Source organism: Scylla paramamosain, chromosome 26 (genome assembly GCF_035594125.1).
Source record: "Scylla paramamosain isolate STU-SP2022 chromosome 26, ASM3559412v1, whole genome shotgun sequence".
In the NCBI taxonomy this organism is placed as follows: Eukaryota; Metazoa; Arthropoda; class Malacostraca; order Decapoda; family Portunidae; genus Scylla; species Scylla paramamosain.
Genome location: NC_087176.1, coordinates 14834486 through 14906574, shown reverse-complemented (window position 1 = coordinate 14906574; position 72089 = coordinate 14834486).

Sequence of the window (72089 nt, the reverse complement as noted above, 5' to 3'; positions counted from 1 at the left end):
GCACAGTCCTCACACATACCCTAACCCCTGGGTTTCATGAAAATCATGTTGGCTTTGATAGAAGACCGGGTACTATCGATTTTATGTATTTCCTACGCTTTTTGACGTTTCTAAGCCTCTAGTATCCACATATTACTAAACACTGAACAACACCTTCAATACACTGTCCAAAATCAAATACCCACTGTCATTTTAGAAAGTAGGATATCTGCACTTCTATCCTTCATATTCCCCATCAACGGCTAGAAGACCATATATCTTATTTCCACTGACTCCAGGAACACCTATTGCACATAGTAATTACCTAATAAGTCCTCTTGGCAGCTGCGTCCACTTCCACTTCCTTCTCTACCTACGAAGCACTACAGGCCTTTTAAGATTTCTTCCTTTGTAGCCAAGGTTAGTGGATAACACAACACCCCTCGACTGGGATCACGTACGCAGATAACGTGAACCGGCGACCGATCCACTTTTACTCAAATTCACCATCAATTCTCCCTGCTCATAAATCGGGGATCTGATCACTGAATCGATTCTGGCCCACAAACCTCACTCCCAACCCAAACCTTATTTTACTTGTGAAAGTTTTTTTAAGAGGTTTCCAGTGATATTTTCCCCTTTGGAACCTCAGCAATTTGGCAATGTAAAATTTTCATCGACCACTTATTGCTGTGCTAGCCTAATAAACTATGTTCACAAGCAATTATAAGAAAGGAATACAGGGATGACTAACATATCGATTGATGTTACAAACCACTTTTGATAACTGATGTATCACAGGTGGAATGTGTGCGAAATAGGTCAGCGAAATTTTGTTAAGTTTTGTTCAGTTTTGTTCAGTTCAGTCATTGTTACTCTTATTAGTTACATATTTACTTTAGACTTTACAAATATTAAAGTAATTATGATTATCATAATTTTCAGTATTTCTGTCACGCACAAACACCCTCGGTCTCCCCTGGTCTTCCTACCCTCTCCTCCTTATTCCCTCCTCTCGGTTGAGACCTATTGCTTAAGAAGGGTGGGGAGGGAGAGAAACAAACTCCTGAAAAATATCAAGGGATTGATCGTCTCGGGCAGAGTCTTCCAGATAAATACTTAGGGATAATGTGCAGAAGTTCTACCGGTAAAGCTTCTATGCACTTGAAATAAACCGCCTTTTAGCATATATATATATATATATATATATATATATATATATATATATATATATATATATATATATATATATATATATATATATATATATATATATATATATATATATATATATATATATATATATATATATATATATATATATATATATATATATATATATATAACACCACCTCTCCTCTTCTAAACCTCATCTTCTCTTCCTCACTGAAACTCAGGTGTCTGAGGCAACTGACAGTAGCCCCTTTTCTGTTCGCTCCTACTTTCTCTATCCTCATTTTCGATCCAAAGCTGGATGTTGCGTTTATGTGCGCAGTGACTTAACCTGCTCTCGTGCCCACGCTCTTGAATCTTCCAAATTTTCTACCATCCGGCTACGACTACAAAGTCATTCTCAAACTAAATTTACCTTTCACCTAACTCCTCTGACTATAAGAAATTCTTTGACTACTTAACTTCCAAAGTGGAGCACATTCTGACCCTCTTCCTTTCTGCAGAGATCTCCATTCTTGGAGCCTTCATTGTTCCCCACCAGCTTTGGCTTTTCTCTCCCTTCACTGACCATCCTGGTGAACTAGCCTTCAACTTTGCTATGCTCCACAACCTAGAGCAATTAGTGCAACACCCTACTCGTATTCCTGACCGCTTTGGAGATACGCCCAACATTCTTGACCTTTTCCTGACCTCTAATCCTTCTGCTTATGCTGTCACCCTTTCATCTCCGTTGGGCTCCTCTGATCACAATCTCATATCTGTATCTTGTCCTATCGCTCCAATCCCTCCTCAGGATCCCCCTAAGCGAAGGTGCCTCTGGCGTTATGTCTCTGCTAGTTGGGGGGACCAGAGGAGGTATTTTGCTGATTTTCCTTGGAGTGTGTACTGCTCCCGTGTCAGAGACCTGCCTTTGTGTGCTGAGCGCATAACAGAGGTGATAGTGTCTGGCATGGAGGCGTACATTCCTCACTCTTTTTCTCGACCTAAACCTTCCAAACCTTGGTTTAACACACCATGTTCTCGTGCTATACATGATAAAGAGGTGGCGCAAAAAAAGGTATTTAAGCCTTCCATCACTTGAATCTCATGCACTTTATATTTCTGCCCGGAACCATGCCAAGTTTGTTCTCCAACTAGCCAAAAACTCCTTCATTAATAGAAAGTATCAAAACCTTTCAAGATCTAACTCCCCTCGTGACTTCTGGCATCTAGCCAAAAATATTCCCAATAACTTTGCTTCTTCTACTTTCCCTCCTTTATTTCAACCAGATGGCACCACTGCTATCACATCTATTTCTAATGCTGAACTCTTCGCTCAAACCTTTCCTAAAAACTCTACCTTGAACAATTCTGGGCTTGTTCCTCCCTCTCCTCTACCTTCTGACTACTTCATGCTACCTATTAAAATTCTTCGCAATGATGTTTTCCATGCCCTTGCTGGCCTAAACCCTCGGAAGGTTTATGGACCTGATGGGGTCAGAAACTGTGCCTCCGTACTTGCACCTTGCCTAGTCAAACTCTTTCAGCTCTGTCTGTCAACATCTACCTTTCCTTCTTGTTGGAAGTTTGTCTACATTCAGCCTGTTCCCAAAAAGGGTGACCGTTCTAATCCCTCAAACTACCGTCCTATTGCTTTAATTTCCTGACTAGCTAAAGTTTTTTTAATCTATCCTCAGATTCTCAGATTCTTAAACATCTTTCACTTCACAACCTTGTATATGATCATCAGTATGGGCTGTGTAAAGGCTGCTCTACTGGTGATCTTCTGGCTTTCCTTACTGAGTCTTGGTCATCCTCTTTTAGAGATTTTGGTGAAACCTTTGCTGTTGCTTTAGACATATCAAAAGCTTTTCATAGAGTCTAGCACAGAGCTTTAATGTCTAAACTACACTCCTACGGCTTCTATCCTTCTCTCTGTAACTTCATCTCAAGTTTCTTTTGTGACCGTTCTATTGCTGCTGTGGTAGACGGTCACTGTTCTTCTCGTAAATGTATTAACAGTGGTATTTGTCAGGGTTCTGTCCTGTCACTCACTCTCTTCTTATTATTCATTAATGATCTTCTAGATCAAATTTCTTGTCCTATGCACTCCTATGCTGATGATACCACCCTGCACTTTTCCACGTATTTTCATAGACGTCCAACCCTTCAGGAGGTAAACATTTCACGCAGGGAAGCCACAGAACGCTTGACTTCTGATCTTTCTAAAATTTATATTTGGGGCAGAGCAAACTTGGAATTGTTCAATGTCTCAAAAAACTCAATTCCTCTATCTATCAACTCGAAACAACCCTCCAGACAACTATCCCCTCTTCTTTAATGACACTCACCTGTCCCCCTCTTCTACACTGAACATCCTCGGTCTGTCCTTTACTTATAATCTGAACTGGAAACTTCACATTTCATCTCTAGCTAAAACAGCTTCTATGGAGTTAGGAGTTCTGAGACTTCTCCGCCAGTTTTTCTCACCCCCAGCTGCTAACTCCGTACAAGGGCCTTATCCGTCCATGTATGGAGTATGCTTCACATGTCGGGGGGGGGGGGTTCCACTCACACTGTTCTTCTAGACAGGGTGGAATTAAAAGCTTTTCGTTTCATCAACTCCTCTCCTCTAACTGACTGTCTTCACCCTCTCTCTCACCACCGCAATGTTGCATATCTAGCTGTCTTCTATCGCTATTTTCATGCTAACTGCTCTTCTGTTCTTGCTAACTGCAAGCCTCCCCTCCTCCCGCGGTGTCGCTGCACAAGACTTTCTTCTTTCTCTCACCCCTATTCTGTCCATCTCTCTAACGTGAGAGTTAACCAGTATTCTGAATTATTCATCCCTTTCTCTGGTAAACTCTGAAACTCCCTGCCTGCTTCTGTATTTCCACCTTCCTATGACTTGAATTCCTTCAAGAGGGAGGTTTCAAGACACTTTTTCATCAATTTTTGAGTACTGCTTTGACCCTTTTATGAGAATGGTATTTCAGTGGGCATTTTCTTTTATTGGATTTTTGTTGCCCTTGGCCAGTGTCCTTCCTACATAAAAAAAAAAAAAAAATATATATATATATATATATATATATATATATATATATATATATATATATATATATATATATATATATATATATATATATATATATATATATATATATATATATATATATATATATATATATATATATGAGTGTGTGTGTGTGTGTGTGTGTGTGTGTGTGTGTGCGTGTGTGTGTGTGTGTCACAGAAATTTATGTCCTTTCAGGAAGTAAGATGAACTTTTTGACATTACTTGTGGTCCTCATCTCGATAGGAAAAATACAAGGAATAATCGGTAAGAAACAAAATAAGTATTACTTCAATAATATGGTTCATCCGTAAAATTTGAGAAGAATAGTAGTATGAAGTCGAAATAAAGATATTAGGAAATGAAGTTTCATAATACACCATGTGTGTTCAAAGTGATATATATATATATATATATATATATATATATATATATATATATATATATATATATATATATATATATATATATATATATATATATATATATATATATATATATATATATATATACAATAATTTATGAACTTTCAGGTTCATCATTAAGCAACGGAGAGTCAGTTTTTTCTTCTGTGTGCAGCGTTATTTATTCTACAACGAAAAACTCCTTTATCATCTGGATTTCAGGCAACAATGTTTTGGTAAAGTAGATAACATCGTAATGACTAAGAAAACGTGTTGATATATATATATATATATATATATATATATATATATATATATATATATATATATATATATATATATATATATATATATATATATATATATATATATATATATATATATATATATATATATATATATATATATATATATATATATATATATATATATATCGGTACTCGGTTCAGTTTGTCTTGTACTACAATAACTTATCCCTCTTAATTTATTTATTGTTAATTTTGTTCCAGTCTCCTGAACGAAACAATTAAGCTGTGTTATATTTATAAATGTGTCTTTTCCAGAACGGAGTGGGAACTTTGCTGCCCATAGCCAACAGGGGTCTTGTGATGTTCAAATTGGCAGCACATGAAGCAACAACAAATGGTTCACTAAAGCATCTCATAAACCTGTCAGTGAAATTTAATCAGGTTAGACTTCCATTTTCCATTAGTAAAACACACACACACACACACACACACACACACACACACACACTCTCTCTCTCTCTCTCTCTCTCTCTCTCTCTCTCTCTCTCTCTCTCTCTCTCTCTCTCTCTCTCTCTCTCTCTCTCTCTCTCTGAGTGTGTGTGTGTGTGTGTGTGTGTGTGTGTGTGTGTGTGTGTGTTTGTAATAATAATAATAATAATAATAATAATAATAATAATAATAATAATAATAATAATAAACGGTTTATTATTTAGGCAGTTAACAAACTGAAAATGTACATAGGGGGTGGGGAAAAACTTAACATTAATCCTAAAGGTAAGTCTAATCTAGGAGGGAAATACTATTGATTGATGGCTCGCACCATGGTGGGAATCGCACTGAGTCTGTACCAGTCCGTGCGCGGCGTTATTTTGTTGTGGTGTCTGGTGGCACGGACCGGGCGAGGCGCGTCAGGCGGCAGCATGTTTCTGAGACGTGGATGATGCAGTAGTTCCCTTCCAAACTTCTCCAGAGCCTCTCGGTGCCTGGTGGATATTCTGGACAGACTCAGGGTGCTCAGGGCTTCTTCGTAGGTGGTGTATGCAGGGCCAAGGATGACCCTGCACGCCCTTTTCTGCACACTCTCTAGCTGTAGCTGTTGAGTGTGTGTGAGGGAGGAGGACCACACTGGGGAGGCGTACATGAGTTTGGGGAGGATGAAGGTAAGGTACACCCCCTTTAACTCATCTGTGGGCGTCCCCAGCGACCTGAGTCTGCGCAGCATGTGCAGCCTGTAGGTAGCTGATCTTACGGTGCTGGCGACATGCTGCTTCCAGGTCAGCTGGTCGTCCACCGTGACTCCGAGAAGCTTGGCACATTGGAGGGGGTGAGGGCCCACTGTGAGCCGGGGAGGGGGCACTGGTACAGAGGAGGTACAGAAATGCATCACCACAGTCTTGCTGTGGTTGATGGTCATCCTGCTCTCCTCCGTCCACGTTTGCAGTCGCTCCAGAATTGCTTGCAGTGGCGAGTAGTCCGGGTTCTTGGTGGAAACTGGGACGCCCACGGTGCAGTCGTCCACATACTTCCAGCGATGGGGGGTGTCAGTGAGGGCGTCATTGATGAGGAGGAGGAAGCATAGAGGACCCATCTTGGTCCCCTGGGGGACCCCACATGTCAACTGTTGGAAATTAGAGACAGAGCCGTGATAGCGAACGGCCTGACGTCTCTCTGTGAGGAAGTCGGCTAGCCACGCTATCAGATTAGGAGGGAGACCCAGACTTACTGCCTTGCTGATGACAACAGTGTGATCAACAAGATCAAAGGCTTTTTTGAAGTCCCCAAAAGCAACAGCTAGAGAGGTGTTTCGCTTGTCCAGGTGGCTGAGGATGAATTCAAAGAAGCTGGTCAGGTAATGGGAGGTGGAGGTGGCTTTAATATTTCCGAATTGTCTGATATCCACGGTGTTACAAATATTGGTGTAGGCCCAGTCATATACAAAATCTTCACAAATAAGGCTAGGGATGGGGGTGATAGAGACTGGCCTGAGGTCATTGAGTGACTGTGGACTGGAAGTTTTGGGGATGGGGGTGACGTAAGATGTCTTCCAGTCCGCGGGGCAAGAGTGTTGGGAGAGTGAGGCGTTTATTATGGAGCATAGCGGTGTTGCTAGCTCTACAGCAAATTCCTTGTAAATTTTTATAGGAAGGTCAGTGAGCGTGGTGGATCTTGGTTTAAATTTAAGTATTCTCTTAAAAACATCCATCGCCTGGACAGTGTGTGGAGGGGAGGGAGCGGGAAGATAGGCAAGAAGCGGAGTGGTGTGGAGGAGAGGAAAGATTTGACAGATAGCAGCAAAGTGATCGTTCATCTCCTGAGCCGCGAGATTAGCAGGAAGGTGTGAGGTGCAAGGAAGAGATGAAGTGTGCTTTTGTAAGCCACACAAAGCTTTGATCTTAGCGTACCACTGTCTGTTGTTGGTCAGCTTGAGGTGGTGTATCTTGTCTGGGTAATAGCTTGCCTTTGCATTCTTAATCTCCCTGATTACTCTGTTTCTTAGTTTCCTGTATAGGACCGGGCAGGAGTGGAACGCCCAGGTCCGCTGACGCATGAGTCTTTTAATGCGGGGCGTCACCCAGGGAGCATCAGACGGGTGCGTTGTGACGCTCTTGGCTGGGAAGTAGCGGTGGAAGGCTTCTGTGGTGGTGGCGACGTAATTTTGCCATTTTAAGTGGACGTCCTCCTCATCCAGCACCTCGGTCCACGGGTGTTGTGTCACCCACTGCCCAAACTCCCTCATGGCTGAGTCAGGCATGGGGCGGTGGGTCCTTGTGACAGCTGACCGGGGGGTCGAGGTGGTGGGTGTGGGTCTCCACAGTATGGAGAGGTGGGTGCTCCGTCCCATGGGGGGCAGCGGCTTGGGTGGCGAGTACTGCTGGCCCAGGTCTGTCAGTATAAGGTCGAGGATGGCTTGCTGGTGGGTGGGGAAGTCCACGACTTGGGTGAGGTGTAGCTGGTGTAGGATATCGTTGATATCTAATCTGTTAAAGTCCCCACAGATGACCAGCTTGGCAGCAGGATACCTCACCCTCAGGGCATCAGCAGTGTTGATGATGTGAGCGGTGAGTAACTGTGCTCGTGGGGGGTGGTACACGACGCAAACTATGATGGAGGCCGTGTTGCTGGGATGGGAGGGGGGCGTGACTCTCACCCACAGGGCCTCCACACCGGCAGGAATATCGACAGGGAGGTGTGAGGGGCTAAGGGCAGAGCGGCAGAAAACGGCCACTTCCCCACCCTGCGTCCTGACCTGAGTTGATGGTAGAGCTGGTAGTCCTGCATCGTGCACACCTCAGGAACAATCTGCCACGCCTCAGTAACCGCCTCAATGTCCGCACAAGTAGATCTCACCGTCACAATCAACTCGTCCATCTTGTTGGCCAGAGACGTCGCATTAAATAAGAGGAGTGAGGGAAGACTATACCACGTTCTTGGCACCTCAAAGTGTTTGTATTCCCTCTTCTCCACCCTGCGGTCTTCTCTGGCACTGGAGGTCACTACCTTGATAGGACGCACCACACTTTTGCCTCCTCTCGATCCTCGGTTTCGAAATAGTTTCAAGGACTTAAGGCACTGTATCACGTTGGGCAGCAGGTACCCGGATCCTCGTCTACGACGCAGGAGGTAGTTGCGTTCGTACGTTTGCACTGAAGCACACACTTTTTCTTTATGTATCACACGCACTCGCTACAAGTGTTCACAAAAACAACAATCCCACCAGGTCGAGCCCAAAACTAAAAGCTAAAAGTTGAAAACAGAAAAAGAAAAAAACAAAAAAATTGAGGTCAATATCACTAGGGGGCGGGGAAGGCCAACAAGCTGGCCGAGGCTGCTCGAGAGCGCCTAAGGTCACACGTCCTGCCCGTGTGAGGTCAAGACGGTGTGTGTGTGTGTGTGTGTGTGTATAGAGAGAGTTGCAGCAACGAAATGGCTTGAAAGTTCCTCAGTTTGGCCAGTTTTTTTTTTTTCTCTTCATTTCATAATCCTACAGCAAACCAAAGTGGACGTCAGAAAGTGTTTTTAGAGGAGGTAGAGCCGATAATGAGTTATAGTGGTTCTTATTTTTTTTTTCTTTTTCATCCATGACACCCTAAAAAAAAAAAATGTTAACCTGATATCCCCTCATCAGTATTAACATCCTACTTCAGACTTTTAATTTTTTATTTCCTGTAAAATGAGAAAACAGGACAGCTTTGAAGAAACGACTGAATTCTATAAACTCTATATTTTTTGTTTTATTAAATAAACGAATAAAGTATAATTCTTACACAAATTGTTTTCTCACTGTCAGATTGCTTTCTACATTGCATTATTGTACACAATACTATTTGTGCTTATTCAGAATTATTTTTTTTTTCCTGTGAGCCTGTGAGCTGCATATGGGCCTTGTGCTTCTCTCTTTTTTTTTTTTTCCCAAGCATTCCAAGCCTAGATTCTAGGGCGCATCCGGGTCGCTGCGAGACGCATATCAGACACGACACCAGGTTGTGTCTATGCTTTGTTTTTGTCTACATTAGCACGGCGAAACCGCCCTTGCATCATCGGCAGGGTTTCAAAAGCAGTTTTCATCCCTTTGTTGAGTTATAATTCAACGTTCTCCTGAACCTAGAGGTCATCTTCATCATCGAATTTTGCAAGGTAGGGTGACTCCCTACTCGTAGACTAGGAGGTGGCAGTAGGCTCTTGCCAAAACGATAATTACTCCCAGTGAGATCTAAAGCACTGGATCAGGGACTGCTGTGAACCTATTATTAAACCCAGCTGTGACCTCACTGAATGTTTCCATTTGTGTCTCACAACACAAGGGGATAGTCACAGCCAGCCTTCTAAAGGCAACTCTTTTCCTTCAGACAAATTTACAAGCACCTAATTACACACACACCCTTCACTCAAAATTCAAAATTATCATGGTGACTCCTATATCAACCTCGGACTCTCTGTCTGGGGAAAGGACCACAAATTTCCCAGGTCAGACTGTTCTTCTGGTATTGACCCAAAGTTTTTTGACACCGCCTTCAACTTTTCTTCATTAATTTCTGGAACATTCGAGATCTTATATATAATTTTTCAATCTGTAGAACACCACCTCTCCTCTATTAAACCTCATCTTTTCCTCACTGAAACACAGGTGTCTGAGGTAACTGACAGTAGCACCTTTTGTGTTCTCTCCTACTTTCTGTATTCTCATTTTCAATCCAAAGCTGGATGTTGTGTTTATGTGCGCAACGACTTAACCTGCTCTCGTGCCCTCACTCTTCAATTTTTCGAGTTTCCCACCTTCTGGCTAAACGGACATTCTCAAACTAAATTCAACTACTGTATACCTCTCACCTAATTCCTCTGACTATAAGAAATTCATTGACTACTTAACTTCCAAAGTGAAGCACATTCTTTCCCTTTTGCAGAGATCTCCATTCTTGGAGACCAATGTCAACACCAGCTTTGGCTTTCTTCTCCCTTCACTGACTATCCTGTGAATTAGCTTTCAACTTTGCTATCCTTTACGACCTACAGCAATTGGTGCAACACTCTACTTGTATTCCTGATCATCTTGGAGATACGCTCAACACTCTTGACCTTTTCCTAACATCTAATCCTTCTGCTTATGCTGTTACCCCCTCTTCTCCGTTGGGCTCCTCCGATCACAATCTCATATCTGTATCTTGTCCTCTCGCTGCAATCCCTCCTCAGGATCTCCCTAAGCGAAGGTGCCTCTGGCGTTTTGCCTCTGCTAGTTGGGGGGACCTGAGGAGGTATTTTGCCGGCTTTCCTTGGAATGACTACTGCTTCCGTGTCAGAGACCCGTTTTTGTGTGCTGAGCGCATAACAGAGGTGATAGTGTCTGGCATGGAGGCGTACATTCCTCACTCTTTTTGTCAAACCCTGGTTTAACACAGCTTGTTCTCGTGATATACATGATAGAGAGGTGGTCTAAAAAAGTAACTTGAGCTTTCCATCACCAGAATCTTATAAGTTTTATATTTCCGCCCGTAACCATGCCAAGACTATTCTCCAACTAGCCAAAAACTCTTTTATTAGTTAAAAATGTCAAAATCTTTTAAGATCTAACTTACCTCGTGACTTTTGACACCTAGCCGATGGCATCAATGCTATCACATCTATCTCTAAAGCTGAAATCTTCCCTTAACTCTTTGTTAAAATCTCTACCTTGGATGATTCAGGGCGTTTTTCTCCCTCTCCTTCACCCTCAGACTACATTATGCTACCTATTAAAATTCTTCGTAATGATGTTTTCCATGCCTTCGCTGAACTAAACCATCAGAAGAATTATGGACCAGATGGGGTCCCTCCTATTGCTCTCCGAAACTGCACCTCCGTGCTTGCACCTTGACTAATCAAGCTCTTTCAACTATGTCTGTCAACATCTACCTTTCCTTCTTGCTGTAAGTTTGCCTACATTGAGTCTGTTCCTAAAAAGGGTGACCGTTCTAGTCCCTCAAACTACTGTCCTATTGCTTTAATATCCTGCCTATTCTATCCTCAACACGAAGATTCTTAAACATCTATCACTTCACAACCTTCTATCTGGTATGGATTCCGTCAAAGCCGCTCTACTGGTGATCTTCTGGCTTTCCTTACTGAGTCTTGGTCATCCTCTTTTAATGATTTTGGTGAAACTTTTGCTGTTTCCTTAGACATATCAAAAGCTTTTGATAGAGTCTAGCACAAGGCCTTGATTTCCAAACTACCCTCCTATGTCTTCTATCCTTCTCTCTGTAACTTCATCTCAAGTTTCCTTTCTGACCGTTCTATTGCTGCTGTGATAGACGGTCACTGTTCTTGTCCTAAATCTATTACAGTAGTGTTTCTCGGAGTTTTGTCCTGTCACTCACTCTCTTCTTATTACTCAGCAATGATCTTCAAAACCAAACTTCTTGTCCTATCCACTCCTACGCTGGTGATACCACATGATCAATAGCCAGGACATAACAAGAAATAACGGTTCAAGCTTGAAAAATTTAGGTTTAAAGAAGAGATAGGAAACAATTGGTTCTCAAATAGATAAGGCAGAATCATCTGATTCTAAGTCATATATCACAGCAGACCATAAAGATTCTTAACGCTGGTTATCAAAAAGTTTCTCACGTGAGAGATCAGTAATCTCTGACACAGTAGCAACAGCAACATTTCGTGAGAGAACGTCTGCAGCCACATTTGCTTTGCCAGGCAAATACTTGATCGTTGGATTAAATTGATAAACTGAGAAACCATCTGACGAGATGACCTGTCAGATTTTTGCCCTTGAGGAGGTGAAGCAAGGCAGCATGATCAAAATAAACAGTCAATTGGTAGCCACAGATGTCACGAAAATGAGGAAGAACCCACACAAGCGTCACGAAAATGAAGAACACACACAAGCGCCAAAGTCTCAAGATGAATGACTGAGTATCGAGACTCAGCAGCATTCAGGGTAGAGCAGGCATAAGCGATGACGTGAGGACGAGAAGTCCACACGTCATCGCGTAAGTGACTGTTTGAATCTGTCAAAACTAATTTGCTGGGCATCGTGCCCTACGAAAGAAACATTCTTTTCAAGAAGACGCGTGAGAGACAACGCATTGGATGCAGTCTTTGATGAACAACGCACGGTAATAACCCGCAAGACCAAGGAAAGAGCGCACATGATTTACTGATTCTGGGGTAGAAAAGTCTTGAACAGCCCTAACTTTGGTATCAGTAGTGCGAATGCCATCCTTGTCGACTACATGCCCTAAGAACTCCATGCATGACCGAAGAAATTTATATTTAGGCAAGTTAACTCAAGTTTAAGACCTGCTTCTCAGTTTATTATTAAAGCAAGACGCAAGATCACGAGACACTAAGATCAAATCATGAAGGTATACAAAGAACTCATCGCAAATAAGACATTGGAAAAGACTTAACAAGTCGCTGGCAAGTCACGGGCAAGTTACGTAAACCAATTGGGGTACGCAGCCGCTCATAATGACCTGATGACGTAGAAAAGGCAGCTACTGAAGTCCAAAGGAATCTGCCAAAAAACTGATTCGAGGTCAAGAGTAATGAACACAGTGTTATCTTTCGCGATGGACTACAAAAGTTCACTTAAAACAGGAAGAGGATAATGGTCAGGGACGGTCACAAGAGTTAACTTTGCGAAATTCAACAACAACACGATAAAAACCGTCTTTCTTTCGGACCAAGTACACGATAGGAAGGCACAAAAGAAGGACGTGTATCAGGTTTCAACTGAATGTCATGCGCGATACGGTCAGTGACACCAAATGGTTCATTAGGCAAAAAAACTCCTGGTTTGCCCTTGACGAGCAAGTCAACAAGACGAGACTTTGCAGTCGGGAAGTCCAACACCTTAACATGACACGAAAGCTGAAGAACAAGATCAGGAGTGTCATGAGAAAAATCTGTGTCACGGGAAACAGAAGAAATAAGTTGTGGAGGGTTATGAAATGACCTACTGTCGCAGACTTCAAAAGAACCAAGACGTACGCCGCTCTTCGGAGAAATCACGACACCGGTTAGGTTAGTCAATAAGGCGTCATTTATATGACCATCACAGACGCAAGAATGAGTACTTTCAAGAGCCAACCTATGAACGCACGAGTCAATAGGAGCATTTGTCACGCAAAGGGGAAGGCGAACTGCACTCATAGGACCCACACGCATATACCCAATCACAAGGGCAGAACAAAGGTCCACGTTTCGATTCTGTAAAATGGCAATGATGAACTATGATCTGTGGAGCGTAAAGGTTGGGAAGTGTAAACAGGGGATTTAAAGGCTAAGAGTGGGGCCGGAATGTCCAGTAGAGACAACCTTCCAGACAACTATCCCCTCTTCTTCAATGACACTCAACTGTCCCCCTCTTCTACACTGAACATCCTTAGTCTGTCCTTTACTTATAATCTGAACTGCAAACTTCACATCTCATCTCTAGCTAAAACAGCTTCTATGAAATTAGGTGTTCTGAGACGTCTCCGCCAGTTTTTCTCACCCTCCCAGCTGCTAACTCTGTACAAGGGCCTTATCCGTGTATGTATGGAGTATGCTTCACATGTCTGGGGGGGTTCCACTCATACTGCTCTTCTAGACAGGGTGGAATCAAAAGCTTTTCGTCTCATCAACTCCTCTCCTCTAACTGGCTGTCTTCAGCCTCTCTCTCATCGCTGCAGTGTTGCATCTCTAGCTGTCTTATTCCGCTATTTTCATGCTAACTGCTATTCTGATCTTGCTAAATGCATGCCCCCCTCCTCCCACAGCCTCGTTGCACAAGACTTCCTTCTTTCTCTCACCCCTATTCTGTCCACCTCTCTAACGCAAGAGTTAACCAGTATTCTCAATCATTCATTCCTTTCTCTCGTAAACTCTGGAACTCTCTGCCTGCTTCTGTATTTCCACCTTCCTATGACTTGAATTCCTTCAAGAGGGACGTTTCAAGACACTTATCCTTCAGTTTTTTGAGTACCGCTTTGAACCCTTTTTTTGGACTGGCATTTCAGTGGGCATTTTTTTTCTTTTGAATTTTTTGTTGCCCTTGGCCAGAGTCCCTCCTACATAAAAAAAAAAATGCAGAAAGCAAGAATGCACGCCAAAACAGAGAGCAAGGCGGGAACGTGCAAAAATATAGGCGATGAGCACAGCGGGTAGAGTGGCAGCAAGAGACGAATCTTGACCAAAGCCTGGAAGTCGTGTAGGTCAAGCCGATGCTATGAATGGCAGGTTACGAAGTCCAAAAGGCGTTCAGAATGCACAGGAACAGCAGCACAGCTGCAAGCAGGCAGTACGGCAGCAGGAAGCACGAAGTGGAAGCCAGTGCAGGATAACCAGAGAAGGCAACACACATGGGTAAATGGCGTTGTGGCAGGGGGTAAGCGGCCAAGGATCGCAACAACTTCAGTAGAGTCACAGTAGAAATCGCAAGGCAACAGGTAGCAGGTGACCCACAAGAAGGATGGCCAAGGCATCAACAGAGAGGCTGGATCGGCGAGGTAACTTGGAGCACGAGGGTGCGTGGGCCACCAGAACAAAGCAGAGGATCAGAGCGGCCAGAGGAAGCACAAACAGCTACAGGAGGTACTAGGAGTCACCGCTGGCACCAATTTATGTGCTAGGGAGCACAGTAAGTCACTATGTGGCTCTCCAGGTGCTAAGGGGACTGCATAGAGCGGCTTCAGAATATTAAAAGTATCCACAACACAGAGAGTGTGACTCAGTTGCCCAGGTTGTGGGCTGCGACCATGAACAACGTGCACGGGAGGGCGCTATAAGTAATTCTGCCAAAGCAAATCAGGGATGAGAAACGTTTACATAAATAATGATAAATAATAATACTTGGTTTTTTTTTTCTTATGTAGGAGGGACACTGGCCAAGGGCAACAAAAATCCAGTAAAAAAAAATAAATAAAAAAAAAGCCCACTGAGATGCCAATCCCATAAAAGGGTCCAAAGCGGTAGTCAAAACTTGAAGGATAAGTGTCTTGAAACCTCCCTCTTGAAGGAATTCAAGTCATAGGAAGGTGGAAATACAGAAACAGGCAGGGAGTTCCAGAGTTTACCAGAGAAAGGGATAAATGATTGAGAATACTGGTTAACTCTTGCATTAGAGAGATGGACAGAACAGGTGTGAGAGAAAGAAGAATGGCTTGTGCAGCAAGGCTGCGGGAGGAGGGGAGGCATGCAGTTAGTAAGATCAGAAGAGCAGTTAGCATGAAAATAGCGATAGAAGACAGCTAGAGATGCAACATTGCAGCGATGAGAGAGAGGCTGAAGACAGTCAGTTAGAGGAGAGGAGTTGATAAGACGGAAAGCTTTTCATTTCACCCTGTCTAGAAGAGCGGTATGAGTGGAACACCCCAGACATGTGATGCATACTCCATACATGGATGGATAAGGCCTTTGTACAGAGTTAGCAGCTGGGGGGAGGGGGGAAGATAAATGTAGTATAATTATAATAATAAAAAGATAATTAACTAATATATATATGTATATATATATATATATATATATATATATATATATATATATATATATATATATATATATATATATATATATATATATATATATATATATATATATATATATATATATATATATATATATATAGATAGATAGATAGATAGATAGATAGATAGATATAGATATAGATATAGATAGATAGATAGATAGATAGATAGATAGACAGATAGATAGATATAATGTTATGACCACGAATCCCGCCCCTCTCACAGCTGCCTTTATATAGACGAGTTTCCCTAAGTCACCATCTACGTAACTTAGTGTGAGGCCCAACTCAGGGTCACAAGGTCCTTTTAGTCTCTTGCACTCTTTTCACACACATTCATAACACCAGGTTCAATTCCTCTTCACGGGTGCCTTTATCTCGGCTCAGCCACCCCAGTCTACCTAGGCTGGTCACAGTCACCTCCACAGGGTCCTTCTGATCTCTTGTGTTGAGTTACACAACTGAGGTCGTCAGCCTGTTTCACCTTCTACAGGCAAGGAAGTACAACAACTGCCAAACCACTCTGAGAAAGAATCTCAACTGCGTTTTAGGAAGCGACAGTGATGATAAAAGAACAAACACCAAAGGGGTTTATAAAACCTGTCAGCAACTTCCCACGAGATGGGCCGCTCACGCCTACAGACCATTATATCCTGCTGTAAATCAATATCATTTATAGTCTCCTGAAAGACAGGCTTCTACCACCCATGAGTCCACCCATGAGTACAGACACATGAATACATAGCCCAAAGACGAAAAGGGAGTGCCAATAAGCTCTTTCCACTACACCAGATACCCGGACAAAGCCACTTAGTCTGTGATAATATTTCTATCAAGGTCCAGATGGGCACAAAAAACATAGGCAGGCTTTGGGAGGCTACCATCACTTCCCTATATCAGCAGGAGCTGCTGCTTCACTAAGCAAATAATGTATGATTAAACTAAAACCCTCTAATCTGTATTCCCCCCTCAATCTCCGTGCCTTGCCTTGCCTTTCCTCACATACGGCCGATCTCTGTGGGCCCTAGTCACTGATTAGTATGGGAACGGAAACACAAGCAGTCCCACTTGCCTACAAGAAGGGGATGTACAGAGGAGGTACAGGATGATGACTCACCATGCCTCGCCCCATCCCCCATACCATACGTTGCAAACAGCAATGTCGCTTTACTAATTTTGCTTGCTACACTTCCCTGACGGGTCTAGTGGCAATTTAACTGTGGCAGGAGGTTCATTACTTTTTTTTTTTCAAACATGGTGCTCAAAAGGGGAGTGGGATAAGAAATAAAAATAACTAGGGCAGCCTACTCATCAGGCGAGCACCATTCCCTACCCCCACACCGCTATGGACTATTTTCGTCCCACCTATATATATATATATATATATATATATATATATATATATATATATATATATATATATATATATATATATATATATATATATATATATATATATATATATATATATATATATATATATATATATACTACGACAATCTGTAATGATACACGCGTACACCTTAGCTGCGTCCTCGCAGCTTATAAAACATGAAAGATATGGGTGACCGAGCAACATACTGTATGACAACATACTGTGAAAAGGAGCCACCCGATTTGCCGCCTCTTTAGCCAGCCTGTTGTCCTTCCTATTCCCCAGAACTCCTACATGTGCTGGAATGAAAGGAAGAAGAGTTCCAAAACATTTTCCTTCTTAAAAGTAGGATAATCTTTAAGATCTGTTAAAAAAAAAAAAAAGAAGAAAAAAAAAAAAAATATCGCCACTGCCTCGACAAAATGAAAGAAAGACAACACCATATCCAACCTCAGCACGAGACTGAATCATCTGTAAATCAGGAACAAAATAGGAATGTGTTGAACGGTATTCTAAAAATAATGCATGAGACTCCGCTGACACATTCTTCTTAGGAATAGTAGGGCCGCACACATAAACGTGGAGAATTGCCAGTGAACATACATAAAGGGAAGATACTCGTATATTCAGCGTCACCAAGATAGATGCTACCCTGGGACAGAAAGGGTTAGAGAAACTCGGGTGAGACACACATAGTTGCGAACGTGAATCTCAGAAAAGTGACTCACAAGAAACTGACTCAAAAAGACGATAAACCTTATAATCACGTCAATAATAAGAACTGGCTACGCAAGTCCAATGGAAGGACTCCATCATCCACTAGTAAGCTCGGAATTGGGGCCAATGGAAAACACTAGTTACCAGGCGAACATCGACATGGTCCACAGAGTCCAATACACGAAATTGTGCCTCAGTAGCAAACTATATTCCAACATAGCAAGAATAAAAGTTAAGTGCAGGAGGAAGAGGGTCTGTCTGTCAGCGCCCCAAAAGGTTTGAGGCAAAACTTTAAGAAGTGACAGCGCCTTCATGCAGGCTGCCTTTATACTGTATAGCGAAGGTGAGGTACCCAAGTCAGGCAGCTGACTCCTAGGAAATGAGTTTCTTCCACAAAAGAAATTCTTCCACAAAAAAAATAGAAATCTGTATCAACGTCAACACTACGAAGATAATAGAAGTGTATGGGTGGCCACTGTCTTCGAAGGCGAAAAACGAAATCCAAGAGTTGCAGCCCATTGAAAAATCCTAATGACTGATAATTGTAACTTCTCTGAATCAGCAACATCAGCATCGCAGAAAAAGAGATCGACGAGTCATTGACATATCAGCTACCACGAACTCCATTTGGAAGTATACCATTGACACTGTTCATAGCCACAGCAAAAAGTGTGACATTATGTATACTTTTTAAGTGGACGAACATCAGAACGCACCCAATCCGTACCTGTAATAGACAATGAAAAAAAAAAAAAAAATACTAAATAAAAATAGCGAGTCTGCCACGGAGACCAAGCTCGAACAGAATAAGTAAAATGTGTCACCTACCGGCGTCCTATGCTTTCTCATTAAATTTATATATATATATATATATATATATATATATATATATATATATATATATATATATATATATATATATATATATATATATATATATATATATATATATATTGTCTACTTGTAAATGCTTCGCAAACAGAAGATTCCAGAAACAAAAAAAAACATCAGACATCGACCGCATTATCCGAAAACCAAATTGAAATGGTAACAAGTAACTGTCTCTATCTAAGTACCACATAAGACTGACATTTAACATCTTTCAAGCAACTTACAAATGCAAGAGGATAAGGAAATATGACAATAACTGGTCTCCAATTTATGATATTTTTCCAGGATTTGACTTTTTTTCTCTCTTTCTTTATGTAGAAGGGCAACAAAAATCCAGTTAAAAAAAAGCACACTGATATGCGAGTCCCCGAATAGGGTTCGAAGCAGTAGTAAAAAAACTGAAGGATAAGTCTCTTGAAACCTCCCTCTTGAAGGAGTTCAAGTCATAGGAAGGTGGAAATACAGAAGCAGGCAGGGAATTCCAGAGTTTACCAGAGAAAGGGATGAATGAAAGAAAATACTGGTTAACTCTTGCATTAGAGAGGTGGACAGAATAGGGGTGAGAGAAACAAGGAAGTCTTGTGCAGCAAGGCCGCGTGAGAAGGGGAAGCATGCAGTTAGCAAGATCAAAAAAGGAGTTAGAATGAAAATAACGGAAGAAGATAGCAAGAGATGCTACATTGCGGCGATGAGAAAGAAGCTGAAGACAGTCAGTTAGAAGAGAAAAGTTGATGAGACGAAAAGCTTTTGATTCCACCGTGTCTAGAAGAGTGTTATGAGTGGAACCCCTCAGACATGTGAACCATACTACATACATGGACGGATAAGGCCTCTGTACAGAGTTAGCAGCTGTGGGGGATGAGAAAAATTGGTGGAGACGTTTCAGAATACCTAACGTCATACAAGCTGTTTTAACTAGAGATGAGATGTGGAGTTACCACTTTAAATTTTATATATATATATATATATATATATATATATATATATATATATATATATATATATATATATATATATATATATATATATATATATATATATATATATATATATATATATATATATATATATATATATATATATATATATATATATATATATATATATATATATATATATATATATATATATATATATATATATATATATTGTCTACTTGTAAATGCTTCGCAAACAGAAGATTCCAGAAACAAAAAAAAACATCAGACATCGACCGCATTATCCGAAAACCAAATTGAAATGGTAACAAGTAACTGTCTCTATCTAAGTACCACATAAGACTGACATTTAACATCTTTCAAGCAACTTACAAATGCAAGAGGATAAGGAAATATGACAATAACTGGTCTCCAATTTATGATATTTTTCCAGGATTTGACTTTTTTTCTCTCTTTCTTTATGTAGAAGGGCAACAAAAATCCAGTTAAAAAAAAGCACATTGATATGCGAGTCCCCGAATAGGGTTCGAAGCAGTAGTAAAAAAACTGAAGGATAAGTCTCTTGAAACCTCCCTCTTGAAGGAGTTCAAGTCATAGGAAGGTGGAAATACAGAAGCAGGCAGGGAATTCCAGAGTTTACCAGAGAAAGGGATGAATGAAAGAAAATACTGGTTAACTCTTGCATTAGAGAGGTGGACAGAATAGGGGTGAGAGAAACAAGGAAGTCTTGTGCAGCAAGGCCGCGGGAGAAGGGGAAGCATGCAGTTAGCAAGATCAAAAAAGGAGTTAGAATGAAAATAACGGAAGAAGATAGCAAGAGATGCTACATTGCGGCGATGAGAAAGAAGCTGAAGACAGTCAGTTAGAAGAGAAAAGTTGATGAGACGAAAAGCTTTTGATTCCACCGTGTCTAGAAGAGTGTTATGAGTGGAACCCCTCAGACATGTGAACCATACTACATACATGGACGGATAAGGCCTCTGTACAGAGTTAGCAGCTGTGGGGGATGAGAAAAATTGGTGGAGACGTTTCAGAATACCTAACGTCATACAAGCTGTTTTAACTAGAGATGAGATGTGGAGTTACCACTTTAAATTTTATATATATATATATATATATATATATATATATATATATATATATATATATATATATATATATATATATATATATATATATATATATATATATATATATATATATATATATATATATATATATATATATATATATATATATATATATATATATATATATATATTTTTTTTTTTTTTTTTTTTCTTTTTTTATGTAAGAAGGTCACTGGCCAAGAGCAACAAAAATCAATAAAAAAAATGCCCACTGAAATGCTAGTCCCTTAAAAGGGTCAAGGCAGTGGTCAAAAATTGGTGGATAAGTGTCTTGAAACCTCCCTCTTGAAGGAATTCAAGTCATAGGAAGGTGGAAATACAGAAGCAGGCAGGGAGTTCCAGAATTTACCAGAGAAAGGGATGAATGACTGAGAATACTGGTTAACTCTTGCGTTAGAGAGGTGGACAGAATAGGGGTGAGAGAAAGAAGAAAGTCTTGTGCAGCGAGGCCGCGGAAGGAGGGGAGGCATGCAGTTAGCAAGATCAGAAGAGCAGTTAGCATGAAAATAGCGGTAGAAGACAGCTAGATATGCAACATTGCGGAGGTGAGAGAGAGGCTGAAGACAGTCAGTTAGAGGAGAGGAGTTGATGAGACGAAAAGCTTTTGATTCCACCCTGTCTAGAAGAGCAGTATGAGTGGAACCCTCCCAGACATGTGAAGCATACTCCATACATGGACGGATAAGGGCCTTGTACAGAGTTAGCAGCTGGGGGGGGGGGGTGAGAAAAACTGGCGGAGACGTCTCAGAACACCTAACTTCATAGAAGCTGTTTTAGCTAGAGATGAGATGTGAAGTTTCCAGTTCAGATTATAAGTAAAGGACAGACCGAGGATGTTCAGTGTAGAAGAGGGGGACAGTTGAGTGTCATTGAAGAAGAGGGGATAGATGTCTGGAAGGTTGTGTCGAGTTGATAGATGGAGGAATTGAGTTTTTCAGGCATTGAACAATACCAAGTTTGCACAGCCCCAATCAGAAATTTTAGAAAGATCAGAAGTCAGGCGTTCTGTGGCTTCCCTGCGTGGTATGTTTACCTCATGAAAGGTTGGACGTCTATGAAAAGACGTGGAGAAGTGCAGGGTGGTATCATCAGCGTAGGAGTGGATAGGACAAGAAGTTTGGTTTAGAAGATCATTAATGAATAATAAGAAGAGAGTTGGTGACAGGACAGAACCCTGAGGAACACTACTGTCAATAGATTTAGGAGAAGAACAGTGACCGTCTACCACAGCAGCAATAGAACGGTCAGAAAGGAAACTTGAGATGAAGTTACAGAGAGAAGGATAGAAACTGTAGGAGGGTAGTTTGGAAATCAAAGCTTTGTGCCAGACTCTATCAAAAGCTTTTGATATGTCCAAGGGAACAGCAAAAGTTTCACCAAAATCTCTAAAAGAGGATGACCAAGACTCAGTAAGGAAAGCCAGAAGATCACCAGTAGAGCGGCCTTGACGGAACCCATACTGGCGATCAGATAGAAGGTTGTGAAGTGATAGATGTTTAAGAATCTTCCTGTTGAGGATAGACTCAAAAACTTTAGATAGGCAGGAAATTAAAGCAATAGGACGGTAGTTTGAGGGATTAGAACGTTCACCCTTTTTAGGAACACTTTGAATATAGGCAAACTTCCAGCAAGAAAGAAAGGTAGATGTTGACAGACAGAGCTGAAAGAGTTTGATTAGGCAAGGTGCAAGCACGGAGACACAGTTTCGGAGAACAATAGGAGGGACCCCATCAGGTCCATAAGCCTTCCGAGGGTTTAGGCCAGCGAGGGCATGGAAAACATCATTGCGAAGAATATTAATACGTGGCATGAAGTAGTCAGAGGGTGGAGGAGAGGGAGGAACAAGCCCAGAATCGTCCAAGGTAGCGTTTTTAGCAAAGGTTTGAGCAAAGAGTTTAGTTTTAGAAATAGATGTGATAGCAGTGGTGCCATCTGGTTGAAGTAGAGGAGGGAAAGAAGAAGAAGCAAAGTTATTGGAGATATTTTTGGCTAGATGCCAGAAATCACGAGGGGAGTTAGATCTTGAAAGGTTTTGACATTTTCTATTAATGAAGGAGTTTTTGGCTAGTTGGAGAACAGACTTGGCATGGTTCCGGGCAGAAATATAAAGTGCATGAGATTCTGGTGATGGAAGGCTTAAGTACCTTTTGTGGGCCACCTCTCTATCATGTATAGCACGAGAACAAGCTGTGTTATACCAAGGTTTAGAAGGTTTAGGATGAGAAAAAGAGTGAGGAATATACGCCTCCATGCCAGACACTATCACCTCTGTTATGCGCTCAGCACACAAAGACGGGTCTCTGACACGGAAGCCTTAGTCATTCCAAGGAAAATCAGCAAAAAACCTCCTCAGGTCCCCCCAACTGGCAGAGGTAAAACGCCAGAGGTACCTTCGCTTAGGGGGATCCTGAGGAGGGATTGGAGTGATAGGACAAGATAAAGATATGAGATCGTGATCGGAGGAGCCCAACGGAGAAGAAAGGGTGACAGCATAAGCAGAAGGATTAGAGGTCAGGAAAAGGTAAAAAATGTTGGGCGTATCTCCAAGATGGTCAGGAATGCGAGTAGGGTGTTGCACCAATTGGTTTAGGTCGTGGAGGATAGCAAAGTTGTAGGCTAGTTCACCAGGATGGTCAGTGAAGGGAGAGGAAAGCGAAAATATATATATATATATATATATATATATATATATATATATATATATATATATATATATATATATATATATATATATATATATATATATATATATATATATATATATATATATATATATATATATATATATATATATATATATATATATATATATATATATATATATATATATATATATATATATATATATATATATATATATATATATATATATATATATATATATATATATATATATATATATATATATTTTTTTTTTTTTTTTTTTTTATTCTTGTATGTAGGACAGACACCGCCCAAGGATAGCAAAAAAAGAAAAAAAAGCCCACTTAAATGTCGGTCCTGGAATAGGGTCCTAGGTGGTAGTAAAAAAATTGAAGGATAAATGTATTCAAACCTACCTCTAGAAGGAGTTCAGGTGGTAGGAAAGTGGAAATACTGAAGCAGGGATGGAGTTCCAGAATTTACAAAGAAAGAGATGAATGATTGAGAATGCTAGCTTCATAGAAGCTGTTTTAGCTAGTGAGGAGATGTGAAGTTTCCGGTTTAGATTATAAAAATAAGGACAGCCAAGGATGGTCATTGTAAAAGAGGGGTACAGTTGAGAGTAATTGAAGAAGAGGGGATAATTGTCTAGATGGTTGTGTCAAGTTGATAGATGGAGGAATTGGATTTCTGAAGCAGTGAACAATACCAATCAGAAATTTTGAAGAGATCAGATGTCAGGCGTTCTTTGGCTTCCCTGTGTGAACTGTTTACTTCCTGAAGGCTTGGATGTCTACGAAAAGATTTGGGGAAGAGCAGGATGCTATCATCAGCGTATGAGTGGATAGGACAAGCATTTTAGTTAGGGATCATTGATGAATAATAGGAAAAGTGTAGGTGACAGGACAGAACCCTGAGGAACACCACTCTTAATAGATTAAGGAGAAGAACAGTGACCATCTACTGCAGCAGTAACAGAATCATCAGAAAGAAAAGTTGTGATGAAGTTACAGAGCGGAGGATAGAAGCCGTGGGAAGGTAGTTCGGAAATCAAAGTCTGCAAGACTTTATCAAAAGCTTTTGATGTATCTAAGGCAACAACAAAAGTTTCACCAAAATCTCTAAAAGGGGATGATCAAGACTTGGTAAGGTAAGCCAGAAAATCAACATTAGACCGGCCTTGTCAGAACCCATCCTGGCTATCAGATATAAAGTTCAGAAGTGATGGATGTTCAAGAATCTTTATGCTGAGGATAAATTCAAAAACTTTGGAGAGGCAAGAAATTAAAGCGATAGGATGGTAGTTTGAGGGAATAGAATGGTAACCCTTTTTTTAAGGAAAAGGCTGAATGTAGGCAAACTTCTAGGAAAGAAGGAAAGGTAGATGCTGGCAAACAGTTGGAAGAGTTTGACTAGGCAAGTTGCAAGCACGGAGGCGTAGTATCAAAGAACAATAGGTGGGATCCTATCAGGCCCATAAGCCTTCCGAGGGTTTAGGCCAGCGAGGGCATGGAAAACATCATTGCAAAGAATTTTAATAGGTAGCATGAAGTAGTCAGAGTGGAGGAGAGGGAGGAACAAGCCCTGAATCATCTAATGGAGAGTTTTTAGCAAACGTCTGAGCGAAGAGTTCAGCTTTAGAGATATATGTGATAGCAGTAGCACCATCTGCTTGAAATAAAGGAATGAAAGAAAAGAAACAGTTATTGAAGATTTTGACATTTTCTATTAATGAAGAAGTTTTTGGACAGTTGGGGAACAGACTTGGCATGGTTCCGGGCAGAAATATAAAGCAGATGAGATTCTGGTGATGGAAGGCTCAAGTAACTTTTGTGAGTCACCTCTCTATCAAGTATAGCAGGAGAACAGGCTGTGTTATACCAAGATTTGGAAAGTTTAGGTCGAGAAAAGAATGAGGAATGTACACCTCCATGTTAGACACTATCTTCTCTGTTATGTGCTCGGCATACAGAGACGGGTCTCTGACATGGAAGCAGTAGTCGGCAAAATACCTAGCAGAGGCAAAACGCCAGAGGCACCTCTGCTTATGGAGATCTGAGAAGGGATTGGAACAATAGGACAAGATACAGATATGAGATTTTGATCGGAGGAGCCCAATAGAGAAGAGAGGATAAGAGTATATTCAGAAGGGTTAGAAATTAGGAAAAGGTCAAGAATGTTGGGTGTATCTCCAAGACGATTAGGAAAATACGAGTAGGGTGTTGCACCAATTGTTTTAGATCGTGTAGGATAGCAAAGTTTAAGACTAGTTCACCAGGATGGTCCATGAAGCAAGAGGAAAGCCAAAGTTGGTGGTGAATATTGAACACACACAGGAGGGTCATTCACCACTCACTTCACAAGAGCTCGGCCCGCACACGCACGCAGCCAAGGAGTCACTTCTCTGACAGGTTACTATGGAGACTCCTATACTGTGTGAGTAGGCCAGGGCATTACTCACTTAACCCTTTAAAACAACTCACTCGACTAACTCATATCTCATCTCAGTCTTCACCAGATATTAGTGCTCTCAGTAACAAATCCTCTCATTGTCCAACAGCGTGTTTTAGCCTCAAGCCGAGTAGTGTTGTTTACTACCTCCTAGATGAAGGCCTTGTGAAGGCCGGATGAGAAAGCAAAGTTTACCACACTGCTGTTCACTTACGTCCTCTGCAATTGATCAGCATCAACAGACAGTAGCACTTAACACAAGCTCAGTAACAAGAGGCACGAGTACTAACAAGTGCCCACGAACACACAGAAGGATCATCCATCATACAAGAGCTCGGCCCACACATACATGATGCTGAGGAATCACTTCCCTGGGTATAGAGTGTGTTATACACAACTACACTCTTTGGCAGGCTACTAAGGAGACCTATAACATGTAAATAGAGCGGGCCGTATGGCCGGTAATGACTCACTTAGCAAGTAGCCTAACTAACTGGTATCCCACCTCAGTCTCCGCCAGATATTAGTGCTCGTCTCAATACGTCTGCTCCATCTAAGCAATGGATACTGTTTGACTGTTGGAAAGTGTTACACGCTCTCTCCCACCCTGCTATAAGAGAAATGTGGGCTGTATAAGGGAGGGAAGATAGGGTGGTTACATACATACATACACACATACACCACATGCTTGCGCGCCGCACTCTCGTCCACGAACAAGACACTTTACTTCTGAAAATTCTAATGATCAAACTAAGGAACCTAGATGAATACTGATTACTTTATTGTCAAGAGCAACTCCTCTACTAATTACTGGGTGAGACTCAGATTGAACAGATAAGGGAAGGTAAGTGAATTTACATGGGGAATAGGAGTGACTGCGCGGATAAATAATATACTAGAAGCTTCAGGTTGGGTAGCTACATATATATATATATATATATATATATATATATATATATATATATATATATATATATATATATATATATATATATATATATATATATATATATATATATATATATATATATATCGTTGAAAGTGATACTTAGTTCACCGTTTATGATTTTCTTCATGATGTGTTCTTTTTCTCGAAGGAATGTCCTATTCTCTTTGGTAAGAATATTGATGATTTTTCCGTAGGATATCATCTTCGCTAGATGCCGATTTCTGGTCCTTGACCATTCTTCAGTGGCAGAGGAGGTTGTTGTCTTTTCGGATGACAGTTTTTTTTTTTTTTTAAGGGGGTGAAGAGATATATAAAGCTAGCTAAAGAGAAAGTGGGTGGGAAGAGAAAGAGTGAAAGAAAGTAAGAAGAAAGATAGCTTGTGGGCTAACCACATTGCTCATTTTATTTATTTATTTATTTATTCATTTATCTATTATAATATTTATTGTTACATAGCAAACACTCAGCACACACTCAAATTTACAACAGACACAATCACAGATGCACCTGTAGATACTCAGCTCTCCCTAAGACACGGACTTTTGGAGAAGATAAGCTGCCAACAACTTATGCAAGAAAGAGAGAGAATGATGTGCTTGCCCCAATGTACAATCTGATATCGAGGCTGCCCTCCCCAAGAGAGACACAACTAAACACTAACAAGACAGACTGCTAGGTGCTGTGATAAAGCCTGATCAGTATTTGCATTAATTAAATTGGTTCTTTATTCATGGTGCATAAATAGAACTGAGGTTGTTATACAAAACACATTACATATAAATGTGATAGGACATTATCTCATTTAGCAAAATGATAGTAAAGATAAAGACATAAACATATAAACTTCAGGTACATGTTCATATAGTATGAACAAAAGGAACAAAGGAAAAGGAATACTGGAACAGGGAGCTCTCCTTCCACTGAGACGACCATTTCTCCATCTGTAGAACATGTTAGTTACCGCTCCAGTGCTGCTCCAACTGCTGCTTGCTGCTGTTGACACCTTTGGAATCTGTGAAAAAAAAAAAAAAAAAAACGTTCTAGTAATAATTACCTGTGGTGGCTCCATGCTAACAATGTCACTAGATTTAGGGAACCACGTGTGTGTGTGTGGGCGTGGGGTCACTAACATTTCATATTGTTCCGGTTCACTTGCTTGCATGGTTGCCCATATTCTTTGCGCTTTATGATAAGTCGATATATTCAGAGGAGTGATATTATATTTTTCAGGCAACTCCATTGTATTCAGTTCTTCTGATTCATTACAGTGTATGAACCTTATTGCTTTATTTAGGACAGTTTGTATTTTTCTTTTCTGGGTATTAGAAGCCATACAGATTGGGATGGGTGGATACTCCAGGACTGGAACTAGTAACGTTTTCACTAATATTGATTTCATTTTTGGTGTTAAATTACAGAATCGTCTTAGTTGTGCTAAAGTTACGTTTCCTTTCTTAATCGTCTTAGTTATATGACAGACAAATCCAATTAATGAGATATTTAATCCCAATAGTTTACCATTATTTGTTGTTTCAATTTATGTGCTATTGACCATAATTTTCTTTGTTTTAAATTGTGCCATAGGGATAATTTTGAACTTTTCTTCACTTGGTTTAATTTTCAACATTCTTTCAAATTTATTTATTCTTTCGATTTCATGTTCTACTTTTGGTTTCATCATAAGTTTAGATTTGCTGGGTGATGAAATTACTTGGGTAATATCATCTGTATACATAATATCTGTGCAACCAAACTCAGGAGGTGGAAGATCATTTGTATAAAGAGTGTAAAGTGTTGGTGATAATACACTTCCCTGTGGGACACCACTTAATAATCTTATAGAGCTACTATATTCACAAGCAAAATTTATTTTTGCTTTCCTGTTATCCAGAAAATTAAATAGAATTTTCTCTAAGATGTCCGGAAGTCCCAATCTTCATATTTTATACTTCAGGCCATTGTGCCAAACCTTCTCGAAAGCTTTCGCAATGTCTTTCAAAACCAGATATACCTGTTTTTTTTATCTGCGAGTGCATTCATTGGCTACGGACTCATATGTTGTTGTTATAGCAGCCGATGTTCCTTTATAAGGTCTAAAGCCATGCTGCCTATCTTTTAGGATGTTATTTTCAGATAAAAAGGTATTTAGACGCGCTAAAATAACTCTTTCAAAAATCTAACCCGGGACTTCCAGAAGAGAAATAGGTCTATAATTGATAGGATTCTTAAAATTTTTGTCTTTTTTAGGTATAAATTTAATAATTTCTTTTTTAAAAACAGTAGGGAAGTGTCCGATGGATAGACAGGCATTAAAAATGTTTTTTTTTTTTTTTGTTGTTCTAATGTTTTAAACTTGCATTTTTTTTAAATCTGTATATTTAATTTTGTGGACCCAGGGGCTTTCTTTTTTGTTCTTCGTATATATGATTTGATATCAACTAATTGTTCTGGTGTGGTAGTTATCAGTATTTATTCTGTTTAGATTAACTGTTTGGAAAGTATTCAATCTGTCAGGATTTATATCAATAAAACTATCAATAGGGTCTGAATGGCGTGCATCAAAGTATCTATCTTCCTCTTCAGATATTCTGAGTACATCTTTCCAAGTATTTTCCATTAAGTTGCACTTTTCTTGATCTGTAAAATATTTATTACCTTCATTATTTTTCATGTAGTTAATGTTATACGTTTGCTTTCCTTTTAGTACTTTAATTTTACTCCAGAATTGTTTACTGGTTTTACTGTTTTCTGATATCTGAGTTATTTTCTCCTCCCAATTTTTATTATAAGACTTTACACCGTTCTCTTAATTCATTCCTTATTCTTATGTGCTTACTAAACGAACGTTGCATCCATCCAAAAAAATCAGCAAATTCTTTTAAAACTTTAAATTGGGTCTCCAAAATTCTTATCGCAGGGGTAATTTTTTTTTATTGATAAGTAAATTGATGTGTTGACTTGAGTATAGCTGCATTCATTGCATTTTTTACCACATTTATCCATCTTCCTGTTGCGTCTTCTAATTGTATTGGGTTAAGGTCATCTAACTTTTCAAGAATTAATTGTGAATCAAGCTTATACTGAAACAAGTCCCAATTGGCATCCCTGGTGTACATTAGCACAAAGTGAAGCCTCCACGTCCCACTCAGACCGCTTCCTTCCTGTCACTCAGCTGTATCTCCACCTTCGGAGCTCCCCAGCTTTCAATCACCGTTGGTTGCCTGCACCTGTGTACCGCGGCTCTCCCACTGGGTAGAGACCCCGCCCAAGTGAAGTGCCTTTTCACCTCCAATTATATTTCCTTTTTGGCCATAGCATTCCCCGGTGGGTGAAGGTGAACCCCGCGGCTTGCTCAACGGGGGCCCTTATAGGGCTGCCTTAAGCCCACCGGGTATGTCGGCCAACAACTTGGCAAGTGTTAGGCGCGGGGCAGCGACACTGCGACGATTGTTAGCAATCGGGTGTCTGTACTGCCTTGCCTAGGTAGGCTCCTTCTTTTTACTTTCTTTTTTAGCTGTGGCTGTGTGTCGGGATTTTGCCTCCTTGTAGGATTTTTATGTAATTTGCGTAATTCCCTAACAAAATGCCAAGGGTCAAAATCAAACACCCAGACCCCTCCGGGAAAAGTAAGCAATGCCTTATACGGATTCTCTCGGAACAACTTATATACGCAACAAGGATTATCCAGACCACGGACTCATTTGTAGTATTAACGAGAACTGACGAAGACACAGACCACATCTTCTTACCCCGCACTACAAACATCCTGAAAGGGGAAGGATTCCTCCTCGTTTTGCCTCCTGAAATCCAGGCAAAAAAAACCTTGGTGTTGCTAAATTTGGATGAACATATATACTCTAACACAGAAAATGACATCACAAATGAACTAATTAATAAAAACACCTTCCTAAGTGAAGGAATCGACAAAATTTACAATAACCCTAAAGCTAAAATAATAAAAAAATCACACTGAATAGTTCCATTGCAGCCAAAAAAGCCACAAAATCTGGACTTCTAGCCCTTAACATGAGCATCCCACACTATAACATAAAAATCGAAAACTTCATTCCAATTTTCACCTGCATGAAGTGCTACAAAACTGAAGATCACCCCACCAACAAATGCAGTATGCCAAAGACATATGAAATTTGTTCTGAATGCGCCGAGACAGGACATACATGGAGACAGTGCACCAACTAATTAAAAAATATGCATTAACTGTAACGAACTACTCGTACATCGAAATCTAGCATGCAAATGCAGAAAAAGAAAAGAGATTATTGAACAAAAAAGACAAACACAAAACACAAACAAAACTTACAGCCAGGCACTCTCAACTAACAACACCCAGAAACAACAACCTTTTGACATAAACAAAAATGCAAAAATCATGTCCTGCATGTTTTATTCTCATACGATAAATGCAGTTAAGCCTGGTAGTTTCAACGATGAACTCAATAGGGCACTAACATTAAACAACCTACCAAACATAGCACTTCCTCCAAACCCTCCATCTACACAAATTCTCAGCATGGTACCACACAGCCCAAACAACAACAAAATAAATAACCAACCACAAGAACAACAACAACAAAATACAAAACAACTAAATACGACCAACACACATCAAGACCCTAATGCACAAACACAAACACAAAAGACACAGAACAAATACAAAACGAAATAATAGAATACATAGAAACTGAAGAAGTCATACCAGAACTGGAAAAGATAAAGGGCACAAACCTAGGAGTGATAATTATATCAAAGAAAAGTGAAACATGGCCAGAAGGAAGACAAATTAGAATAAAGGAAATAGAAAGTGGAATTAAAACTGGACACTATAAGTGGAGATACTCAACTAAAAATTACACCGAAGAAGAAGTCTGGAAATATCTCATCAATAATGACATAGATTTGGATAACTGTTTCAGAATTACTGACGATCAGAAATTTAACAAACTACGTAATGGACTACACAGTGAGTTCACACCACCTAGAAACAAACACCAAAAAAAAAAAAAAATAGCCAATAGGTATCCCGCTCTCACATTTTCATTCTCTTCAACAAAATGGATAAAGTAAAAATAGTGCAACACAACGTAGCACACTGGTTCACCAACAAACACACACTTAAAACATCTTATGTGGATATAGACCCACACATCATACTCATAAACAGTCATGGCCTTAAAACTAACTCCCCTCCAAAACTACCAGTTTATCAGACATACACAGTTAATTCTTCAGGAGAACTACATGACGGCAGTGCAATTTTGGTCAAAACAACATACTACATAGAATAAATGATGACTTTATTAGTGACATCATACAAATCATAATAAATACAAACACAAGGCAGATACACATTGCCACTACATACCTTCCACCACGCAGACCTTACCTCCCAATTCCAGATTTCCACAAATTAACTTCAAATAATGATCCAACATTGGGGACTTAAACGCTAAACACAAAATACTAGGAGACACCTATAACAACACAGTGGGTAAAGGGATCAAACTACTAATAGACAATGGAAAGCTAAAACATATCGGACCAGATTTTCATACCTTCATAAGCCAGAACACACAAACTACCCCATTCTTATTAACAATAAAACATATCACAACCATATAATAGAAAAAGGACCAATCACCTCATCCGATCACATTCCCATCATACTCACTATTACCTCTCAAGCAGTCAGGGAACCTACAACAACCAGATTTAACTTCAAAAAAGAAAACTGGGAAAAGTTTGAAAACGGAGTAAAAACCTCTATAGATGATTCAGATCAAGGTGGAGAAGCAACACAAGGGGAAATAGAAAGGGCGCTTGAGAAATGGTACACTATAATAACAGCTAACATGAAGGAAAACATACCAACCACGAATACAAAAGCTACACAAAAGGCAATAAGCAACGAAACCATACGCAACATACAAAGACATCTAGACACACTAACACAAAACGCCCAATATCACGGACTTACATATATACAGTTTATTCAATATAAAACACTTAAGAACTGCCTTAAAGCAGAGTGTATAAAACAGCTTAATAAAAACTGGGAGCATAAAATAGAGCAACTACAAACACTCTATAAAACACCAGCAGATTTCTGGCAACAAATAAAAACACTTAAAGGCAATAAAAATAAAAAATCAACTTTCATTATATACAATAACAGTAAACTATACACGGGTAAAGAAAAAAGAATCAACATTTCATCAGATATGCAGAATTTTTTTTTAAATAAGTGAGGAAGATAATTTATCACTTGATAACAATAATGAAAGAATAGTAGAAGAATTCCTAAACAACAATAGCAATAAATTTACCCCTTACGATAAATCTGATATAAACAGAATTAATAACAACCACCTACTTACATCTAAAATAACTTTGCAAGATATAAGAGACACCATCGAATCACTTAAAAGTAACACACCGGGCAATAGCAACATCAATAAATCTATTATGACCCATCTACTAGTCAATGCAATAAAAATGTACGGAAAAATCATAAACCAATTTCTATCTATTTTCCCAACAAATTTTAAACAGCATTTATCAAACTAATACCAAAACCCAATAAACCTTCCAGAGACCCAATGAACTATAGACCAATTTCGCTACTAGAAAGAAGTTCTAAGTAAAATATTCGAAAAAAAATAATAAACAAAAGACAAAGACACTACATAGAATCAAATAACACACTCCCTCAAGCACAACACGGATTCAGACTGGCAAGAGGCACAGAAACAGCCATAGCAATAACAACGGACACAATAGCAAACACATTAGGGAAGAAACACCAGTGCTCTATAGTTTTAAGAGATGTATCAAAGGCATTTGATAAAGTATGGCATGGAGGCCTAAAATATAAACTAATCAACACAAATATGCCAGACATCTTCACAAAACTATTCTGCTCATTCAAAGAAAACCGACACACTCATATTAAAATCAACAATCACACAGGTGAACCTATATCATTAAAGAGCGGAGTCCCACAAGGAAGTTCCCTCTCCCCAACCTTATACACGCTATTCACCTCAGACATACCTCAATCCTCCCCAGGCTGCAGTTACATAATATATGCAGACGACATAACACAAATAATCACTTACCTTGGTAAATCAAGACAATTCATGGCAAGGAAAACACAGAGAGAAATAATTAAAATTAATAATTATGAGAAAAAATGGAAGATAAAAACAAACACAACTAAATTCCAAATAATTCCCCTAGCAATACAATACACAGAACCAATATACATAGACAACACCTTGATACCCTTCTCCAAAGAAGGAAAACTACTGGGCTTAAAATTCAACCAGAGAGGTATACAAAACCAAGCAGCAAACATGCAGAATAAAGCAAACATTGTACTTAAAAACATAAGAAGATTTCACGGCCTCACAACCAAAATCAAACTACACTTAGTAAAAGCATACGTAATACCTATGCTCACTTTTCCTGCTTACCCACTCAAAACACTCACAAAAACAGCTACTCTTAAACTACAAATTATTCAGAACAAGGCATTAAGATTTGCTTTAGAGGAAAAACACCCTTACACAAAAACAACAGAACAACTACATCATAATGCACACATAAAACCATTAAACGTAATATACCACGAACAAGGCAACACTATCAAAAACAAAATTATTAATGAACTAAAAATAGACGAATATCAAACAATCATATCAGAGGAAATATTTAGAGAACACGGATGGTTTAAGAGACCAATATCCTACATAAATAAAAACACACCAGCTCCTATTTATAATCAAACATCACTATATTAACAACAACATGAATACTCACCATAACACACACCTACCTTGAATACTTACCTGATGACGCTACCTGGCACAGAAACCAAAGGAAACATCATCTGAAAAGGAAAAAATACAATAGCCAAACAACTACATCATCATCACACAACAATCCAAAGCACACTGATAGTTTCCTCCAGCCTCTGCTCTGCGCCCTGAGTTGCCGGGACGGAGATGTGGTGCCCCTAATGGCCGTGTAGAGCAAGGTGGCTCACCGTTCACCTCCTTCTCCCCGGCAAGAGGTGGAGGACACCGGCTCTCTCAGCTGACACCCGGTTGCGGAGAGGGGATGAGGGGGAAAATTAAATAGAGTAAATAAATTAAACAAATAAATAAATAAATAAACAAATAAACAAAACACAACTACATATTATGATAAAAGCACACAGTCGGTCGAGGACCTGCCCCTAGTAGAATAACTAACACACTCCCCGAAGGTATTACATTGTCAAGAAAGCAAGACGGTTTGCCCGTCAACTTGTTGTCTCCTATATTTCCTTTCTCAATATAAACCTTCAATCTTCCCTTCCCATCCACTTTACCTCTTCATATTTCACCCAACTTTTCTATCCCCCCAAAATTGCAAATCGCATGTCATCATCAACACAACCTCCGAGAAGACAACAACCTCCTCTGCCATTGAAGAAGGGTCAAGGACCCGAAATCGCGATCTGGCGAATATATATATATATATATATATATATATATATATATATATATATATATATATATATATATATATATATATATATATATATATATATATATATATATATATATATATATATATATATATATATATATATATATATATATATATATATATATATGAGGAGGACACCTGCCAAAACGTTAATTACCCCCATTGAGGTCTCAGGCACTGGATCAGTTTCGTACTGAATTATTGGGTTCTGCGAAATTTCCAGTGACCCATCTGTGACCTCACTGAACGTTTTCCTTTGTGTTTCACAGAAGAAGGAGGCAGAGACAGCCTTCCCTCTAAAGACAACTTTCTTTCTTCACCCAATTTGACATGCACCTAATACATGCACACACTTTGCTTAAAAATTCAAAATTTATCATGTCCACTTTTACACCCGCCTTGGAGTCCCTGTCTTGGGAGGGGACCACAAATGTCCACAGGTCGGACTGGTCTTCTGGTATCAACACTAAGTGTCTTGACACCCGTCCCCAATCAAGTTTTTTCTTCTTTACCTTCTGTAACATTCAAGGCCTGATATCTGATTTTCAATCTGTAGAACACCACTCTCCTCTACTAAACACCATTTTATTTTCCACACTGAAACGCAAGTGTGGGAGGCAACTGATAGTACTTACTTCCCTCCTACTTTATCCTCAACGACCTGACTTGTTCTTGTGACCACGCTCTTGAATCTTTTTATTTTATTTTATTTTTTTTTTTATTATATGGTTAGAACTGCAAAGTCATAACCATATAAATGAACTAAGTTTAGCTGTATTATATACCCTTCATATAATTCCTCTGGTCATAAAAAAAAAAACAACATTGTGGAGCACATCGTGACTACCCCTTTTCTGAAGATCTCCATTCTTGGGGACTTCAGTGTTCAGCAGTGTTCCTTCACTGACCAACCTGGTGAACTGGCCTTTAACTTTGATAGAGCGACGAGTACAACACTCTACTCGTATTCTTAAACGTCTTAAAAAATATGCCCAGTATTTTTTTTTTTCTTTTTCTAACTTGTAATCCTTCTGCTTATGCTGTCACTCAGTCTTCTCTGTTGGATCCTCCGATCAATACCTCATTTCTGTATCTTGTCCTATCGTTCCAATTCCTCCTCAGGATCCCCCAAACCAAAGGTACCTCTGTAATTTAGTCTCTGCTAATTTTGGGGGACATGAGGAGGCATTATTTTGATTTTCCTTGGATTGACTACTGCTTCCGTGTCAGAAACCAATTTTTGTGTACTGAACACTTAACATTGGTAATAGTGTCCGGCATGGAAGCAGACATTTCTCACACTTTCTCCTTGAACCTTCCAAATCTCGGTTCTGTGTAGCCTATCGTCTTGCTATACATGATAGAGAGGCTGCCTGCATAAAGAACTTTAGCCCTCCATCACCTGAATTTCATGCACTTTATATTTTGCCCGAAATCTTCCCCAACAAGCAAAAAAAAAAAAAAAACCTTCATCTGAAAAAAAAAAGTGTAAAAGTCTTTCTTAATCTAACTCCACTCATGATTTCTGTCACCACGCCAAAAATATCTCTATTAATTTAACTTCTTAATTTTTCCTCCTTTATTGCAAATTGATGGCATCATTACCACCTCATTAAAGCTTTGCTAAAAATCTCTACCTTGGATGACCTAGGGTTCGTGCCTCCATCTCCTCCACCCTCCGATTATTTCATGCTACCCATTAAGATCTTTCGCACTAACGTTATCCATACCCTCGTTGGCCTTAATCCTTGGAAGACTTATGGACCTGATGCGGTTCAGTCCTCTTGTTCTCTGAAACTGTGTCACCGTGCTTCCACCTCGCCTACTCAAATTTTCCAACTCTTTCTATCAATATCTGCCTTTCCCTCTTGCTGAAACTTTACTTTCATTCAGCCTTTTCCTTAAAAGGGGCGACTGCTATAATCCTTCATACTACTGTCCTAATGCTTTAATTTCCTGCCTCCCTAAAGTTTTTGAATCAATCCTCAACAGGAAGATTCTTAAACATTCCCATATCTATCCCTTCACTTTATATCTGATTGCCAATATGAGTTCAATCATGGCTGCTCTACTGGTGATCTGGCTTTTCTTACTCAGTTCTACTCGTCCTCTTTCAGGGATTTTTGTGAAACATTTGCTAAACCCTTGGACATACCAAAAGTCTTTGAGAGCCGAGCACAAAGCTTTGATTTCCAAGCTACCCTTCTATGGCTTTTATTCTTCCCTCTGTAAGTTCCCCTGAAGTTTTCTTTCTGATTTTTCTATTGTTGCTGTGGTAGACGACCACTGTTTTTCTCCTAAGTCTATTAATCGTGGTGGTCCTCAGTATTCTGTCCCACTCTCTTCTTGTCATTTTATTTATATATATATATATATATATATATATATATATATATATATATATATATATATATATATATATATATATATATATATATATATATATATATATATATATATATATATATATATATATATATATATATATATATATATATATATATATATATATATATATATATTTTTTTTTTTTTTTTTTTCTTTTTTTTCACGTATTTTCATACGTGGACAAAAAAAAATCACATCTTAAGCTAAAACGGTTTTTATGAATATAGGAATACTGAGTCGTCTCCGTCAGTTTTTTTTTTTTTTTTCTCACTGTACAAGAGACTTATCCTTCCATGTATAAAGTATGCTAAATATGTATAAAGAGGTTCCACTCATGCCGCTCTTTTGGACAGGGAGGAATCAAAAGCATTTGGTCTTTTCAACTCTTCTCGTGTTGCTGACTGTCTTCAGTCTCTCTCCTATCACCGCAATGTTGCATCTTTTGCTATCTCCCACCGCTATTTCCACGCTAACTCCTCTTCTGATTTGCTAACTGCATAATCCTTCCCGCGGCCTCACTGCACAAGACTCTGCTTTTTCTCACTACCTGTCTTTCCACCTCTTTAAAGCAAGAGTTAACCAGTATTGTTAGTCATTTATCTCTTTCTCTGGTAAACTCTGAAACTCCTTGCCTGCTTCTGTACTTCTGCCTTAATATGAAATGAACTCTTTCAAGAGAGAGGTTTCAAGACACTTATCCTACGTTATCTAATTTTCAATTCTGAATCTCTTTGGAAACTGGCACATAAGTGGGCTTATTGCCCTTGTCCAGTGGCTCTCTTACATAAAAAGAAAAGAAAAGAAGGAATATATATATATATATATATATATATATATATATATATATATATATATATATATATATATATATATATATATATATATATATATATATATATATATATATATATATATATATATATATATATATATATATATATATATATATATATATATATATATATATATATATATATATATATATATATATATATATATATATATATATATATATATATATATATATATATATATATATATATATATATATATATATATATATATATATATATATATATATATATATATATATATATATATATATATATATATATATATATATATATATATATATATATATATTGTGAAATATGTTCGGTGACCTTGAGCTGTATTTATAGTGTGGTAAGGGAATTATGGCCTATTGCAATGGTTATCAGTTAACTTGTTTCACCAGCGGCATACAAACAAATGGGCAAACACAGGGAAGCACATATATCAGACTCAGCGCGATTCCCACCATGGTGCGAGCCATCAGTCAATAGTCCTTTCTAGATTAGACTTACCTTTAGGATTAATGTTAAGTATTTCCCCACCCCCTCTGTACATTTTCATTTTGTTAACTGCCTAAATAATAAACCGTTTATTATTATTATTATTATTATTATTATTATTATTATTATTATTATTATTATCATTATTATTATTATTATTATTATTATTATTATTATTATTATTATTATATCAAGAAAATAAAAATGTGCAGCATGTCATAGGTGTTTTCATTGTTGACTTCTAGACGTTAGTGATATATTAGTAGTTACTCATAGCGACATAACGACGTACACTGGAAAACAGGTGCTAGAGAGTTGTATAGGAGATGGTAAGGATAATAATTCATTATAAAACGCCTGATCCTACAAATGGCAGATTCTGTTTAAACAGAAAAAAAATTTGTTGTTCATAGACATAAAGGAGAGAATTTTTTAAGCAGAAATTGTCGCTATACATGAGAGAAGCATCTTTACAGAAGAAGCAAGTGCGGGAAGACGGTACATTTAATGGAGGAAACATTCGAGCCGAAAAATTAACATTGTATAGGTAATAGTTTTGATACAGAAGCAACCGACTTAAATAATGATGAAATTTTCTTAAGGGTGATACAAGCGTGTATCATCATGAGAAAAAAAAAAAACGGTAGATAAGTGTTGTCATCACAGCTGATGTGAGTACTTGATGGTATATGAAAATGAAAGTGCTAGCTCATGCCACTGAAGGATTGTTGGCTAGATCCTGACTCGGACTCTCTTAGTTACGAAATGTGAGTCTGATGAGGAAATAAGTTACCACTATAGTTTCTACTTGTTATATTAAATAAATTACAAAACTGTAGATAAATTGAGCAAAAATAAAAAGATAAATAAATAAATAAGCATATGGTAACAAAAAAAATAGAGTATGGGAAGGTAAATAGGTGTTAATCATTTGAAATCATGACTGTATATTTACAAAAAAGTAGTAAACAAGTTGACTGTGTTGAAAGACGATAACATGCTTTTCTTCATTCTTGCAAAGTACAGAGATATGTGATAAAATATATATTTAATGATGGCCAGGATAGAAGTGGGCCTTCAAAATAATAAAGAGATAATGTTGAAGAGCTCTTAAAAAAAACAACTTAAGCACGAGTTCGTACTGTGAAAATCAGATGCCAATAAATAGCAAGAATTGTCTATGTTTACAATATTGACAGTGACAATATTGACAATATTGACAGTATTGGAACAACTTTTGCAAACTGTGAACTTGGTAATAATGGTGATAATGACTTGAGAAGAATTATTAATAGAAGGGCATCTTGATAAGTGAAGACATCGGAAAGAGTTCTCTTTTAGTTGTGGTTTCACTTTGCTTGACTGGAAAACAGTGATAAGCAATAAAGTAAAAGACTAAAATTGAAATATAATAAAAATAATAATAATAATAATAATAATAATAATAATAATAATAATAATAATAATAATAATAATAATAATAATAATAATAATAACAGTAATAAATAAGGATAATGATAAAATGAGATAAAGATGTAAGATAAGGTAATATTATAACGATGCTCTACAAAGTTCCTGCTGTTTGATAAATTAAAATCACAAATGTTTTACATAACAGATAATGCAATATAATGCAGATAATGCAATGCATGATGCTGAAGCCGACTTTTGCACCATCGAGGAAGCCTTCTTCCTTGCTATTAATACCAATTTCAGTAAACAGAATGTTGGGTTGAATAACAAGTTTTCACGAAACTAGAGACTCCTATAGTGGTTACTGTCTCCATTTAGATGAAAAATGTAGTATATTAAAATGACATTAATGGTTGAAGGTGGCATCAAGTTGAAGAACATTTCCAGGCTAAAAATTTATGATATTGTAGTGAGGTTATCATATGTACATGAACATAAATACTGGGATATGAAGGAAAGATTTGTCAGTTGAAATTTAGAGGAAAAATCCAAATTGATGCACCATATATATGAAAAAGGGTTATTGAAAATATAAATTGATGCATGGTGTAGGTGAATAAGGTCATTGAAACAATATAGATTGATGCATAAAGAAATGGTGAGATGAATATATTGGAAATTGTGAGTGTATTAAAATTTAGATTGATGCATGAAGATATAGAGAAATTAATATATTGAGAATATAGTTTGATTCATAAAGATATAGTGAAATGAATTTATAGTAAAATTAGTATATTCAGAATGTAAATTGATACATGAAGATATAGTGAAATGAGCAAATTGAGAATATGAATTAATGCATGAAGCAATAATGAAATGAATGTCTTGATAGCTGTGAGGATACTGAAATGTGGTTTGGTGTATGAAGAAATAGTGAAATGAGAATATTGAAAACTATAAGTATATTGGAATATAGTTTGATGCGCGGCAAAGACATAGTGAAATGAGTGTATTGATAATTGTGAATATATTGAAATATAGATTGATGCATGAAGAAATATTGATAATTATGAGTAATGTAAGTTGAAATATATTGTGATGCATGAAAAAAAAAATATTGAAATGAATATATTTGCAATTGTGAGTATATTGAATGAGTATATTAGTAACTGTGAGTATATTGAAATAGTGAAGAAAGAGTAAAATGAGTATATTGGTAATTGCAAATACGTTGAAGGAAGATATGGTGAAATGAGAGCATTAAAATATACTGATGATGCATGAAGTGAAGGGAGTATATTGAGAATTGTGTGTATAGTGAAATATCAATTAATGTATGAAAATATGGTCAAATGAGAAGAATGGGAAATATTGAAATGAGAGTACAAAAAAAAAAAAATTAAATAAATATATATATATATATATATATATATATATATATATATATATATATATATATATATATATATATATATATATATATATATATATATATATATATATATATATATATATATATATATAGTTAGTTAGTTAGTTAGTTAGTTCTAGACAACTAACCAAACAAATAAATATTACAGAAGGGTTACAGAAGAGCTTATTGTGAAACAAGGGAAACTAAATTGCTGAAGAACATTACGGATAGCGATACAGAAGACAATTCACTGAAAATCATCATGATGAGAAGAATAATTAGTCAGATGACAAAATGAACATATTCCATAGCGTTATATTCACCTAGTTGTGAAAAATATGTGATGATTAATCATAAGGAAGATTTCAGGTGTAAATGAAAGTACGTAGCTTATAGTGTTCCCTTATCACAATGTTAGCTTTGCCTTAGGGTGATTACTTCCCTGATATACAATGACTGAGCGTGACACGTGAATTCAAGTGCATAATGTGTCTTTTATATGAAGATGATATGAACCCATGATAAAAGCTAGAAATGTCACGATATAGTCTTTACTAAGTATATACCAATTTCATGTGAAGTTGAATAGAGTGTAATTTCCTTGTAATAAAGAGCTAAGAACCACACTGTACCATAACGACTTTTGAAACGTATAGTATGATCTAAATTACCAGATAGAAAAAAAAAAATGATGTCTCCACTGAAAAAAAAAAAAAAATTGCACGCAGCGCGGACTCAAATCAATCCATGCCTAATTCCTTTAGTGTTGTATTTTCATAAGGCGGAAAAAAAAGCTAATGAAAAAGTCAAAACTTGCTACTGAAGGTGATTCAGAGAATATGTGAGATGAAAATAATTGTGTCTATGCATAATTGAGGTCATTAATTATATGGGAGACTCTGATGTTGTCCAGTTGGCTAATAATAATAATAATAATAATAATAATAATAATAATAATAATAGTAATATATATATATATATATATATATATATATATATATATATATATATATATATATATATATATATATATATATATATATATATATATATATATATATATATATATATATATAAGGTAAGGTAAGGTAAGGACCTTACCTTACCTTCGGTAAGGTAAGGTCCTTACCTTACCGAAGTGCTTGTCATGTGACGTCAGCGATCATGGAGCGCCAATCCTCTCTTCTTTCCGCCATCCTAACCAGATCCTCGATGTTCCATCTCATGTTAATACTTTCCAGTAAGGTCTCCATATATTTCTTTTTTTGCCTTCCTCTCGCTCTTCTTCCATCAGTCCTCCCCAGCAAACAATCTCTTTCCAATCCTCCAGCTCTCAGGATGTCCCAAAAACTGCAACTGCCTCCTCCTAATACTTCTTATCAAGCCTCTCTCCACTCCTGCACATCCTAACACTTCCTCATTTGTCACTCTTGCTTTCCATGGAATCCTTTGCAATCTTCTCAGGAACCACATCTCAGCTGCCTCCAACTTCTTTTCCATTTTCTTTTTAACAGTCCATGTTTCACAACCATATAATAAAACTGACCACACGTAGCATTTCAGTAGTTTGATTTTCAGTTTTATATTAATATTCAAATTTGTTAAAAAAGCTCTTTTATTTATAAAAGCAGTTTTTGCCAACCCAGTTCTCTTCTTTATTTAATTTTCACAATCTGCCTCCTCTGACACAATACTACAAAGATATTTAAATTCTCGAACCTGTTTGATCTGCTTTCCACCAATATATCTCCTTACTCAGCCTTTTCCTTCTCTTTGTTATTCCCAAGACTTCCGTCTTCTTTGTGTGTATCTTCAGACCTCTCTCCTCACTTGTTTCTTGTACTTCATCCACAAGCATTTGCAGCTTTTCCTCTGAGTCCGTCAAAAGAACTATATCATCAGCATACCGTATATTTGTCACGTTTCTTCCTCCAATTCTCACTCCCTCCAACCCTATTAAACTTTCAATGCATTTTTGTCCGTACAAGTAGAAGAGGTCAGGGGAAAGTACACACCCCTGCCTCACTCCTCTCCTTATATTTACCCATTCTAACATAATTTATCACACTTTTACAGCTGCTTTTTCATTCCAGTACAAATTTGCTATCAACCTTATGTCCTTACCATCCACACCTATTTCCTTAAGTATTCTCACAAGTTCTTCATGCCTTACTGTATCAAATGCTTTTTCATAATCGACAAAGCACATCTCCACTGCCCGCTCAATAATATTTCTTAAGCAGAAAATGGCATTGCTGGTACCCATCCCTTTCCTAAAACCAAACTGTTCTTTTGCTACATTTTCCTCAACCTTTCTCTTCAATCTATTTCGTAATACTCCAAGAATTATCTTTCCCATCTGACTTACAATACTAATTGTTCTATGTTTATCACATTCAGTAGTTCCCATCTTCTTAGGGATGTTTATGAATATTGCCTCTTGCATGGCTTTTGGCACATGCCCCGTCTTATATATTTTGTTTGCTAGCTCCGTTATTTTATCCACAACCAAACCACTCGCTGTTCGTATAATTTCAATCACCCTTCCGTCTTCACCAGCAGCTTTACCATTTTTCATCTTTGCTATGACTGCCGTTATTTCACCTATTAGAATTGATGGTCCTTCCAAAACACCTTCAAATTCTGGAATAGCTCCTCTTTCATCATCATACAAGTCTTGTGTGTACTCTTCCCATCTTTTTTTAATATTTTACCAACCTCCTTCAACAGATTTCCTTGTTTGTCCATAATTGCAGAACCTCTTGTTGGTTTCTTCTTCCCTGTTAGCTCTCTCACCTTTTCATACATAAGATTCTGATTTACATTTGCAATTTGTTCTATATCTTTACATTTTTCGTTCAGCCATTCTTCTTCTCTTTGTTTGCAATTCGTTTTTATTTCCCTATCCAATTCAATATGCCTTTCGCGATTATCTTTGTACAGTCTTCTTTCATTCATAAGCTCCAAAATTTCCATTTCTGCCTTGCTCTTTTCTTGTTTTAGGTACGATCTCTTTTGTAGCTCCAACTAATGCGTCTTGTAAGATATCCCATTTTTCGATCCCTTCCGATTCTTCTACTAAGGACAGCATTTCAAATCTGTTCCTAACCTCTACTTCAAATTTTGACTTTATCTCATCCTTCATTAGTGTACTTCATTCTCTTCTTGGGTCTTGTTTCTTCTTCTGCATTCTTTTCAATTTCACTCTCATGTTTGCAATTACTGGAACATGATCATTTTCCTGTCCACAGTCTGCCCCAGGATATGTTTTACATTGGTTTATTGAATTTCTATATCTCTGTTTTATTGTTATATAATCGTTTTTTTTTTTTTTCGTCACTCTTCCAGGGCTCTTGCAAGTCCATAGGTGTCCAAGGTGATGTTGAAAATACGTGTTTGCAATAGTCTGGGCCTTCACAGTACACCACTCCACCAATCTATCGCCTCTTTCATTTTTTCTGCAAGGCCAAAAGGTCCAACTACTTTTTCATGTCTAACTCTTCTAACTTTAGCATTTATATCACCCATTACTATTGTTATATCATGTGCTTTGCAGTGGCTCTTAACCTGAGTTAACATTTCATAGAATTCCTCAGTTTCCTCATCAGAATGGTCGCCGGTGTGCGGATATACTTGGATTACACATATGTTTAACGGTCTTACCGCAAACTTCACCAATAATATTCGGTCCGAGACGGCCCAATATCCCATTACACATTTGGCCACCTCTTTTTTCATCATCATCCCCAAACCCATCTGATGTTCGTCTCCACCACTGTATATATACTCCAGGTCTTCATCTGAGTTAACCCCTACTCCTATCCGTCTCACTTCACTCACTCCTAAGATGTCAATTTTCATTCTTTTCATTTTTTGTTTCAAATCAACGTACTTTCCATATTGATATAAAGTTCTGACGTTCCATGTCGCAATCTTGAAGTTGTCGTTAGTGCGAACAGTAGGTTGATGACAGACAGGTGCCGCACATACTCCTCCCGACCGGACGAGGCAGCACCTGCTTCAGCATGTCTTCCATTAACGTCGTTCTCGGTATTTCTCATGTCGTAGCGCTCCATGATTATTCTTGGGTGAGTACGAGGTGAGGGTTCCAATCCTCTTCCACGGTTTGGCCCACGGCCTCTTGTTCGATATATTCGAGGCTGCCCTAAGAACCTGTCTCTTCGGGCTTCCCCTATCCGCCACCCAGGGGACGCGCCCGGTAGGGGTTTTACCCCCCCCGGGAGAGAAAAAAAAATAATATAAATAAATAAAAAAAATAAAAAAAATATATATATATATATATATATATATATATATATATATATATATATATATATATATATATATATATATATATATATATATATATATATATATATATATATATATATATATATATATATATATATATATATATATATATATATATATATATATATATATATATATATATATATACGTGTTTTCTGACTATTAAATCACTAGTAATATTCAGAATACTGAGAACTGATTCTCCTGGCTTATGATATAAATGTGGAAAATATGATTGATTGTTGATCTTTCCTGTTACCAATCAAGATATTGAATGTTATATTTTGTTTTCTCCACAAAAGCTCAATCTCTAAATTCTGAACTTATGAATTCTGCTCATATATGCCTTCCAAACAGTTATGGATTGGTCTTTGTCTCTGCATACTGTAAAGATAACCTGCAGTTTCTGATAAAAGCATTAGCCTCCCGGGACGCGGACTAGTATGGCTGTGGACAATACTGCCTGTTGGGGTCATTCTGGTGTTCACGGGCGCGGGCGAGGGCCGCACTCATGGCTCCCTTGGTTCCGGCTGCGTAGAGTGGACGGTCCAAACCCACACACCCTTCACCACATCCATGGATGAGGGAACGAACGCCCAGCCAAGTAGCCAGTCGCGAGAGGAAGCGCGATCATAAAGAGAAGGGCATGTTGTAACCCAAGAACCAAAAAGAAATGAAACACGTAAGAAGGGAGAATGAAACAAGAATAAATAAATGAAGAAGGCAGTAAGAAGTAGAAAGATTAAATGGGGGAAGAAGACGATAAACACGAAAGCAGATGCCAAGAATACATGAAGCTATCACCACCCTGATAGAGGAAAGAACGAAACAGAGAGACAAACTAGACAGAGCTGTCAGACAAGAAAGGGTCAAGATGGGCAAGTCACAGTACCAGTAAGTAGAGCCAGACTTTTGTGATGCAGTCAGAGTAAAATGTTGGTGTTATACACCAATACATTTTTTATTAAACATCAGTTGCAGAGTCTGTGTAGGATGTGTTTTATCGTTGAGTGTTGATTGAGTGTTGATATATATATATATATATATATATATATATATATATATATATATATATATATATATATATATATATATATATATATATATATATATATATATATATATATATATATATATATATATATATATATATATATATATATATAATATATATATATATATACAGGCCGAAAAAAAAATAAATAATTGAATATATATAGAGAGAGAGAGAGAGAGAGAGAGAGAGAGAGAGAGAGAGAGAGAGAGAGAGAGAGAGAGAGAGAGAGAGAGAGAGAGAGAGAGAGAGAGAGAGAGAGAGAGAGGTCCCAATGATAAGAGCAGTTAGGTTCCATCAGAATCGATCTTATAGTGAACTCTCATATAAAGAAATGCATAACAAATGGGAAAAAAAGGGGTTAGGTTCCGTGATACTTCTCAAATGTAAATTTTCAAACTAAAATGTACGATACCAAAAGCAACAAATGTGTCTATATTACAGAACTGTTTATAAAGCAGCCTTGAAGGGAAAACAGTATACAAAGAACATCATTTCATATTAATTAAACAGAGAAAATGTGCATAATACTAACCAATGTGTAGTTTATGCGTCAGAGAGGGTAACTGAGTCACCACTCTTGTGCCTCTTAACAATTTTTGCATTTTTTTGCGAGTGTTATTGGTACTCTAACGGGCTTATCCTTACTGCTAGGACTCACATCGGAATTCAGTGGCAGCTTGAGAAGCATAGTTAGCACTTGAGAGGCAAAATAAAAAAATAAAAAAACAGTCTATACACGACGTGGTCAGTCAGACATATACCACCAAACCAAAGACAGCGAATGAAAGAGCACGCCAGCAGTAACACAGTAACACACCCAAGTACAGATCAGTCACATAAAAGCACTGTACACTGTACTGTACACTGTATTGTACTGCACTGTATTGTAAATATGATTCCTTGCAAAATGATGATAGAGTACAAGTATAATAACCAGCAGTATCGCCGTAAGGGTGGGAGTCTGAGAATAATTGAGATCAATTTAAAGAGGACTGGTGTGTGGGGGAAAGGTGGCGGGTGAAGGATGAATAGTAGGGGGATAAGGATAAAGGTTGTCTTCCAGCGCTCACAAACTCGTCTCTGCGCATTTGAATCATCATACATCACCATACATCCCTTATGTGTTAGCGGAAAATGCGCGGATTTTAAACTTTGTAATTTTACTCGTCTCGGACTGAATTTCGTATCATCAGATTTTTGTGCTCAAATAAAGGAAATTATAACTTACACATTTCGTGTCATTGGTGTCTCGTATAACGGGTGCTCGTATAACGAAACCTCCCTGTGTGTGTGTTTATATATATATATATATATATATATATATATATATATATATATATATATATATATATATATATATATATATATATATATATATATATATATATATATATATATATATATATATATATATATATATATATATATATATATATATATATATATATATATATATATATATATATATATATATATATATGTATATATATATATATATATATATATATATATATATATATATATATATATATATATATATATATATATATATATATATATATATATATATATATATATATATATATATATATATCCATCTATCTATCTATCTATCTATGTATATATACATATATATATATATATATATATATATATATATATATATATATATATATATATATATATATATATATATATATATATATATATATATATATATATATATTGCGCGACGGGACTCATTTGTGTTTATGCGCAATGGGTGCGCATAAACGCTACTGTGAGGCGCGCGTAGAGCAGAAAATCAGCTCAAGAAGAGAAAAGAGACTTGTAATCTACATGCATGCGTCGCTGCAATGATTGACAGCATTCAACATCTGACCAATCAGAGCGGTGCGCCGGCAGGCACTTGCAGAGCTGTAACAGGTGAAGAGATGTCAACATGTCGTCTAAAAAGACATCACGAGTCAGGTCATTTTGTTTCTACGGTACATTTGGGATGGGGATAGGTAAAAGGGGGGCCCTCCAAATAAAATTTTGCTTAGGGCTCTAATTTCGTCAGGGGCGGCCATATATATATATATATATATATATATATATATATATATATATATATATATATATATATATATATATATATATATATATATATATATATATATATATATATATATATATATATATATATATATATATATATATATATATATATATATATATATATATATATATATATATATATATATATATATATATATATATATATATATATATATATATATATATATATATATATATATATATATTATTATTATTATTATTATCATTATTATTATTATTATTATTTATTCATAATTATATATATATATATATATATATATATATATATATATATATATATATATATATATATATATATATATATATATATATATATATATATATATATATATATATATATATATATATATATATATATATATATATATATATATATATATATATATATATTATTATTATTATTATTATTATTATCATTATTATTATTATTATTTATTCATAATTTTCTTCAATGACTAAGCTGGCACACGAGATGACTGAAACAATTGTGGTGGTGGAGAGCGATGACCCTAAATATCTTGCTGACTTCTCTGATTGGTCGCTGAAGAGTAGCCTCCTGATTTGGTCAACAAGACTTGTTGTTCTCACACGACTTCAACTCCAAGAAGTAAATTATCTACACAGGACTCTCTCCCTTACCAATTCCTTACTACTCACCCCATATGCGAAAGGCAACTCTGTCAGGTAATTCCCTTAAATAATCTACCAAATTTAGCCACATGATTTTGCGATGCATCATGTGATAATACTGCTTAAGATGTGATTTGCGAAGTATGGAGGAACTTTTGTGTGAATGTATTTTAGATAATGATCTTGAAATTCAAATACAATTAAAATAATTTAAAGTGTATATTAATTCTCTCGCTCTCTCATTCTGTCTCTCTCTCTCTCTCTCTCTCTCTCTCTCTCTCTCTCTCTCTCTCTCTCTCTCTCTCTCTCTCTCTCTCTCTCTCTCTCTCTCTCTCTCTCTCTCTCTCTCTCTCTCTCTCTCTCTCTCTCAGAAAAGTCAAAATAGAAAACATACACGTCTATGGATGTCCTCACATGAGGTACCTTTTTTGTGGTGATCACTAAAATAAGAGGAGCAGTGGACAGCGGAGCTATTTTCATCGCCATGCCATTGTAACCGGTCAAAGTAGTCAGTGAGGGATACTGTTAATTCCCGTGGGATCCCGCACACGAGCCACGAGTATTTGCCACCACCATGCCATCCACATGTTTATCTTTACTATAGGTAACCTTTCTCTTACTGGCACACACTTCCTTTTTAAGTGTCTTGTTTTGTTATATGCAAATCGGATATTATCACAACACGAACAAAATTTTGCAGTAACATGTTGAAATAATAATTTTTTCTGGTTAACCCATGAGTGCCAAACATTCATAATGAAGTGATTCTCATAATTCTGCAACATAGAGTTAAACTGGTATTTATGAAGAAATATATAACCAAGAAATTAGTATCATATTCTAGTTTGCCAAGACATGTTCCAAACTTGAAACATGGCAGGATCCCCGTTATCATCAATGTATTGATGAATGCCACGAATGTGTTTGTGACATTTATTGTTCCTCTCAATTCTAGAGGAAGTATAAAAAAGTTTTTACCTCTTAATACTATAAAAATGCGCATCTCAAAGGAGTATAATGCAGTAATTATGCGTGTTGTTTTATAAATTTGTGTGTGTGTGTATATATATATATATATATATATATATATATATATATATATATATATATATATATATATATATATATATATATATATATATATATATATATATATATATATATATATATATATATATATATATATATATATATATATATATATATATATATATATATGAAACAGCTTCTATGAAGTTAGGCGTTCTGAGACGTCTCCGCCAGTTTCTCGCACCCCCCCCCCCCCCTAAATGCTAACTCTGTACATCCTTCCATGTATGGAGTATACTTTACATGTCTGGGGGGGGATGGTTTCCACTCATACCGCTCTTCTAGACAGGGTGGAATCAAAAGCTTTTCGTCTCATCAACTCCTCTCCTCTAACTGACTGTCTTCAGCCTCTCTCATAGCCGCAATGTTGCATCTCTAGCTATCTTCTATCGCTATTTTCATGTGAACTGCTCTTCTGATCTTGCTAACTGCATGCCTCCCATCCTCCCGCGGCCTCGCTGCACAAGACTTCCTTCTTTCTCTCACCCCTATTCTGTCCACCTCTCTAATGCAAGAGTTAACCAGTATTCTCAATCATTCATACATTTATCATGTAAACTCTAGAACCCCCTACCTGCTTCTGTATTTCCACTTTCCTATGACTTGAATTCCTTCAAGAGGAAGGTTTCAAGACACTTATGCTTCAATTTTTGACTAACGCTTTGGACCTTGTTCTGCAACCCGCATCTCAGTGATTTTTTTTTTCTTCTTATTAAATTTTTGTTGCCCTTGGCCTGAGTCACTCCTACATAAAAAAAAAAAAATAATAAATAAATAAATAAATAAATAATATATATATATATATATATATATATATATATATATATATATATATATATATATATATATATATATATATATATATATATATATATATATATATATATATATATATATATATATATATATATATATATATATATATATATATATATATATATATATATATATATATATCGTTAAATGTGATGGCTAACTCAGCATCTATTAACTTCTTTTTAAGATATTTCCTTTATATTTTATGATTGTTCTTTTCTCTTTTCTAATTAGTTTTATGACTTTTTTTCTTGATCGCGATTTCGGGTTTCTTAACGCTTCTTCAGTAGTGTGTTGTAGCTGAGGTGGGAATTGCTTGAGTCGCTTGCTTGGTTGATTCACTGGGCCTAAATCCCCACACGGGCTCTAAGTGGCCCGTCTGTCTTGTTGAATGTCGTTAGCGGCGCTGGTGCCGCCTCTTCCTAGTGTTTATCAGTGGTGCTCTCGGAAGGGGCTCAGGCTCCCCGACACTCGCGTGGGGGCGGCCACTATCTCTTGGAAAAGATCGTCGATCCACTGATAGCGACCTTCCTTCGGGTCGCCGTGGTCAGCGAAAGTGCAATCTGGGGCGTCAGTACGGCAGGTCAGTACGGTCAATAGCGCAGGTATTGCGTCAATAGCGAGGCATGGGGACCGGCTCGGTTTGCGTCGCGGGTGAGGCCCTCTGCTGCAGTGGCTTTGATAGCCGCGTGGGCAGCCTTGGACTTCCTTCTCCTCCTTCTCCTCTTCTTCGAGGGCAGGTCCTTGGCAGGGGCAGTGGCAATCTGTGGAGAAGCGGCAAGGGCTACTGGTCTAAACAATTCTCTGCGGCCGCCCTCCACCCAGAGCAGCTGAGGGGAAGTCTCCTCAACCTCTCCGGGCAGAATTTGTACCACGCATGGTGACCCTTGCCGCAATTTTGGCATCGAGCAGAACGGCTTTCCCCAGCACTCGGAGCGCTGATGCACTCCCGAGGTGGGATGCCGGTCGCTGCAGACACAGTAGAGAACCCGGGACCCTTAGTGCCTCTGGACATACCCGAAAACCTGACACTTGAAGCATCGCGGGGGCTCAGGGGTGAACCTTCTAACGGAGTACACACTCCACGAGCCTAGGTCAATGGAGTCCGGGAGTTGCCCTCTGAACGTCACCTCAACCTGACGCGTGGGTTCTCTGCGACAGTGCCCTGCGCGATATACGAACACCTGCGGACAAACGCAACGTGAGTGCACGCCAAGATGGGCTCGAGGGAAAAGGCCAAGAGGTATCGCAGAACGACGCCCTTGGTCTCTTTCGAGGCTTCATCCAGGGTGATGCCAAAGAGTTTTTCTCGCGAGCCTCGTGCGAGGAGAAACGCAGCCTCTTCAGTTTTGGGCTTAAGTATAAGCTCGCGCACAGACAGAAGTACCCGAAGCGACAGTCCTCCAGCCGCCTCACGGCTTGGAAGGGTGTAAGCTCCTCATGGGAGAGTTTATACTACCGATACGAGGTAGGGGAAGGGAAGGAGAAGTTTTGCGGTACTTCTTCCCTTCCAAATACCACAAGCTTCCCTCATCCTCTGGTAAGAAAAGGTCAAGCCACCTCCGGGGTGTAGGGGCCTGGTGCATGGTGTGAGAATCCCCCACTGAGAGGGTCGCAGGCACACCGCGTGACCTGGAACCACACTGGCTGGAGTCGCTCGCTTTCCAGAGTACCTCTGGAAAGCACAGGGGTCATTTGGTTATTGTGGGCTCATCCGTACCACGGAAAAAAAAAGTGTAGTCGGAGTGGGAAGAAGAGGAAAACAGAAGGGAATGTAGGAGTGAAGATTTGGCAGCAGGGCAAGAGGAAGGGTTCTTTTGTAAAACAAACGGGACATTGAGTTATCGTGGCCTCGTCTGAAACACGAAAGGAAAATTTTAGATTGTGGAAGAGAAGGGAGAGAAAAAAAATTATAAAATATAAAATAAAACAAATAAATAAATAAATAAATGAAATAAAATAAATAAATAAATAAATACCTAGCGATTTCAAGGGAGACAGCAGTCAACCAGGTCTCAGCTCCTGTTATACCATTGCAGTTGTGTAAGGGAGACCGGGGCTAGTTGGTACACTTTTTTACATTTTCGGTGATGGAAGAAAACTACGAAGATTTTTTGTTTGTTAATGCTTTCATTGAAAAATAAGAATATTCAACATACTTTCATGAAATGAAAACTTGGTTTTCCTCCCAAACTAAAGCTTTGCATTACTTAGAAAATATAACTTAAGTGTGCAAACATGCTCCATATGAGGGGTAAGTTGCCATATCACATATAAATAACGAATCAAATGTATGTAATTGTAAGTTTAGATACAGAATATATGTAAAGGTAAGTTTCATGGAGATTCAGTTATAAGAAAGGGAATTTTTTTTTTTTTCTTACTGAGGAAAGTAAGTTTATTTTTGTGTTCGAATCATCTCTGAAAATACAAGATAAAAATATGTTCAAAAAGCTAATTAATATATATATATATATATATATATATATATATATATATATATATATATATATATATATATATATATATATATATATATATATATATATATATATATATATATATTAATTAGCTTTTTCGTCATGTTTTTTACTTGTATTTTCAGAGATGGTTCGAACACAAAAATAAACTTACTATCCTTAATAAGAATAAAAATTCCCTTTTTTTAACTGAATCTTCATTATTTTTTGTGATATATATATATATATATATATATATATATATATATATATATATATATATATATATATATATATATATATATATATATATATATATATATATATATATATATATATATATATATATATATATATATATATATATATATATATATATATATTCATATATATATATATATATATATATCACAAAAATAATGTAAATGAAATATAATACGAAAATAGATAGGTAATAAATAGGTCAATGTTATTCATATATAGTTGTACTGTAGCAACTTGTCCCAACCATATCACTAATTTAAACAAACGATTTTCGTATGGATTATGTAACCGATTATGATATTTTTCAAGTGAAAACAATCGTTGATTCCTAAAACAAATTATGGCTAAAATGAATTTCACTCATCTATAACTAGATGCCTGTTACAACAAATAATAATATTATTTAAGTGAGTAAAAATTTATTTACCAACATCAAAATTAAACTTGCAACCTAAACTTGCGATCTTCTAACGTGGCTGTATGTTGGTGAGTGAGACCCAAAGAGGTGATTATCTGGTGTGAGTAGCAACGCTATCTAGCGGTAAATAGTGGAATTATTTAAAATGTTCCAATTTACTCCTCCAGCCAACTTACCCCGTTCTCCACTAATTCCCTATGAAGGGCGCGCACACGATGGTATTGCCCCCCGCAACAGTTACCCCTGCTACTTAATTTCCGATGTTGGTCACATACTAAGGAGGCCCCAGCTGAACACAGCCCGTCACAGGTCGAAAGTAGGAGTAATGACCGTTAACTCGGCGCTATCTCTGTCCTGTCTGTGCCTCTGTTCTGTACCCAGGGGGTTCGTACCTACGTGTGTATTTCAGTAATGTTTCGTAGTCATCGGTTACGTACCTCACTAGTTTCGCTGCGGATGTCCATCTGTCGCTGCTGTCTATGTAGCCGCGCCTCGCTGCCAGCATACTGAGCGGGCGAGCTGCTTCGCAGTCCAGTATGTGGTGGACTAGAGGTTCCTACGTGAAGACCTCGCAGTACCTGCATGGTTCTCCGCCGTAGTCCTCGCCGAGCGACATGACTGAGGGGAAACCTAAGCGTAATCGATGTGTTTACTCTGTCATTCATTGTGACGGAGCTTAGCAATGACAGTAGCTCACCGTCCGTTGCTGGCGCCTGCCACTTGAGCGTGGCGAAGTGCGACTTAGCATCTCTCCGCGACTCTCTTGTTTTATATGTAGTCGCCGACTTCACCAGTCTTTTAATCTGTTGGAAACTAATATGGACATTAATTGTTTGTGGGTCCTGTGTCGGTGCCCCCATGGCCTCACTGTCTGCTGCTTCATTCCCATCAATACCTACATGACTGGGTATCCATGCTAGTGTCACATTTTTTGCCCTCCTCTTTCAGACGGGGCAGTAGGAGTCTGGTCATGGTAATAAGCCTGATGTTATCCCTCGACGGGGTGCGTCTCAGAGCTTGCAGCGCTATCATAGAGTCAGTGTAGATGATGACGTTTTTGTCGTTATGTTGTCCGACGTGTAAAAGAGTGGATTTTATACATACAAGCTCGGTTTGCAGGGTGGAGCAATGGTCAGACCTTCTCCAACCATGTCTCTCCTCGCCACAACCAAATGCTGCAGCTGCCTTACGTGTGTTTGGGTCTACAGAGCCGTCGGTGAAGTGTACCCGTGCACCTGCTGTACCTGTCTGGAGAAAGGTGTCATTGGCCTTTGTGAGAAGCATCTAGCTCGGGCAAAGCGTCTTCTTGCATGGTAATGGCGTGATGTAGATGTTGGTTTTTGCTGCTACCCACGGCGGAAGTTCTATGTAGCCCTCAACCCGCCTGTCCTCACCTCTTCCGACTAATTTCACGTCCTGGAGCCTGACTTCTACGGCGCGCACCATGCTGTGCAGCTACGCATTCACTGTAAAGAGCCAGTAGTCATGTGGGAGGGTGACAAGAAAACGCCAGCGTGCCGGGTTGTTAGTGGGGCTGTTAACTATCTCGGCAGTAAGCGTGGTCGCTAGCTGCTCGATCCTCAACGCTAGAAGGGGTAGGCTAACCTCGGTCTATAGTGCTTGGACATTGGTCGAACGGGGCACACAATATGTATTGTAATGTACTATTCTCTATTGTTTTTAGGCTCCTCCTGTTGCTATCAGCAAGGGACACTAGTGCCACTGCTACATAGTCAACCAAGGATCGGACAGCTTGTATGTAATACAGACGCAACACAGGGTGGGTTGCCCCAGCCAGAGTGGTTGTCACTTCTCGTATGACGCTCAGGTGCGTTTTATTTCTCTCAATGAGGTACTCAACCTCTTTGATCCACCCATATCCCAAGGTAGTTGGTACTCATGTACTCATTGGAGGCATACGCCTTGAATGCACAGGCTCCTGTCAGGTGTGGGAAACATCACAGCCATGGCCTGTGACTTTTCACCTGAGATCTTAGGCACCCGGTCCCTGCATGCAGTGGCTACTGCGTCTAAGCGTATCTAAGAGATACGTTTCTGTGGAAAGAACTTCCATGAGGACGTTAAATAACGTGGGACTTTTTTTTTTTATATGTAGGAGGGACACCGGCCAACGGCAACAAAAATCCAATAAAGATAAAAGCCTACTGATTCAAGTCATAGGGAGGTGGATATACATGAGCAGGCAGGGAGTTCCACAATTTACCAGAGAAAGGGATGAATGATTGGGAATACTGGTTAACTCTTCCATTAGAGAGGTGAACACAATAGGGGTGAGAGAAAGAAGAAAGTCTTGTGCAGCGAGGCCGCGGGAGGAGGGAAGCCACGCAGTTAGCAAGATCAGAAGTGCAGTTAGCATGAAAATAACGGTAGAAGATAGCTTGAGATGCAACACTGCGGAGATGAGAAAGTTGGTGAAGACAGTCAATTAGACGAAAGGAGTTGATGAGACGAAAAGCTTTTGATTCCACCCAGTCTAAAAGAGCAGTATGAGTGGAAACTCCCAGACATGTGAAGCATACTCCATACATGGACGGATAAGGCCCTTATACAGAATTAGCAGCTGGGGTGGTGTCGGGTTGAGAAAAACTGACGGAGACGTCTCAGAACGCCTAACTTCAAGGAAGCTGTTGACATGTGACATGACATGTGAAGTTTCCTGTTTAGATTATAAGAAAAGGAGAGACTGAGGACGTTCATTGTAGAAGAGTGGGACAGTTGAGTGTCATTGAAGAAGAGGGGATAGTTGTCTAGAAGATTGTGTCATCTTAATAGATGGAGGAATTGAATTTTTTTTAGGCACTGAACGACACTAAGTTTCCTCTGTACTAGTCAAAAACTTTAGAAAGATTAAATCAGTCGTTCTGTGGCTTCCCTCCGTAAATTGTTTACTTCCTGAAGGGTTGGACGTCTATAAAAAAAATAAAAAAAAGAAAACATGAAAAAGTGCAGGCTGGTATAATCAGCGTAGGAGTGGATAGGACAAGAATTTTGGTTTAGAAGATCATTAATGAATAATAGGAAGAGAGTGGGTGACAGGACAGAACACTAAGGAACACCACTGTTAATAGATTTAGAAGAACAGTGACCGTCTACCACAGCAGCAATAGAACGGTTAGAAAGGGAACTGGAAATGAAGTTACAGAGAGAAGGATAACAGCCGTAGGAGGGTAGTTTGGAAATCAAAGCTTTCTGACAGACTTTATGAAAAGCTTTTGAAATGGCAACAGCACATATTTCACCAAAATCTCTAAAAGAGGATAACCAAGACTCGGTAAGGAAAGCCACGCAACCAGTAAAGCGGCCTTGACGAAACCCATACTGGCGATCAGATAGAAGGTTGTGAAGTCATAGATGTTTAAGAATTAAGGATAGATTAAAAAAAACTATAGATAAAACAATAGGACGGTAGTTTGAGGGATTAAGACGGTCACCCTTTTTAGGAACAGGCTAATGTAGGCAATCTTCTAGCAAGAAGGAAAGGTAGATGTTGACAGACAAACTTGAAAGAGTTTGACTAGGTAAGGTGCAAGTACGTAGGCGCAGTTTCGGAGAACAATAGAAGGAACCCCCTCACGTCCATAAGCCTTCCGACGGTTTAGGCCAGCGAGGGCATGAAAAACATCATTGCGAAGAATTTTAATAGGTAGCATGAAGTAGTCAGAGAGTGGAGGAGAGGGAGGAAGAAGTCCTAAATCGTCCAAGGTAGAGTTCAGCTTTAGAGATGGATGCGATAGCAGTGGTGCCATCTGGTTGAAATAAAGGACGGAAAGGAGAAGACGCAAAGTTATTGGAGATATTTTTGGCTAGATACCAGAAGTCACGAGGGGAGTTAGATCTAGAAAGATTTTGACATTTTCTATCAATTTTGGCTAGTTGGAGAACAGACTTGGCATGATTCCGGGTAGAAATATAAAGTGCATGAGATTTTGTTGATGGAAGGCTCAAGTACCTTTTGTGGGCCACCTCTCTATCATGTATAGCACGAGAACAGGTTGTGTTAAACGAAGTTTTGAAAAGTTTAGGTTGAGAATTGGAAGGTTTAGGTCGAGAAAAAGAGTGAGGAATGTATGCCTCCATGCCAGACACTATCACCTCTGTTATGCGTTTGGCACACAGAGACGGGTCTCTAACACGGAAGCAGTAGTCATTCCAAGGAAAATCAGCAAAATACCTTCTCAAGTCCCCCCAACTAGCAGAGACAAAACGCCAGAGGTACCCCATCATAGGAGGATCCTGGAGAGGGATTGGAGTGATAAGACAAGATAAACATATGAGATTGTGATCAGAGAAGCCCAATGGAGAAGAGAGGGTAACAGCATAAGCAGAAGGATAAGAGGTTAGGAAAAGGTCAAGAATGTTGGGCATATCTCCAAGACAGTCAGAAATATGAGCAGGGTGTTGAACCAATTGCTCTAGGTCAAGTCCCCAAGAATGGAGATCCCCACAAAAGGTCAGAATGTGCTTTGGAAGTTAAGCAGTCAAAGAATACTTCTTAGTCAGAGGAGTTAGATGAGAGGTATATGGCACATATAAATTTAGTTTGAGAGTGACTCTGTAATCGTAGCCAGATGGTGGAAAATTCAACAGCATGGGCACCAGAACACATAAACGCAACATTCAGCTTTGGATTGAAAATGAGGATAGAGAAAGTAGGAGGGAACAGAAAAGGTGCTACTATCAGTTGCCTCGCACACCTGTGTTTCAGTGAGGAAAAGAAGATGAGGTTTAGTAAAGGAAAGGTAGTGTCCTACAGATTGAAAATTAGATCTAAGACCGCGAAGGTTGCTGAAGTTAATGAAGAAAAGGTTGACGGTTTTGTCAAGACACTTAAGATTGATACCATAAGAGCAATCCGACCTGGCGACATTTGTGGTTCCCTCCCCGGATGGGGACTCCGAGGCTGGTGTAGGAGTCGCCATGATAATTTTGAATTTTGAGGGAAGGGTGTGTGTGTAATTAGGTGCTTGTAGTTTTGTGTGAAGAAAGAGAGTTGTCTTTAGAGGGTAGGCTGTGACTGCCGCCTATGTGTTGTGTAACACAAAGGGAAACGTTTAGTGAGATCACAGCTGGGTTTAATGATAAGTTCACAGCACCCCTTGACCCAGTGCCTTAGACCTCACTGGGAGTAATTATCGTTTCGGCAGGTGATTACTGTCTCCTCCCTACGGAGTGCCGTTCTCAAACTGCTGAACGTTCAAGAAGTGGTCCTGAAACCTCACCTTGGTGTTGTGGTCGCTGAGATAGTCGTGGGTTTAGCTAAGTAAGCGGCCACTGAATCCTCTCGCTGCCAGCCTCTCAGTTATAGTGGTCAGCGAAACCAACTCGAATGCATTATCTAAGAAGAGGAAGACTACGATGGCTGGTCTGTTATTTACCTCTGCAAGGAGAGGGGGCGTTGCTGTCAGCAGCGCTTCTTCTTTTAGCAAAACTGTGAATGTTCTGGTGTGTTTCGCTTAATTTCCACTTGAGACAGATCAGCTGTCTTTGCTACACAGCTTAACAGCGAGATTGGTTTGGTCTTATTTGGCTCCTTTGGTTTCGGAATGGGGTGGATGATCGCTGTTTTCCAGTTAAGTGGTAGTCGTCCTGCTAACCAGGAGGCGTTGACAAGAGCGAGCAGCGCGCTCTCGCCTGTTGGACCTATTCTTTTCAGCACAGTGTACGTTAGTTACTTTATTCTCACCTAGAGTGGTGTCTCTACTTGTTTACTCAGCCCTTTGTAGCTCATGCAGCGTGCTGGGTTAGTCGGTGGGGGCTGGGGGCCTCTTTGCCGCTATGATGCGTGCGAATCGCTCTTGAAGCAGCTGCTCCTGGCGTCTCTGAGCATCTGTGTGGATTTGCCTTATGGCGGCTCTGTGTATAAGAGAGGACAAACCACTCAGCTTCCTCTAAGGCGTTGTGATGCACGGGGGGACTCTTCGTTCTTCCTTCTGTCACGCGCTGGAGGCAGGACCAAAGGTCTTTGAGTGATATGAATTGGATGAAGCCTTTACACCATTCCAGCCACTTGGCCTCTTTCTCCTCTTGGGTGACTTGAGGCGCGTGGGCAACTGCTTCTTTAAGAAGCTCGAAGTTGGCCTGCGAGTGCGTCCTGTGATAAAGCTTTCGCATTCTGTTCACCTGTGATCAGAACATAAGAAATAAGGGAAGCTGCAAGAAGCGACCAGGCTTGCACGTGGCAGCCTCTGTATGAAATATACCTACCTATTTCCACCTATCATCCCCATCCATAAACCCGTCTAATCTTCTCAATCCGTTGATGTACTGATTGTGGAACCACTAGTTTTTAGATGGTGGTTTATGGTCAGTGGTGACCGGGATTGCCTTGTTGGCAGACCTGACTAGCGCATTTTTTTTTTTTTTTTTTTTTTTTTTTATGTAGGAAGGATACTGGCCAAGGGCAACAAAAATCTAATAAAAAAAATGCCCACTGAAATGCCAGTCCCTAAAAGGGTCAAAGCAGTGGTCAAAAATTGGTGGATAAGTGTCTTGAAACCTCCCTCTTGAAGGAATTCAAGTCATAGGAAGGTGGAAATTTGTAAAATCTTTGTCGAACTGGTCGAGATCGTCAGTGTGTGTGTATAATCTCTCCACCATGCGGCCATCTCTCTACGAAAAATGGCCCGGTTTGCCTTCCTGAAGCACCACCTGGGTGCCACAGATTGATTTTGTGGTGTTAAGGGGAGATTCATCCTTTTTTTTTGTTTTTGGTGTGTGAAAAAAAAAACTGCAACGATTTATATGAAACTTTACTAGGAAGTAGCTATGATATCTACTTATGCATATATATATATATATATATATATATATATATATATATATATATATATATATATATATATATATATATATATATATATAAACGCAAATGTCCTTAAAAAAAAAAAAAAATATATATATATATATATATATATATATATATATATATATATATATATATATATATATATATATATATATATATATATATATATATATATATATATATATATATATATGTATTTCACCAAAATCAAAATTTTCCGGCAAAATTTATTAAAACAATACTGGTGAATAAAAAAAAAAAAAGTAAATAGAAGAAAACTGAAGGTGGAGTATCTTTTTAAAGATCAATAAGTTACACTCGAAAAAAAACAGGGTTAGAAGCCACCAGACGCGTGCTGCTACATGTGGTTCTTTAGTTTCTTTTCTTCTTTTTGTGAAGCAGATCCATTTTTTTTTTTTTTTTTTGCCTTTGTTTGACAGATAGTTCTTTGTCGAGGTTGTAGATTCTATCCCAAGCCTCTCACCCAGATGACTAGCAGCATAACCGACGCTATAGATAGAGGCAGCGACAACAGCTGCAATCACCACCATCCTCTTAGTGGCACCTCGATGTTTAGGGCAAAGTCTCTACTCTCTTGGGTGGGAGTATTTATTTATATTTTGGGTTACACCTTTCAGGCACCGAATCATCATCTCGTCGGTGGTAAGACAATCATACACATTTTTCACTTCATCTGTTTCATCTTTATCCAAATGAAAGAAGACTTTCATTTTTTTATGTGACTGTGACCATCTCATGAATGTTCACTTCATCAGTCAAGTGACGCTTTCTTGCACAAGGTTCTGGCTTCTTCTCTTCTTCTTCGAAAAATAAAAAAAGGTTTTCGCACCTGCGAACTTGTTTCTGGGTCAGCTACGTGGGTAGAAGGCGAGGTGACCGCGTGCGTGGCTGGTGAGGCGACAAGTGGTTGATTCTCGTCTGTCTCAGCATCTTCACTCTTTCTCTTGTTCCTGGCATGGAGAGTATTTGCCGCTTTCACATCAAGCTCACGCCGTACCGCAAAACACTTCTTGGGCCTCGGCATTATCAGAGTCAAGAATGTATGGAAGGGAGTTTGAAAATGAAACACGAGTCAAGCAGGCGTGCGACTCACCCCTCCCCCTTCCTTTTCCTGCCTTGTGCACATTGTAGAAATATTTATTGTGTCCCGCCACCAGCGCAGAATAGCTGCCAGATGTCACGAGTATTTTTCTCTTTTTAACCAGGAAAAAATAAAGTTAGTGAAATAGTGGCAAGCACGTGCAACTTTAAAGGGGTTATATTTGTTTACATAAGTCTCTTTAAACAGCGCTTTAAGACCTTTAAAACACGCGCATCGCCGTAAAAATTCGGGAAAATGCTGCCACAGCTTGGATTTTTTTTTTTTTCTGCACTTAACTCAATTTCATGAGATGAGTCATTTTCGTCCTCTAAAAAACGATGGTCGTAACCCTCTCAAAGTGGTCACTAGGCAGTGTCGAGTGGACAATCCATTCAGTTTTTTTTTTTTTTTTTTTTTATGCAAGGGCAGCTAAAGCGAGGGTAATTTCCAGGGGACTGCCTTTCAGGTGGGTCGGCACACCTATGTTGTGGAATGTAACTCCTGACAGCTTCTCCAGCAGCGTTGCGAGATTGACGTCCTCTCCGCAGTGTGCAAGGTGCTCATTCACCCTATCGGGATGCACCCTCGGTGCACCTCTCTCTCCGATAAGGAGGTAGTGTGCTGTGAAGCCCGGGAAACTGGTTTCACCGGGATCCGTTGTTAGTGTCTCCTGTAGAAGACATACGCAGAGTGGAGCAAGATTTTGCTCCTCCTGAGGCTGTGTACGCTCCACTGCAGGAACTTCAACTTCCCTTCCTGGACCGTGTCTTCGCTTAATCAGAGTGATTGTCTTAAGGCTGGCTCCCGCTCGCCAGCATTTCTATGAAATTGTTGCCTTTCCTGCGTAAACTTTTCAAAGCCTTGGCAGTCTCCTTGCCTGGTGGAAGAGCTTTGTCAAAGGAACTTATCATTCTGTAGATGAAGTTGTTGAGGTGTTTCATGAGCTCTTCCGTGTCTAGGGTGTTCTCTCGGGGAAAGGCTGGAGCACCACGATGGAAGACATTTTTCCTGCTTGCTTTTCCTATGTAGTGCTTCAGTGTTGCTGGAGTATGGGTATGGTTCGTTGAATACGAATCAGAGTTTTATTTTGTATTTTTTGAAGCTTGAGTATAGCTGTCTTGGAGAGTGCGTTGGATGAGTAGGCTGGATATTAAAGTATGTGTGTGATAAATGCTTTTATTAGGTGTAACTTGTATCTCTCTGGCATGGAGGGAAATCTTAAAGTTGACAGTGCGTGGTTTGCTTTGTTTCTTATGTGGGTGATATGTCCCTGTATACCTGTTTTATTAATGTGCATACCAAGTACGACTCCATCTTTGGAATAAGGGATTTGGTTTTCGCTGATGAAGATGGGTTCTGGGATTCTGGCTGTTAGGGGAATGACTTTAAATTTGGCATTATTATTATTTTTGTTATTCTGCTGTTCTTCATACTTGTTTATTCTGATGATGTCCGACTGTACCCTTCTTGCCATTATTATTATTCTTTTTTTTTTTTATTTACTGGGGTGCACTTTGATTTGCGTGATGTCGTCAGCATAAAGTAAGTTGGTTGATCCTGGGGTAGTTACTGGTAAATCTAAGATATATGGAGCGTAAAAGGTGGGTGATAGGGAGCTTCCTTGTGGTACTCCGCCCTCGAGTAGGAAAGGTGGACCAAAATAGTTTTGTACAGAGATACTGGCCGATCTACTGTCCAAGAATGTGCAGAGCATCTTAGTTGTTACGGGCAACATTTGTAAGTGAACAATTTTTAACTTGAGGCCGTTGTGCCAGACTTTATCGAAAGCCTTGGAGATGTCGCCGAGGATTATATGGCAATTTTTTTATTTATTTATTTTTTTTTTATCTTATCTCCTAGGGCTTCAGCAATGTTTTCGGTGGTAATGGCCAGGACTATGTCCGTACCTCTAGATTGTCTAAAACCGTGTTGGGTGTTTGGGTAAATGTTATTTTGTTCTAAATGTGTCCGCAGTGTGTTGTTGTGATTGGTGTTTCTTTTCATGTTTAGCAATGCCTGAGGGTCGTCGGCTTGTACATTGAGTCCAGGAATGAATTCCTTGATGTACAAGGTTTCTTGTATTCCAAGGCGCCTCGTATGTGTACATATGGTCACAATCACGGTATTCTCTTCAGGCACTGTCTTGTAATCTTGATGCCGTCTTGCTGCTGTAAGTGTTTTTTGGAGGCTCTAGATGTTAGAGGGCAGGTGAGGCGTCGAGACAATTTCGTTGTCGTCATGCCGATGTAGGATGAAAGGGACGCTTCACAATTTCCTCAGTTGCAAGTGAACCTATGTACGACATGGGATTTCTGGGTTGTCTCTCTTTTTATGCAAGCACTGTCACGCCTGGGAGCACTCGAATGGGAGATAACTGCACTTCATCGCTTTTTTAATTAGTCAGGAGGGAGGAAGTAGCTGTGAGGACGAAATGGACAAATTAGTTAAATCTAGAAAGAGAACTAGCGCAGAGAAGGCGAGAAATAGCTTAAGTGTTTACTTCACAAATTATAGAAGTATTTTGAATAAAATAGACGTGCTTAGAGGAATGGTGTGTTTAGAGAGCATTGATATCATTGCTTTAACAGAAACTTGGTTAGACGTATCAGGAAAAGTATTTAATCCAAAGATTAAGATAAATGGTTATACACTATGCTATAGAGACAGGGAAAACAGGAGAGGAGGAGGCATCGCGCTGTACGTTGGGGACAAATTACAATGTTGTATCAACAGTAGAATTGAAACAGGCATCAAAACTAAGTCGATATAGATAGATATTAAGGAAGGATCAAAGTCAGCAGTACTAGGATTAGTGTACAGGCCACCGAACAGTACAAATGAAATTAACACCTCACTATGGCAAGAAATAAATAAAGCAGGCAGTTACAGTCAGGTATGTGTGGTAGGAGATTTTAATTACAGGAATATCGACTGGAGCCTGGTGGTGGGTGACAGTGAAGCAGAGAAATTTCTTAAGGTAAGTCAAGATATTTTTTTTAAACAGGTAATCTTAGAACCCACAAGGGGGAATAATATTCTAGATTTAATTCTAACTAACAGGAAGGAGGCAGCCACGCAGGTAGAGATTAGAGGACAGCTAGATAACAGTGACCATTGTGCAATTAAGTACAAATTAAAATGGGGGAAGACTTTTAGAAGCAAAAACACTAATAAACTACCCTACTTTAGGAGAGCAGGTTTTGAGGGATTAAAAAGGTACCTCCAATAAGCTGACTGGCAACGGACGCAGGGAGGGAGGTAAGGTCCAGGACAGAGTTGAGAGAGATAAGGCAGGGTGAGGGAGGTGAAGTGAGGTGTGAGGGTGAAGGGCAGGAGGAGGGGAGAGGTGCCCGGAAGTGTCGGATGAGTGAGAGAGGGGGGAGATATGTGTGAGTATGTTTGAGGGTCAGGTCATGCTGAGATGGGCGAGGTGAGGCCGAGGCGAGTAGAAGATGGAGTGTGGAGAGGATGGAGGAGGCCGAGATGAGAAGATTATGGGAAGTAAATGTACATAAGTTGTATAAATATTTCGTTAACAAACTACATACAGAAGTTAGCAAACATCCCTTTTAGAGGAATAAGTTCATAGAAAAATTACCCTAAATGGATGAATATTAGGTTAGGGCGGAAGAGAAGTAAATATAAGAAATTAAAGGCTGGGAAAGAGGTTTTAAGGCTACAATATAATGAATTAGTTAGAACAGTCAGAAGGTTAACGACGAAAACTTAAAACAATTATGAGTTAAAGGTAGCCAGCCAGGCGAAGACGGACCGCAAAGGATTTTATCAGGTATATGGGACGAAGAACAGAGGAACAATAGGTCAATAGGTAAAGGCAACAAATTGGGAGCTGGTTAATTCTGGGGAGAAGATTAATAAAATTCTGAACGAGTATTTTTTTTTTTTTTTTCATCCAGGAAAACATGCAGAAAATGCCGAATAGTGAGCATATGTTTACGGCAGAAAAGAATGAGAAGCTGATAGATATTACTATAACTAAGGAGATAGTGGAACTGGAGATAAGTCGAAAAGTTCAAAACACTAGGACTAGATAAAATATATCTCAGAGTACTTATGGAATGCAAAGGGGTTATTAGTGAACGATTAGTTTCTGCTTTTATGAAATTACTTGAGGCAGGTGAGGTACCAGTAATGTGGAGGCAGGAGAATGTAGTACCCATCTTTAGAAAGGAGATAAAACTTTAATGTCTAATTATAGACCTGTCAGCTTAACTTTTGCTGTGGGTAAAATAATGAAGTCAGTAATAGCAAAGAACATTAGAGAGCATTTAGACAAATATAACTTGATAAATTAGTCACAGCATGGCTTCACGAAGGATAAGTCTTGCCTGACGAACTTGTTCAGTTTTTACAGTTGGTTTACGAGGCGGCAGATAATAGTAGTGGTTATGATATCCTATATCTGGACTTTATTAAAGCGTTTGGCAAGATACCCCATCAGAGTCTCCTGAGAAAGGTCAGGGCGCATGGGATGGATGGGAAGGTTTTATAAGGTCGATAAGGTCGTGGCTAAACGACAGGCGAGAGAGAGTTGTGATAAAAGGATCCAAAACCGAGTGGGGTTAACTAATTAGTGAGGTGCCACGAGGATCAGTATTAGGGCCATTGTTGTTTGTAATATGCATCAGTGACTTAGTGGAATTAGTAGTGATTTTAGTAAATTTATTGATGACACGAAGATAGTGCCAAGTTTGTTCTCCAACTAGCTAAAAACTCATTTATTAACAAAAAAAAAAAATCTCTAATAATTACTTTTTTCTTCTTCTTTCCCTTCTTTATTTCAACCAGATGGCACCACTGCTATCACATCTATTTCTAAAGCTGAACTCTTCGCTCAAACCTTTGCTAAAAACTCTACCTTCGACGATTCTGGGCTTATTCCTCCTTCTCCTTCACCCTCTGACTACTTCATGCTATTAAAATTCTTCGCAATGATGTTTTCCATGCCCTCGCTGGCCTAAACCCTCGGAAAGCTTATGGACCTGATGGGGTCCCTCCTATTGTTCTCTGAAACTGTGCTTCCGTGCTTCACCTTGCCTAGTCAAACTCTTTCAGCTCTGTCTGTCAACATCTACTTTTCCTTCTTGCTGGAAGTTTGCCTACATTCAGCCTGTTCCTAAAAAGGGTGATCGTTCTAATCCCTCAAACTACCGTCCTTTTGCTTTAATTTCCTACCTATCTAAAGTTTTTGAATCTATCCTCAACAGGAAGATTCTTAAACATCTATCACTTCACAACCTTCTATCTGATCGCCAGTATAGGTTCCGTCAAGGCTGCTCTACTGGTGATCTGGCTTTCCTTACTAAGTCTTTGTCCTCCTCTTTTAGAGATTTTGGTGAAACATTTGAAAAGCTTTTGATAGAGTCTGGCAGAAAGCTTTGGTTTCCAAACTACCCTCCTACGGTTTCTATCCTTCTCTCTGTAACTTCATCTCAAGTTTCCTTTCTTACTGTTCTATTGCTTCTATGATAGACGGTCACTGTTCTTCTCCTAAATCTATTAACAGTGGTGTTACTTAGGGTTCTGTCCTGTCGCCCAGTCTCTTCTTATTATTCATCAATAACCTTCTAAACCATACTTCTTGTCCTATCCAATCGTACGCTGATGATACCACCCTGCACTTTTCCACGTCTTTTCGAAGACGTCCAACCCTTCAGGAAGTAAACATTTCACGCAGGGAAACCACAGAACCCCTGACTTTTGATTTTTCTAAAATTTTTGATTGGGGCAGAGCAAACATGGTATGTTCAATGCCTCAAAAACTCAATTCCTCCATCTATCAACTCGACATAACCTTCCAGACAACTATCCCCTCTTCTTCAATTGTTTCAACTGTCCCCCTCTTTTACACTGAACATCCTCGGTTTGTCCTTTACTTATAATCTGAAGTATGCTTCACATGTCTGCGGGGGTTTCTCTCATACCGTTCTTCTAGACAAGGTGGAATCAAAAGCTTTTCGTCTCATCAACTCCTCTCCACTAACTGACTGTCTTTTGCCTCTCTCTCATCACTGCAATGTTGCATCTCTTTCTGTCTTCTACCGCTATTTTCATGTGAACTGCTCTTCTGATCTTGCTAACTGCATGTCTCCCCTCCTCCCGCGGCGTCGCTGCACAAGACTTTCTTCTTTCCCTCATCCCTATTCTGTCCACCTCTCTAATGCAAGAGTTAACCAGTGTTCATTCATCCCTTTGTCTGGTAAACTCTGGAACTCCCTGCCTGCTTCTGTATATCCACCTTTCTGTCTTGAATTCCTTCAAGAGGAAGGTTTCAAGATACTTATCCTTCAATTTTTGACTACCACTTTGGACCCTTTTCTGGGACTGGCATCTAAGTGGGCTTTTTTTTTCTTTTTGATTGGATTTTTGTTGCCTTTGGCCAGTGTCCCTCCTACATAAAAGAAAAAAAAACCTGTGAAATGCTACGTGGCATTATCACCCAGCTGTTTTCAAGGTCGCTCGGACTCGCTCTCCTCTCCTCCCTCGCTTGGATGATGCCATTATATATATATATATATATATATATATATATATATATATATATATATATATATATATATATATATATATATATATATATATATATATATATATGCAATACTAACAATGCACTCAGTACTTCTTAGTCTTTTTTTTTTTTTTGCGTATTCATTTTAATGAGAGTACAGCTCGCTGCTACGTTCGCGGTATCCATGATGGCAATAACCAGCATTACATCACTAGTGGCTCGTATGCAGGGAGGATCTTTTTTTTTGTGTGTGTGTGTGTGTGTGTGGCTACCACTGACGAAAAAAATCGTATCCGTGTGCGTGCAGCCTTATGAACTTAACCACTCATACTTTTAAAGGATATTCAAATATGTTTTAAACTTTGTGTTTTACACTCATAAGAGAGTTGTTTTTTTTTTCTTTTATTTTTATTTTATTCTTTCCTGTCAATAAGTTTCTATAGCTAGAGATGTGTAGAGAAAACTCTTGACCTTTGCCGTAATACTGCAAAGCAATTAGCTTAACAGAATAAGTGATTCAGTAAATATATTTTCCCACAGACAGATAAGGATCTTGGTATGTCTTTTCCTATATAATGACTGTGTTCTAGCTTCATACGAGTGGTGCTTTTTTCTCTTTCTTCTTTTCTGTCAATAAGTTATCATACCTAGAGATGTGTAAAGAAGACGTTTAACCCTTGTCATAATACTGTACCACGCTTAACTTTACAGTAAAAGTTATTCAACAAATTTCTCTTCTCATAGACAGATAAGGATCTTGGTTTGTGTTTTCCTTTGTACTAATAAATGTATCCTAATAAATCTGGTTAAGGATGATTTATTTATTTTGTGCATAAATAATAATAATAAAAAAAATATTACAGAATTCGGATGGCGGTAGTGTTACCATACAGCGATCCTGGAAGTGAACCTCTGTTGGTCGGAAGCTGGACGACACAAGAGGGTCTAACACTTGAGTCATATCTACCCCTCTTCCCAAAGAAATTTGAAAAGTATGTAAAGTATGTACACAACACATCCTTCCAATTGACACACACACACACACACACACACACACACAATATACTCGTATATATATATATATATATATATATATATATATATATATATATATATATATATATATATATATATATATATATATATATATATATATATATATATATATATATATATATATATATATATATATATATATATATATATATTTTTTTTTTTTTGGTGAATAAAGAGAAAGTCCCTAAGAAAATACAAAATGCAGAGCTTCCTATCACTTTTAAACAAACACACACACACACACACATATATATATATATATATATATATATATATATATATATATATATATATATATATATATATATATATATATATATATATATATATATATATATATATATATATATATATATATTTTTTTTTTTATGTAGGAAGGATACTCGTCAAGGGCAACAAAAATCTAATAAAAAAAAATGCCCACTGAAATGCCAGTCCCTTAAAAGGGTCAAAGCAGTGGTCAAAAATTGGTGGATAAGTGTCTTGAAACCTCCCTCTTGAAGGAATTCAAGTCATAGGAAGGTGGAAATACAGAAGCAGGCAAGGAGTTCCAGAGTTTACCAGAGAAAGGGATGAATGATTGAGAATACTGGTTAACTCTTGCATTAGAGAGGTGGACAGAATAGGAGTGAGAGAAAGAAGAAAGTCTTGTGCAGCGAGGCCGCGGGAGGAGGGGAGGCATGCAGTTAGCAAGATCAGAAGAGCAGTTGGCATGAAAATAGCGGTAGAAGACAGCTAGATATGCAACATTGCGGCGGTGAGAGAGAGGCTGAAGAAAGTCAGTTAGAGGAGAGGAGTTGATGAGACGAAAAGCTTTTGATTCCACCCTGTCTAGAACAGCAGTATGAGTGTAACCCCCCCAGACATGTGAAGCATACTCCATACATGGACGGATAAGGCCCTTGTACAGAGTTAGCAGCTGGGGAGGTGAGAAAAACTGGCGGAGACGTCTCAGAACACCTAACTTCATAGAAGCTGTTTTAGCTAGAGATGAGATGTGAAGTTTCCAGTTCAGATTATAAGTAAAGGACAGACCGAGGATGTTCAGTGTAGAAGAGGGGGACAGTTGAGTGTCATTGAAGAAGAGGGGATAGTTGTCTGGAAGATTGTGTCGAGTTGATAGATGGAGGAATTGAGTTTTTGAGGCATTGAACAATACCAAGTTTGCTCTGCCCCAATCAGAAATTTTAGAAAGATCAGAAGTCAGGCGTTCTGTGGCTTCCCTGCGTGATATGTTTACCTCCTGAAGGGTTGGACGTCTATGAAAAGACGTGGAAAAGTGCAGGGTGGTATCATCAGCATAGGAGTGGATAGGACAAGAAGTTTGGTTTAGAAGATCATTAATGAATAATAAGAAGAG